Below are 65,154 nucleotides of genomic sequence, written 5' to 3' on the forward strand. Positions count from 1 at the left end.
CAATTTCTTTGACCGAGTAGGTTAGAGTGAAACAGATGGAGGAACTTGCAAAATATTTTGTTAGTTCTGCTAGAAAAATGTAAAAGCAAGATTAATAATTTATTGCTTTGAAAATGAGTTGGGAACTCATATATCTTCATTAATCACTTGGTTGTGAATAATTAGGTTGAGTGAGTTCAACCTCTGAAGCTGCAATATCGTTTCTAGTGCTGTTTGTAGCATCATTTCTAGGGGCATTAGCACCATCATTTCCAGTATTTTTAGCAGTAGCATTATTATTTTCATCAGGGGCAGTATTAGCAATATCATCCGTATTTGTAATGGGTTTATTAATTAAAAATACAGAACAGAGCACATTGGTTGCAAGGGTTCCATGATTAACCTCTGTGTGAACAATAACGTTCTGTGCTTGTGGTTTCTTCATTCTTGTAAATTTCACAAGTTAGCAGGAGTTTCCAAAACGACTACAAGGAGCTCCTTTTAGTTTCACAGTAACGCATTACAGAGAATGAAGAAGACGAAGTGTCAAAGTTTTCTTGGTGTTTTGAAACTTATGAACATCATAGTGAAAAGAACGAGAGTTTTAACCCCCAAGCAAACTAAAACAAAGTCGCTTTCATTGGGTTTGGGCGCGAAACCAACCCAATGACATCTTAGTTATTTGCAGCTTGTTAGGTAAATGTGTTAGATAAGCAGTAAATGTGTTAGATAAGCATTTCGGTGACGGAGATCATTGTAGGGACAATCGGAATCCATTAATGCTAATTTGAGGGTTCTAATTAGGGTTAATAAAATTGTAAGGGTCAAATTGAATATCGGACCAAATTTTAGGGAGAAATAAAAATTTAACTCTATTTTTTTCGATAATAAAATTTAAAAGTATTTTTATGAATGAAAAAAATAAATTTGGTACATTTTTGATAGGGGTGGCAACCGCAGCTTACCTGTGGGTACCCAATCCGACCCCACCGGGTCAGGTATGGTTGTTAACCCGATATAAAGTGCAAGTTGAGCATCAATTTTACCGACCAATATGCATCTTGTATATGTATATGTTATATATTTATATAAAAATATGTTTAAAGTGTATGTTGAATTAAAGATTTTTCACTAAATACAAAAAATTCTTAGTCACTAAACAAAGATTATTAATTGATAAGTTAATATTTTTTTTACATAAAAATTAATTCTATTTTAAATTATCAAGTTATATAATAATATTGTATCTTTTTTGTAATTCACCCATAGAATCAGATACCACAGCTAAAAATGGATAAAGAATAGAGTTGAGATATTCTCAACCTACAGATAAATATAAATATAAAGTAGAGTTGAGTTTAATAAAAATCTCACCATAGGTAAGATTAGGATTGGCTCAAAATCTTACCCTACTTACCATATCCACGTAACACCCCTAATTTTTGGTGATTTATTTTTTTATAATAAAAAAATCCTCCCCTTTTGGTTGTGGAAGTACAAGGAAAAGTAAAAAACAATAACCCTAAGCCACTGATTCGTCATTCATCCACAATTCGCAATTCCTCTCTGCTGCTCTGGTGCCGCCGCCGGTGCCCTCTGTTCCGCTTGCTCCGATCAGGTCTGCTCCTTTTTTCCCAGTCTTCTCTTTATTGAAAAAAAAAAAATCCTTTTTGTGCTACTTAACCTTTAAATTTTATGGTTGAACGTTGAACAATGTTGATGCTGTTTGATCAATATGTTGCTTCTTCTGCTTCTAATGGCTGTTATTGTCATTACTTCCCTAACCTCTCTTCTTGCTTTCTTCATTTCATTCTCACTTTTCTTCTTCTACGCGTCTTTTTCCCTCTTTCTCTATATGCAGTACACTTGAGACCGCCGCTGATTCCTGAACTTGGGCTGGAGAGGAAAGAAACACTTTAGTGGAGGGCTCGCTGGTGTTTATGAAGGTGTGTATTTCAATTTTTAGTTAGGGTTCAATTCCATCACCAAATTAGACCATTGATTTCAATTCCATAGTTTTTAGTAGAATTGAATTCTCTTGTGCTTTCCAAACGCCCTGTTAGTATAACCCGGCTTCCTTGCTTTGTAGTACTCTAGAAGTGGAAAGCCGAAACTATGGAAAAAGAAGAAGGGGGAGTGAAGCAAAGAATGGTTATGTCTGATGAAGAGGAGAAAAGTCGACGTTTGAAGCTTGAAGAAGCTCTTGAAATCCAGTCCCTTAGGCGCATCATTAGTGCATACCTCAAGTATAACCTATTATTATTATTGTTCTTGTTTTTCTTGTTCTTGTTCTTGCTCTTGCTCTTGTTGTTATTGTTATTGTTATTCTTGTTGTGACTGTTACCTTTAAATATGATTTCTTTTCTCTCCAATACATTGATGCTGTGGAAGTGTAAACCCCTATTTTGGCACTCCAAAGATTCTATTTTTGCTTGGGGGAGGTGAAGTTTATCTAGCTTTTATGATCCTTGGGGGCGACATGAGTGCTTTTCTTTTATTCATGGACTATTTTGTTGGAACTTGAATTGTTTACGTGTCAAAATGGTTGTTTACCCTTCTTAGAATGTCTCAAAAGGAAATAAAGGTCTCTTTCCGTGGCTGTTTTATTTTTGTTTTCGCTTGTTGTGGTGAAATGTAACTCTTCCTAAAACATGATTGTAGTGACATAATTTTATTAAGGTATAATATTTAATCTATTGAAATGAGTAGTATTAACTGCTTATATTTAAGACGGATCACTTTTGCTGTTTCCAGTTTGGGCAAGGTTTCTTTGTTGGAATGATTCTTTTTATTTTTTTTTGACTTTTATTCTATTACTTCTGTTGTACTTGGTGGTTTTTTTCCCTTTTATTTTTGAACATCACCATAAATTTTCAGTTTATAACTTGAAATGTGCAAATTTACCTATATTCATAAGTATGAAATGCCTTTGAAACTATGTTGCTTTCATTTGTTCATATTATTGTTATACTTGTTGTAATTTATTTATTTACTGTATGTTTATTAGCTTTAAAATTAATTGTGTCTCTTAACACTATCATCTAACTCGTTGAAAGAACACTCAAGGTATCTACATTTCTTTCATTGACTTTGCGTGCAGCTATCCTGATGCTGCAGAGGAGGATGTTAGTCGATATGAGAGATCTTTCAGAAAGCTTCCACCTGCCCATAAGGTATTAGTTTCTTGGTTCCCATTCCCTAGCACACATGCTATGAAAACTGGCACAATTCTAATGCCTTGTAATAGTTCCTTTGCTGTTCATTTGTTGCTGTATGATTTTCCTGAAAGTGTCTGTTCATTCTTGTAACCCCTTGCTTTCTACCACCTCTTCTTGTGTCTGTAGGCTTTGTTATCTCATTATCCTCAAAAGTTTCAAAGATTGCGACGGTACATTTTGTTTACTCTCTGCTTTTTTACTCTCTCTCCTCTCTCTCTCTCTCTAGGAGTAATAGCAGCTGGATTGAATGATTAGAGCCTTTGAACTTTTTTCTACATACTTCTTTGTTATGTGATTTTCTTTCTTTTCACTCTCAGAAATAAATTCTGTACAATTTGATCATTTTAGCTTTTGAAAACAAAATAAAAGTTGTTTTAAGCATTTAGCTTATCTTGGCCAGCTGATGCCAAAGCATGTTTGGTTTAAATTAATAAAATAAAGTATATACAGATGCACACATACCTTAACAATATGAAGTACAAACTCACGAAATATAACTTGGATTTTGCCTAGTTGCGGAAACAAAGCAATGTTGTTACTCTTCTAGATGAACAAAATGATGAAATTGTGTCAACCAACAGCATATGCTTGTTTTATTGGATGTGTGCATTGTGAACTTAGAAGTCGTTATATTTCTTTCAATATATACTGGTTAAACTTATGGTTCTTATACTTCAGCAATATCTGGTTTTACGTGGTAGGATTTTGTAGCATAGATGCCATCTCAAAATTGCTTATCATAGAGAGATTCCAAACTTCCACAGTTAATGGTGCATATGTAGGAGTTAAATTATTAAAATCCTTCCATAACTGTCAAACCTTGAATCAGTTGACCAAATTTTGAATCATGAAGTGTGGTATGTGGGTGCTTTTGTATGGTAAGATTCAAAAGCATCATAAAATTCCTAAATAAAAAAGAATTACATAGCTTTCTATAAATAAAAAGGCGCTTTAACAAAAAGAAAATGCTAAAAGGTGCAAAAAATAATTAAGTTTTAGTATATCATTGATGAAATAGTAAAGTACTAAATTGATGCATCCACTAATACCCAAATACTATCATAAGCCACTATCATGTTGTAAACTCATAAAAGGTCATATTTAATTTTAAATGGTCATATCCAATTCAAAAATGAGAAAAATGCTGGCAAGCAGAGTCAGGGTTTAAGGAATAGAAGAGATTATGCAGCAGCAGGGCAGGGAACAAAAGAGGCAAGTAGGAGAACATGAAGAATTGTCTGTTTTTATTGGAGAATTAGAAATTTTACAGGCATACTTTATAGTGGAGGGAGAAACCTAGAGAGAACTTTATTGTAAGAATTGAGAATTTGATTTTGATAGAAAAAATCTATTTCAGTAGAATAAAAGAGAATATACAAAGGAGGATAAACAATCCTTGCACAGAAAGCTTAGCTCTGAAACAAGCAACAATGCATGTCAATCCCTTTGAATGTCAGCTGAAGATACCCAATTAAACAAACCATGTGTTGAGGATCAAAGGGACGCAAAAAAGGAAATCATTGAAAAGGAATCTTTGGAATTCCTGGAATTCCTTTACATCAATATGCACTAGAGACTTGCAAAAACTGCGGACTTCCATAGAATCTTTGCACTTTTATGTTAGCCAATGCCTTTGAACTTAATGAGAAGAACTTGCTGTAATTTCATAGGGCAAAGCCATGATTCCTTTAAGATACCAAAAAAGCCAATTCACATAGAGGCAAAGATCTTGCCACAGGATGATGCATAATAATTTCTATTATCCTCCTCCTCATCTTGATGAAATGCCCCGTGAAGGCAACCCCTGTTAGAATTGAGAACTTCTATTCTGTTGTCTACAGTGGAACTTTGGGTTTTGAGTGATAGAATGGAGACTATGACTAGGGACTTGCGTTTTAGAGAACCAGTATGGTTTCTGGAAGTTTAATAAAGGAACCAATTTGATTTTAGCTGAATAAAGATCTTATGGAAGAGTAGGGAATAAACAACAAAACTAGAGATGTCAAAGAAGAACTGGGATCCCAAATTTCCCCTTAAACAAAAGTAAAATAGGTATATGGAAGTTTGGCAACAGGTATGCTAGCACCGCCGTGGATGTTATAATTGAATATCATACGATACTGCTAGTTAGTCGACAGTTATTTCGTACAAAATAATGAAGAGATAGCGGGAGATGTTAACCATAGCATTTGTGCCTGGTGGATAAAATGGAGGTATGCTTTATGTGTTATTTAAAAGGTTCCTTTAAAGGTTAATGTAACCTTTTATTGTGCAATAATTAAGACTAGTGATACTTTAGGGAACTAAATACTAAATGAAGTGCCGACATTAAAAAGTTTTACAGAAAAGGAAATGTTGTCTTAAGGGAGTGGTCATACATGAAATGATAAGATTAAATGTATGAATTCAGAGGATGTAAGGGCGGCACTTACTAAAGGAAAAAATGGTAGACTTATGCCTATGATGGTTTGAACATGTTAATTGAAGGCAACAGAAACCTCAAGGATATTGACTAGGTGAAGGACAATCCAACAATCAGGATTTTAAAATGACAAATAAAAACTCTTAATAGTCTCAAGACCCATTTCAATGGTTCTGTAGTTAACTAGTGCCTTTGAAGAAGTTAATTTGGCAAAAGATAATAAGTTAATAACATCATTTGATCTCCACAGCTGGTCTCATTTAATGACAAAAGTTAATTGGCACCTTTGAAGATGTGAACTTTGCCAAACAATAAAATCATTTGATCCGCTGATCTGGATGGGTGATAAGAGTTTGAGAAAGACAGGGAGGACGGGGGAGAAGAATGAGACGAGAGAAGAAAGAGTTGATATTACTGCGTTCAAGCATAGTTCTGTGCTTATATAGATGGCAGAGTAGCTTATTCAGTAAGATAGTTCAAAGGAGTAGAAGAGACCTGTCATCCTTAAGTTAGTTGTAAGATCTATCCTAGCTGGCACCTTCTTTAACTGTCTACCAAATCAACTTAATTGTTTTTGCCACTTCTAGACTCTTACTTGGTCACTCTTCAACTCACATTGTTATGCCTCTTGAAATTGGGCTTGTTGCAGGATTGGAATACTGTTACAGCTAACTTAGGTCTCATCTCTAAGAACCTTGCTTTAGACACTGCTTTAGTGGGTATATCCGTTGGTTGCTCTTGAGGTTATGTGTGCCATCAACAACTTTTTTTTTCCTCTTTCTCTTAGAAAAAGATTCAACTCCATGTTTTGAGTGCAAGACTGGAGTGTGAGCAAGCATAATCTCACTCAAGTTATCATAGTATACTACTGGTCTTGCACCAGCAGTGGGAACCTTTAGTTTAATGCGTAAGGACTGAACCCAAATTCGTTCAGCTGTGAGATCCACAATGCTCCTATATTTTGCTTTCACACTAGACATGTGATCATCAACATCCGCTGCGCAGTTTACATCAGAGTGTCCCTTGAGGTTGAGGAACTTTGGTGTCGCTGCCTGTCTAAGTGTGATTCCAAGTTCCAAGGTTCCAGCCAAACAACGAAGAATCCTCTTAACAACCTTCTAGTGGCCTCCTTAGGTGTAAGCATGAATTGACATGCTTTGTTGACATTGAATGAAATTTCTGGACGTGTAATAGTGGCATACTACAGTGCTCCTACCATGGACTTGTACGGGATGGATCAGAAATTGAATCATAATCATTGTTTTTGTGGGACAGTTTGAGGCCAAAAGCCATGGCTAGTGTTTGAGTCTGGTTTAGTTACATCTTGTGACTGTGAGGGTGATATTGTAGTGGATTGTGACTTAAGAAAGATGTTTGGGGTTGGGAGGAGACCAGAAGTCATAGACCTAGTGATGGGTCTATCTCCTGGAGTTGTAAGTGAGTGAAGGAGGGCTATATGGGTTTATGTACATGTAGTTGAGGCTGTAGAAGATAGTGGAGAGTGTGTTGCAGGGATTGTGTTTGTGTAGGGGTGGGTAACAGTGGAGGCTGCTGAATAGGTGAATCAGGTGGAGTAATAGTGATGTTTTTTGAGGATAAAGATGCACGAGTATGTTATGGAGAATGCTGTGCAGTGTGAGGAGAATTATGATGCAGATTTGAGTGTGGAATGCCAATCGAGACGATTGTAGTGACATGTGGAGGTTGATACAATGATGCATGAGGGAGAGTATTAGATGATGCATGATGTTGAGGGGTGGTCACTGCAGTGATTGCATTTTGGGAAGGTAATGGAGTGGCTATATATGGAGTGTGTGGCAGGGTGTTTGAGGGAGAAGCCACTAGATGCTCCTTATAAGGAAACCTGGTCTCATGAAACTTGTTATCCTTATAAAGTTATAATTGAAGAGCTTGCCTTGATTGTCTTAACACCTAAACCCTTTGTGTGATTGACTATAACCCAAAATGGTGCATTCAAATGAGTGAAATACGAACTTATTTTTATTGTTATTGTAGGGTCCTAAGAATGGAAGACATGCAAAGCCAAACACTCTAAATTGTACCACCTCTCAAATGGTTAGAATATGTACAGTGATTAAGGTGGAATTCTGTTTATAGTGTCTGTGACAGTGACCACTGCCTCTTCCCAAAAGGAGGAGAGAGGCATTGATGCATTTTTCTAAGAGTGTTAAAGCTGTTTCTACTAAGTGTCCCTGTTTTATTTCAACAGCACCATTTTCATTGTGGGTGTGAGGACATTAGCCTATGATTTATTCCTTCTTATTGAAAGTATTTGGAAAATGCTCTATATTCAAACCCCCCTCCCCAAATTAGACTGTACAACTTTTATTTAGTTTCTAAGAATAGTTGTGCCAAAGCTTTAAATTGCAAAGAGGCTGCGAATGCTTCTAGTTTTAAGAAAATAGGTCCGACTGAATCTTGAGTACGCATCAATAAAAGCAATATAATACTTGTATCCATTATTGGAAGTGATAAGGGATGGTCCCGAAAGATTAGTAAACACCAATTCTAAAGAAACTTGTAAGTAGAGAGGGAAGAGGGGAGGCAATGTGCCTTGCCAAGACAACACGTAGAGCAGTGTTCAGTTGCATTTTTAACTAAACAGTCGTAAGGCCAGACCTAAAAAAACAATTATTGTCTAACACAAATTTGCTAACACTTAATAAGTTCTTTGTAATTTCTGGAACGAGCAAAAGATTGTTTAGTTTGAGTGGCTGTTTAGGGTTTAGGGTGATAGACAAACCTTGTTCATTACGCACATGGAGTTGGTCAGATCCATTATAGGGTGATGCTTGCATGAGGTTTGAGAATTCAGGAGTGACATGTGAGGTCCCTCCATAATCTGGATACCAGGTTGAGTCTATCACTGATTTAGGTGTTGCGGCAGAGGCAGAGAAGTGTGAAATTGATGGTGCAGGAGTCCTGGTAGGGGCAACTAAGGCATTGGGAGGGAGCTGTGATGAGTGAAATGTAGGTGCAGGTGTATATGCATGAGATGCAGAGTTGTGAGTCATAGCAGAATAAGGAGAATGAGAAATACTTGAGTGGTTAGCAACGTAGTGAGGAGATTTAGAAGATAGTTGGCATACGGTGGTGGAGGTAGAGGTGTACGCCGAAACAGCTGATCAAACCTATGTTAGCATTTGAAACTCGTATGACTTGGCTTGTTTCATGGCTGACAGATTGTGGAAGATAGTTGGCATATGGTGGTGGAGGTAGAGGTGTACGCTGAAACACCTGATCAAACCTATGTTAGCAGTTGAAACTCGTATGACTTGGCTTGTTGCATGGCTGACAGATTGTGGAACTGCGACCTGAACGACCACTTTGTCCCGGCCCACCATGGCCCACAGATCTCTACCAACACAGTGGCCACCAAATCCACCTCTGAAACCTGTGTTGACCTTAGACACAAAATGTGCCCAAAGCACTCGTGCAAAGAACTTCACGTTCAATTTAGGTCGAGCTTTGTGAGTCATGAGATGCACCTCCATTTGAAGCACAGAGTATGGCTTAGGCCTGGTGTTTATGGAGGTGACCAATGCATTGTATTCACTTCCTTGCCTAGCGAGGATGATAGCAATGTGTTCTTGCTTCGAGACTGGACTCCCGATAGAGGCTAAGGTGTTCACAATGGCTTAAGTGTGGAGGAGATGTTCATTCAGAGGTTGCGAAGTCTTTGCTATTGTGCTCAACTCTACCTTTAAGTTGTTGCACACGAGCTTGTGTGCAGCAAGTTTCATCCGCACTTGCCACGACCCACAAGCACTCACATCACAGTCAACAAGTGTGAACACCAATTCGGTCTTTGTCGACATTAACCATGTGAGGGGCGTCTGGTCTTTCTCCTCCCAGAGCTCATACTCGTTGGAGACACAGTTGTTGAGAGCATCCTCCAGCGACATAAATTTCAGAGGATGGACTGATGGAGAGCGCACCGATCAATGAGACTGAAGAGCCGCCACTAGGACTTGATGATGCCATGAGTAGAAACTTCTGATCATCGAGTCAGAGAGAGATACTTGGGAGAGGATGCGGAAGAGGAGGAGGAGGAGGCTATCTTTGGATCCTCCTCCAACGCCAGGGGAGACAAATTTCTCAGCGGAGGCATTGGAGGAGGATCCATGCTATGCAATCTGAGGCTTTAGTTGTTTTGTTATTAAATGGTCGTTTGCTGTTGGTCATAAGTGATTTTACTTGCCATATAATAATTTTACTTGCAAAGAAAATTAGTGGTCATGGATGTGATTATATTGACCACTAGTTGTCCATATGTTATTTAATACTGTAGAGGCCAAGTTTTAAACTCTAAAGTTACTGAAGTATTGTATTTTCTATGCCGTCTAATGGTGCAGGTGTATTGCAGTAAATTCTCATTTCATATTCGGCATGCTTCAGGTCATAACTCACTCCTGTAGATTGTATTTTTCTGTTATTGTAATGTTTGATATTGGTACAATGAACTCTTTCAGGCCTTTGAACCGCCTCTTGATATGAGCGGGGACATAGACTTAAGCAGAGATGCACATCCTGAGCATGGTCAAAGGGATCATTTTGTCTCTGAAGGGATTAATGCTTGTCCCTGTGAGTCTGCTCCATTGAGAATAACATGTTCTGTATCTGGTCAACATGCTTGTGCAGAAGGTATCAATGATACACGTAGATCATCGGCACCGGTGCATGCCAATAAGGTTCTGCAGCATTTGACTCCATGACCCCTTTTAATTCAGTAGATAAGAATTGTGATTTTTCCTTGGTCCTATCATTGTTTTTTTCATTTAGAAATTTGACTCTGTAGATAACAACAGGAAGTGGACATTGAGAGTCACCATAATTCAGATACTGGGACCAATCTTCCAAGCTTGATACATAATGGAGAGATCCGTGAATATGGTGGAGCAGCCTTCACCGATTCCAATAACAATGTCAGTCCTCTTTCCTGTTTTACATTTGCAGTTCCCCAATCCCTTTTTTTTTTAAGAATTTCTGGGTTGGTTTTATGCTGTGCCAAGCTCATTGATGACAACAAAAAGCTTTTTGATATTTTTCGTAGTAATTGTCAAGTGCATCAACATCTTTTTTTTTTTTTTTAATTTTAAAAAAATTACTATTGATATTTTGTATTGACCAGTGAATGTATATGTTGTGCTATACTTGAATTTTCTCATCCTTTTATTTCTGCTTTATGTCAGATCTCTTCTTCATGTCAACAATGGTTAGAGCCATCTTTGCAACTGAATGTTCCTTTAGTTGATGTTGATAAGGTACATTTATTTTTCAGCTCTTTTTTGTTCTTGTTATCTGTTTAATGCTAGGAATTAGGATAGTGCTAAGTTTTGGATTTTAGTTGGTTGAAATAATTTTCTTTTCTTTTTTGTGATTTTACTGGCCTGACAATGGAGATGGACAATGCATTGTTGAATTTGTCAATATTAGAAGTCCAATGTTGTTTGAGAATACAACCATGATAGTCTGTATAAATGCTTGGCGATCCGCATCCCTTGATATAGCTTTTGTAGTTGATTTAGGGACATCTAATTCTAATATAGTATTAGACCTTTTGCTGTTTGTTAGTTCGGCCACCGATCTGCAAATGTCAATCCTGTAAACTTCACTTTTCAAATGTCTAGTTGAAGGCATAAGAGGGGTGATTATAAGTTCCACAATGCTTAGGTGAGTTAGGGCCGCTCAATTCTGATTGTCATTTAAAAATTTGTTGTTAGCTTGCTGTTGTATCACTCCACACGTGGCCTCGGCCAATCTTTTTTGTTTCTCTTTCCATGTTTTCTATCTTAGACCATCTTTGTCTCCCCCTTCTTGGCTGCTGCAATGGAGGCTTCCAACACCTTGTTCTAATATGGCTTAGGATATGGATCTATTTTGCCTTCATTTTCTCTATCCTTTCTACAGAATTTGATCCACAGATTTGTCATCAACTGAGTGCTGGTATCCCAAAGTTCATTATAGAAGTGAATCAATATCCATAGGCAGAAGTTGAGTAATTTTGAAACCACTGCTTCTCAAACAGTGAGAATGACAAAATGAGTTTTGATGTTATGCAGCTTAACATTTTCCTGTTGCTTCCATCGACAATTTGTTCTGGACTCGAGGGAATCTGTAATTGTATGAAACACTGAACCAACAATTATCAAATAAAATGATGCTATTCTCTAAGATCATTGAAAAATAAAAAAGATAAGTGCATGGTCAATGTACTCTTAACTTGAATTCTTCACACTAGTTAAGTTTGAGAACTGAAATACCTGGTATCAGACTAATATACTGAATGATAATTGTTACCAAATTTGGATGAAAGTGATATTATGTGTGCACTTTGTAATGTCACTTTTCAAAAGTTCTTTTACATTTTCTTCATTATGACTATAAAATGATGCTTGTCAGCCTGTCTCCTCATCATTTAATATGGAACATACATTCTCGAAAGAAATAAATGGGGTTTGTCTCTAAATCACTACACGACCTGGAAAACTTCAGTGCTTTAATTTTCATGATCAGTCTATATCCTGCTGCATACCATATTGTATGATTTTTACATTTCTCCTTCTGGATGCTTTTTATTTTGCAACTTCTTAGCATGGCAATATTGATGATTCTAATTTTGGGTTTACTGCTTTTTCCTCAGGTGCGATGTATAATTAGGAACATAGTTAGGGACTGGGCTGCTGAGGTACTTCTTGTTTAGTTCTCACTTCTTGCTTTTCAAATATTCTATTTCTGCTATCATATAAAAAGTTTGATTTGCTAGTTTAAACAGTGCAATCTGAAACTTGGTGTTATTTCCACCACTGCTGGGTGGTGTCATATCAATAACTGAAGGATGCATGCATGATACTGTGAACTTAATTAGAAACAATGAAATGAGCACATTCTCTAAGCTTCACTTGTCATTTCCCTCGTGCTATTTTGGTTGTTGATTCCGCACATCCATTACCTTTTTGCTAAGAGCTACTCACTTATGTTTTCTGATATGTATCTTATTAGGGTAAGAAAGAACGTGATCAGTGTTACAAGCCAATTCTTGAAGAACTTAATCGCCTGTTCCCTAATCGCTGTAAAGAGAGGTAGAGATTAACACTCCTAACACTAGCAGAAAGTCCTTATTTGGGTGTAGTATTGCTCAATTTTTGTACTAAAAGCATTCAATTTCTCAAACAGTCCACCTGCTTGCTTAGTTCCTGGTGCTGGACTCGGTCGGCTGGCTCTGGAGATTTCATGTTTAGGTTTGTGTATTTTCAGGGTTACATAGAAATATGTATTAGATATCATCATTATAATAGATATTTCGTATTATGTTGCAGGATTTGTCAGCCAGGGAAATGAATTTTCATACTACATGATGATATGCTCAAGTTTCATTCTTAATCAGTAAGGACAATGATTTTCTCTTTGTTGTCAGTCTTACTAATGATAAAACTAATCACCTATTAGTTTTTGAGTCAGTAACGACTGGTGTTCTGATTTTGAGTTTCCTCTTTTTCTTAAGTTCTCAAACTGTTGATGAGTGGACAATATACCCTTGGATTCACAGTAATTGCAATTCAGTGTCAGATAACGACCAACTTCGTCCTGTTTCCTTACCTGATATTCATCCAGCCAGGTATGTACTTATATAAGCGAAAAAAGCCAAAAATAACTACAAATATTCGAAACTTACAAATCCATGAATTATATTATATGTACGATTTCCAACACCACATGCTGGAGCACATTACATAATCCAAGCTTGCAAAAGATATGCAATGTTGTTAGGAATCAGATTTAAGGCTCTGTTTGGGTTCACTCCCACCCATACTCGTAGTATTGCAAAAAAATAGCAATACTAACTACACTGATTTCACATATACAAGGTTCCCTTTATCATTTGAGTTAACAGATTCAGTAATAACTTCATTGGAAAAACCTTTATCTTACGCAGTGCACAGTATCGATCAATATGAATATTTTTGTGTTTTCATGAAAATAGGTTACTCAAATACCTACTTGATTATCACAATATAGCTTCATTTGCTGAGTATCTGCAAACCACTCATGAATTTCGTTAGTCGAAGTAAACCTCCTAGTAGTTGTAACCATTTTTCAGTATCATGTGCTGAATTTCTCGAAACTTTTAATAAACTTTTCAGTGTCTAGGGAAAGGTGGCATCTAAAAAGTGTAATGTTATGTAAGTAGCCTAATTTGATAAAAGCATTAGTGCTGATACCATGGCCTTGATGTCAAAGGCTTTTTCCCCTCTTGTTCATTTATGTATGTATGTATGTGTGTGTGTATCCTAACACTTGGTTGCAACTATGGATGCAGTGCGGGAATTACTGAAGGCTTTTCCATGTGTGGAGGTGACTTTGTTGAAGTTTATAGTGATTCAAGCCAAGTAGGTAGGAGAGATTATCTTTAGCTATATATATTTTCTATTTAAAATCATATATCTGTGGCTCTAGCAGGGTAAAAATTCATTTTTCTGCCAATCCTAAATGTAAACTTTATTGTTCAACATTTTGTCAAATTAGGTGTTATGGCAGGATTTGGATAAATGATTCCTGACTTCTTACCAACTTAACTTGAGTAGAGAACGAGCTGCTATAGATGCTTGAGAGTCTGAACTGATGGCTTCTAATCTTACTACAAATGAAAATATGGTCTTGGCACAAGTTTTTCAGTGTACATATCCATATCAATCTGAGTAATGTCCTCAACAAGAGCCTTGCTTACTATCTGGAGCAATATCCCTCTTAGAAAAATAGAACATCTCAAATTCTCAAATCAAACTACTACCCTTCCTTACCGTGGTCGCTCTATTTAAGAACTCTGAATTTGCATCTTCATCCTCATGCAATTTAACATAGGGTATGTTTGGTTGGGAGCTAAAAGTGGGGTCAATTTTACCTAACTGAACTACATGTGTAATTTTATATTTTTGGATAATGTTAAACTTTATGTTACTAATTTTTAACTCTAATATATTGCCCCATGTAAATAGAATAACGTAGAGAACTATTTATAGTTGCCCGTAATAACTTGGAAATTTTTATCAAATAACAACAATAATAATTTCTTCCGAGTTACTATGTCAATTTTTAGACACACAAACAACAAAATGGAAAGGAAATTATTCAATGATGTGTGTAACATGTATTTTTATCTTGATAAAATGAACATTATAATTCTTTCGTATCTAATTATCTGTACTGAATGACATTCAACATCATAACACTCTTTGCTTTTGTAATTTCTAATGAGACTTACATGGCCAAACAGGTGCATGGGATGCAGTTGTCACTTGTTTCTTTATTGACACTGCTCACAATATAGTGGAGTACATCGAAATAATTTCACAAATTTTGAAAGACGGAGGAGTAAGTTCCTTTATCCAAAATTCTTTGCATCTCTCTTCTTTCTTATCCTTCAATTGATAAACTTGTTGCATTTCACATGTTGTATTGTCCATCATGCTATTGCTGGCTGACATCGACACAATGACAGGTTTGGATAAATTTTGGCCCTCTACTTTATCACTTCGCTGATATGTATGGGCAAGAAGATGTAAGGTTCTTTTTCTTTCGGCACACAGCATTGTATCTTATTATTCGGTGTTTTGTCTTACACTGAAATTTGTCTGTAGGAGATGTCCATTGAATTGAGTTTAGAAGATGTTAAAAGGGTTGCACTGCATTATGGATTTGAATTTGAGGTAATATCATCTGATTTGGATAATGATCGCTTATGTTTATTGTTGTAACTAATCATATTTGCTTTTTCCAAATACAGAAAGAAACAACCATAGAGACAACCTACACCACAAATCCTAGATCAATGATGCAAGTAAGCTTCAAATCCTCTCTACTCCAATCCCTATATGTTTTCTTTCTTTCTTTCCATAATCTTGTGCTTTGGGGATGATCTTGTTAAATACCTTTATGCATTTCTCATCAGTTCATGGCTGTTTATAATTGGGTTGTTTCAAGTTGGAAATTCTGAGACGCTTAATAGAGGTTTAGATGTTCATATTTATTTTTTATAATATAGATAGCAAGTTCGCAACGTTTCAGATAATAATATACTTTGATCATCCATAAATTTGGTACTTACAAAATAGACAAAACTAATGGGGCTTGTTTGACAAATTAATGAATAACTAAGGTGAGACCCGCGCGATGCGCCGAGAGGTAAATTAATTATATTATATAGTGTATTATAATAAGTGTTATATTATTTAGAGATTGATTAGATAATATGTAAACTAATGTTAAATTTAAATTTTTATATTAAAAATATTTTGTAGAATATTTATTTGATAATTTGTATAATTTTATATAATTATTCAACTAAAATGCAATATAAATTAAAATATAGTTTATATTTTAAAAATTTAAATTCATATATTTTTAAAAAAGGCATAGGTCTTTTATATTAGAGTTGTACAAAACTATATCTTCATTTGTTGCTTTCATTTTACATTTGCTTTAGTTGTCATATTTTGTCTTCTCATATGGTGTTTTTTGGGTTGCAAATAATTAAAGAAAAAAATTTTAAAAAATGAATGAGAATCAGAAACATCAAAAAATATAAATGAGTTTTATAATAATATATTTGAATATATTTAGTAAGGGATGTGCCGAATTTGAACTTGGGTTTAGAAAAATGAATGAGAATGAAAAATACAAAAGATGTAAATATAAAATTGTGAATTAATTAGGTAATCATTATATATTTGAATGTATTTAGTAAGAAAATGTGACAAATTTAAACTTACTTGAAGGAATTTTTGCTAATTGGTATGAGATTAAAAAATAAAGAATAGTAGAGTCTTATGTAGCATGCTTAAGTAGACCAAATAATGTAATAATAAGAGTATTAACATGTATAAGTTATAGAATTCCAATATTTGTAACTGAAAATTTTTATAATAATTATTATTATGACGCTTTTAATGTATATTTATTGTATTCAATTAGTACTTTATGTTTTAATTGAATAATAATAGATAAGAATTTTTTCTATTATATTTTTTTAAATCTTTTACTAATATATGATTGGTTGATTTCCAAGTTTTGCCAACTATCAAGTAAGCGAAATTGCTGACATGGCATCGTTACATGGCATCGTTACAAGGGGAAATATGGCTTAAACACAATATAAAAGAATTTAGATATCAATTTTTATATAATAAAAATAGATGTATATGGATGATATTCAATGACATCAAACAAAAATTTGCCTTTATCATTTATGCATTTTTTTAATAAACCATTGGATATAGCAAATATCTTTTGTTAGAATTTGCTGAATTTTATAATCCTGTTTTGCAGAACCGTTACTTCGCTGCATTTTGGACGATGAGAAAAAAATCTGGAGTGGCGCATCAGCAAGTGCCTTGATAATTGGAGCATAATTTATGCATATAAAGTATAATTAAGTTAAACACTTTGTTAGGCTTGTTCTCTTTTTTGATGGAGTGGAGAGTATTCTTGTATTGATGGAACCTTCGCCACTAATTTGCCATCATTGAAAACTTAGACGCATTTACTAGATGTAAAAGTTGCACATACCCATAATGAGTGTTTTTGACAATAAGATGCGTGTAGAATAACAGATCCATTGATACCATACAATATAATAAAAACATTTACTTTGGTTTCAATTGTGCTTCCCTTCAGTTCCTCCAGCTTAAGAATTCATAGAACATGCGTTGCTGCTTTCATCGTGAACCGTATATGGTTTTTGACATGTCGGCCGATATCTATCATGAAACTACTTTTCATGTGACCGGTGGTCAATTTATTCAGTTTTATCAAGTTTGACCGATTTAATAGTCTGGATAGTATGTAATCTTGACCCGACTGGTAAGAGACTAATTCACCAGTTTTTTTTCCCAAACCGGACAGTCCAGTCTGGATTTAATAACAATGATTTTACCTGTATCTTTGCTTCTCCCTATTCCTCATTGTTCGTGTCTTCTTCTCCTTCCTCTACCGATTCATCACTTGACAATAAGAAACCGTTCTCTTCCACCTCCATCGAGTTTCTTCGCATGATGCTGATAAATCCCATTTGTATGGTTTATCTTGTAGTGATTTTTGGGGATTTTATCACATTTTATCTACATTTATTCAACGAAATAGCATGGTTTTGTATATTCTCCTTTAATTGTGTTTGAATGTGAAAACATGCTTTTTAGGTCTTAAAATAAATAAATTCAATTCACTTTGATTCTATTAGATGCCTTGATATGTTTGTTAAATGACTTAAGGTTTAGGAGGCAAAGATTGGACCAAGGGAATGAAGGAAAAGCATGTAGAAATGGAGAACTCATGGAGAAATAAAGGAAACGCAAAAGCTGTCAAGCCGACCTCTTCGCACTTAATCGACCATAACTTGAGCTACAGAGGTCCAAATGATGCGGTTCCAGTTGGGTTGGAAAGCTAACATCCGGGGTTTCGAAACGATATAAGATTTGCCATAGTTGCATCGCACATAGGGGCGCGCACGCGCACAGTACGCGGACGCGCCGATGGTGGCACATTACCCACTTAATGCAACACGTGGCCAGCGATTTTAGAAGCCTTGTGGGCCCAATCCAACTCATTTCTGATGCTATTTAAGCCAAGGATTGAAGGGGAAATGAGGACACTTTTCACACTTTTCATACTGGAGATACTTTAACCATTAGTTTAGTTTAGTAGTTAGAATTAGTTTCTAGAGAGAGAAGCTCTCACTTCTCTCTAGAATTAGGATTAGGATTAGGATTAGTTCTTAGATCTAGGTTTTAATATTTGCTTTCTTCTACTTCTACATCTCAATTCTTTGTTGCTACATTCATCTTCTTCTATTCTTTTGTTGTAATTTCCTTTATGTTGTTCTTATACTTTGTTATAGATCTACTATTGTGCCTTCCATTTTCTTTCAATTCAATAAAAGATGATTCATAATAATTGTTCTTCTTTGCTTTTCTATTGTTGATCTCTTGCCTTTGTAGTTAGATCTCTCTTTTTTATTCTTGCAAATTCATGTGTTTACTTGTATTGCACTCTATGTGTTTGATGAAATGTCTCTTATAGTCATTAGTTAGATTTTGTTCCTCTTGGCCTAGGTAGAGTAATTAGTGATACTTGAGTTATCTAATTCCTTTGTTGATTGGTAATTGGAGAGATTGCTAATTGGTTTGGAGTGCATTAAAGCTAGTCTTTCCTTGGGAGTTGGCTAGGACTTGTGGCTCAAGTCAATTCATCCACTTGACTTTCCTTTATTTAGTAAGGGTTAACTAAGTGGTATCAATGAACAATTCTCATCACAACTTAGAAGGATAACTAGGATATGACTTCTAATTTTCATACCTTGCCAAGAGCCTTTTATAGTTGTTAGTTTATTTTCATTGTCATTTACTTTTCATGCTTCTTATCCAAAACCCCAAACACATTTCTAACCAATAACAAGGCACTTTATTGTAATTCCTAGGGAGAACGACCCGAGGTTTGAATACTTCGGTTTATAAAATTAGGGGTTTGTTACTTGTGACAAACAATCTTTTGTATGAAAGGATTTTTGATTGGTTTGGAAAATATACTTGCAACGAGAATTCATTTGCGAAATTCTATACCGTCAAAAATCCAATCATCAGATGCACGAGACGTACCGTCTCTTCCGTGCTTGCCAGGAGCTACAGTTCATCGTGAACTTCTCTAGGAATAACGGCAAGGTCTCCAAAGAACTCCCCATGCCCTCCTTTCCTAACTTACTTGACACTCCTTTGGAGTTGATCTTGTTCCTGCCTAGAAGTTTGATGTGATTCATGTAGTCTTGAGTGGCCACTGCGGCTGAAACCACCCTTCATGTGGCAGATGACGGGTGGAGACTCCTTGATAACTTGGAGAAAACAAAAAGAAAAAACTTTGGGCGCTTGTTATTTAGTAAAACAACTGAACAAAGTAGTGGTATTTTTCTCGATTCTAACAGTTGTTTAATCAACTCATTCTATATTGTGTGAAGCATGATAAGTGTATCCAAATTGATACATGGGCCTATATTTCAGAAATTATATAGAGAAGCAACCTATTGTTCACATTTCACTAGTAAAAAGCTCATCATCAGTGTGTTTATGCTTAGTATGACTTCCTTTTTTACAAAGGAAATCTATGCAGCCAGGAATATTTCAAGAAAGACTATGCTCTTCATACTTAACATTGTTTTTCAATCTGAGATTTTACAAACTGTATATATTTTCTTGCCAATCTTACACTCAATTCCTTTGAATTTACAGCTAAAAATAGATTTGTTTGGGGATTTCGCAACGCAGTTCTTTGATACCTCGTTTACAGTATTCTTTAGGGAATGGCTTATGTCACCCAATGCCCATGCTAATGATATGTGAGGCCGTGGATCCTGTAGACAGTAGGTCTAGTTGTAATATGAGGGAAAAGGATAAAAATAAAATAAAATTAAACATGAATTCTTGATATAGATCCTGTAGAAAGTAGGTCTAGTTTGTCAGAGAAAAATCAAGAAATTGCATTGAGAGAGAGAGAGAGAAGATTATACCTTGTAAAATTCAGGAAGGCTATGAAGCTTATAAATTGCATTGATCAATTCAATTTGCTTTGTTATCTGAAAATCATTGAAAAGGAAACACGTTTCATATACATCACAACTAAATAGGATGAAGTAACTAGATCAAAAGAGGGCAAATTAGGACAACAAGCACAATGAATGAAAGAATGTAAAACTATCATGCTAGAGAATAGTAAGAAAAATGTCTTCTGATTATGTTGCAAGTTACAACAATATGTTACTACTAGTATTTGATCTGATAACTAGTACATATAGGGTATTAGTCTATTGTATGGTACAACATTATCCATCGGAAACCTATTCAGATCTGAGTACTGTTCACCGGTTTCGGAGGCGGAGCACCCTCTGTTAGATGCTATGTTTTCCAGTAGAGATCAGGTTTCCAGTGCCGGCTGATTCAGTTAAGACTCCAGCAAATTTCGGTTTGATATCCTCCTCCTCTGAATGATCTAACTTCTAACATCTAACATCACCTTCGAGCAGGTGAGGCGGACAACAGTTTCAATTTTGTTATCAGTGAGATTTCCAGTAAATTCAGATTCAGTTTGGTTCTTCTGTCTTTGATGTTTGTGATAGAAACAGGTTTGGCTTGGTTTATAGGAGGAAAGGTAAGGAGTTGATGGGCTGATTTTTCACCGCTTTCACTGCTTAATTCATAATTGTTGCTAGATGGCTGTTTGTTGGTTCTTTTAAGCTAGTTTAGAAGGTTTAGGAGCAGTAGTGCTAGGCCTAGCCGCTGCCTATAAATACTAGGGGTTAGTTAGTTTTCAGTTAGTTAGAAAATTCTGTTCAGTTTGTTAGTTCAGGAGAGGAAAATTCTCTCCAGAGTTGGTTAGATCCAACAGTGTACTTCAATAAGGGATTGTGATTTACAATCCCTAGTTCATCAATAAAATCCCCTAATTCTGCTAGTACCTTGATCCTATCATTTTGGTTTTGGCTTCCTGTTGTTAGCATCTTGACAATGTTTAATTTTAGCTTGATTTTAACCCGAAGGATCATATTGGAAGGTTTGTGGCACAATCTATGTGGAAAAAGGAAATTTTATCAAGAGAGAAAAGAATGTACAGAAGAGGATGATACATTCCCACATAGATATAGAATATACGGCTCACAAAACTGACAAGACAATATGATGAAAGCATGCCAAGGAAGATTATTAAACAAAGTACTATGTTCTCAGTACTGAAGGGAACCTCAGAATGAAGTATACCTCGGAAGGAACAAAATCAATAGTCAAGAAAGAAGTATACTTCAGAGTGACTTACCAACCAAATATATCAATGCACAGCAAGAACTGTGTTGTAGGATCCAAAACCCCTCATTTTGTTCATGAAAGCTTACGCAAGTCAATAGAGCAAACCCATGATTCTCTAAAGATACAGAAACATCTAATACAAAGAGATCTCACCAAGGATAATGCCAAAAAAAAAATACGCTCATCATCTGAAATCTAGACAACAACACTATAGATATATTAGAAGACAAAGCAAGGAGAGGCCTGTGATTTTGGAGCATATCATATGGTAAATCTTATTAAAAGCTGCAGTTCTATGCTTTCACCTTGCATTTTCATTTCCTGTTTTAATTTTCATCAAGTTAGCTAATATCATTATAATATATTTTTAACTCTATTTTCTAGATACTTTATCTACATGTAAACAGATATTCTATTGTTCAATATAATCTAGCATTCTATCAACTATTCATTTGCATGATACTCTCATATGCTCCAGTAACTTCTTGAGCTGTGCCATTTTCCTTGCAAGTTGCAAGACTAAGACAAAAAAAGATATCCTCGCTGTGTGAAAAACATATTTAAAAGGTTTATTGTACAAGGTTTATTTAAGAAGTTGGAGTTATGAAGAGAAGTCATTTTCCTTGCAAGTTGCAAGACTAAGACAAAAAAAGATATCCTCGCTGTGTGAAAAACATATTTAAAAGGTTTATTGTACAAGGTTTATTTAAGAAGTTGGAGTTATGGAGAGAAGTTTTAGAAGTGTATGGTCTGCGCATAAGCCGTAGCAAGACGGAATATATGGAATGTAAGTTCAATCTGAGAAGGGAAAACCCCAATATAGAGGTGAAGATTGGAGAAAACATCCTAAGAAAAGTTAAAAGTTTTAAGTATCTTGGATGCATCATACAGGATAATGGAGAGATTGAACAGGATGTAAATCATAGGATCCAAGCAGGTTGGTCAAAATGGCGGAGTGCATCTGGTTTTATATGCGACAAAAAAGTGTCTTTAAAACTTAAAGGTAAATTCTATCGCACCGCTATAAGACCGGCTATGCTGTATGGTACGAAGTGTTGGGCGGCTAAAGGGGAGCACGAGCATAAGCTGAGTGTGGCAGAGATGAAGATGTTGAGATGGATGAATGGTCATACGCGATTGGATAAAATAAGGAATGAAGATATAAGGGAGAAAGTTGGAGTAGCACCCATTGTGGAAAAGATGGTTGAATCGCGTCTTAGGTGGTTTGGACATGTGAGAAGAAGACCGATAGAACATCCAGTCAGGAGGGTGGATGAGATGGAAGATGGACAAAAGGCGAAAGACAGAGGAAGACCTAAGAAGACCATCCATGAGGTGGTCAAACGAGATCTAAATGTAAACGGTCTCTTTGTAGACATGATACATGACAGAGCACAATGACGTCGTTTGATTCATGTAGCCGACCCCACTTAGTGGGACAAGGCTTTGTTGTTGTTGTTGTTGTTATTGTACAAGGTATTGGCCGTTTTACATTTCATCCTTGATGTATTTTAGTTTCGTCATGTCACCATTACCCATTATTAGTCTGAGTTTTATGGCCCTCGAGCTTTACCAATATTCTACCCAACAGATTCATATAGAAAACAAATGAAATATAAATACCAAGCCATTAATGTCACCAGCAATGCAATATTTAAATCCAACTGATGACTTGGTGCAAAAATAGAACTCAAGAAATATAGGGCCATTGAAAAAGGAAAGGAAGGGCTGCAAAGCAAACCTCTACTAAACCTCCTTGAACAACTTCTAAGGAGAGAAAAGTGCGTGTATGATCATCATTTATGAATACCTCCCAATGGTTGAAGTCAATCCAATAACTACTTCAAAACAAGATAAGTTAAAATAAGGTCAGTTGGATAGATACATGTTTCATTTTCATAATAGAATAACAATAAAAATAACTGACTGGTGTCGCGTTTGAAGTTTCTGTCGAAGCATTGAGACCACTGAGTCAATTTGATGAACCCCTATTGGAACAGTTCGTCCCAAACTTATGTGAAACTCCCTTCCCAAGGCAACCTGTTCAAGCTTCTCATCACTTTTGCAGAGGACTTTAAGTGGGAGATCAACGTCAACAACATGAAGATTAGGTTCCTGAGAGGTGACTTTCTTCAAGAAAGTGGCTATTTCTTTTTTTGATGAAGATGAAATATGAACTGCAAAGAACAATAGCAATCTGAGTCCAACATAACTGAATATTATATAGAATAACTCAAAAAACTTTTGAGAACATTGTGAAGGCTATTGAAGTCATAAGAAGAATCATCCAAGTTTAAAATGGGCTTGGCTCAGGGATTACCCAGAAAAAATATGCAGAGACTAAATCACTTTTCGTCCACTTATATTCACATTCTAATCAAACAAATGCCCAATAAATAACAAGGAGATGATTACAAAATTTAGAGGAATATTATTATGTTAACTAGCATTCAAGCATTGAACCGAACAATTACGACTATTGACCACACATTTTATCACACTTGTTGTCTTATATCTTCTTCAAATTCAATTATTTTGATAGCTATCTTTGCCTAAAGGATTAAACTCTTGAATGGAAGAAAATAATGGGAGAAAATAACTAGTTCGTATAGGGATCATATAATATCTAGTATCATGAGAAGAAGCATTTCACCAAAAGCAATAAATGGTTTTGGATCTTAACACTACCCATGATAAAATTAAGGAAACCAAAACTTGAATAAGACATGCTACCATTCTTAACATAGGCAACAGTATAGCAAGATCTAATCCATAAACTAGCAATACTTTCCATGAACAAGTACTACAGAACAATTTCAACATCATATCCATAAGGATTCCATAATGTCTAAGTCTAGTTCTTTCTGTTCAAATCCTAACAGAATGTTTTCCCGATGATTTTTCTATTTTTCTCTGGCTAATCAATAAGTTTCTACTTGGAAATTCCTAGGTGGAACTCTAAAATAATATCAAGTCCACCGGATGATTATTCCTTTTGAAATTTGATCCTGCACATGCAAAACAATTTTGGAGTTCCTTTTCGTTTATGCTTTCTTCTAAAATCACTACAGTACATCATAATATTTCTCCTACCCCTTCTTCAATTAATTACAAAATTTAGAGGAAAAGAAATCCATCAGACCCTCGCTATAACAATATTTATAAGGCTCCTTCCAATACAACTCATCACCAGAGGCCAAAAAGGGGAAAAAAGATGAAAAATGAAATATAGCGGATAACTGTGCTTGTTAATGGAAATCAGATAAGGAGACCATAATCCACTTACTTGGTATGTATACATGTAGGACATAGTTACCATCAACATGAGGGAAACTCCTAACTCTAGTTGTCTGTCCTATTTCCAGATCTTGAGAACCTTCATCAACAAAACAGTGAATTTGTCATCCAAATCACCATGCATGCACATGTAAAAAATAAAGTAAAAGTTTGTTCAACTGCAAAATTTAATAAAATTTGAAACATATTCTAAGGTTGGTGCAATTAATGAATGTTACAAATTTCTTCATGGATCATCAACCCTCAAACTATCCAAGTAAGACCATATTCCATTCTCTGTTGTACTTTTGTTATACAACAACAATGCCTACGACCAACCAAAAATGAAAAACAAAAACAAAATCAATACCTTATAAATAAATAGTGACTTGTCACATATCACATATCACGTGTTTAACACATTCATACTTAAATCTCTTTTGTTATGGGATGAATAGAAATCTGATGCCCTTTTGTTATAAGCTGAAAGAAAATAAACTTAGAACCAACCATACCAAGCAAACTTAGAGGGTCAAGGAGTGAGATAGGAGGTGGTGGCAACAGTGTGAATTCTTCGGAGCGAGCTTTAGTTGTACATGAAGGGGCAGCTTCAGAATCCGAATCAGAAGATCCATCCCCATAACAAGCCTTCAGTGCCTCCATTGGCTTAATACTCAGTATAGCAAGGGCGCGAGTGTGAAACCTGAAATTAATATCACAAGAAACCAAAGTAACAAAAGGGCTTACATTGACATATTTTCCTGGCAGATTCAATTCAATCCGATAAAAAAATAAAAAAAAAAAACATATTGGAACTAAAGAAAAGGATCAGACTCGTATTCTAAGACAACATGCACAAGGCAACAGTGACGAAGACACAGAGAAAGACGACTGGGGACGGTGACTGGCAGAAAAGAAGATGCCACTCAAAGACAAAGATGACACAATGACTAGAAGAACAAAGCAAGCAGAACACCAGCAGAATTGATGCCAGCCAGCCACAATGAGACCCAAGCTACGAAATGTCCGCTATATCGGTGTCATAGACCTATTGAGTAGAGGAAATTTAGCAAGACGCGATGAGCCGTGATCCACTATTGATACCTTGATCTCCTCTCAAAGTTGTCAAATATCCGACGAGTGGGTTATTGATAAAATTAAAAAATCATCTACCAGAACCAAAATTCCATGTAACTAATCTCAAGTACCAAACCCAAAAACAAAGAACAAAGCTAACATTAAATTTTATTATCAATCATGATCAATAAGATTGAACCTAACAACCTTAGATGAAAATTGAAAACCTAACGTAATTTGATCAAACAATATGATCAGCAATTTTATCAACAATTCAATCAGAAACTTGCTCAATAATCAGCAATAACAAATTGATAGCAGAATTTCCCTTATAGCAGCAGCAACATTACCAACAATTCAATCAGAAACTTGCTAAACAATCAGCGATAATACATTGATAGCAGAATTTCCTATATAGCAGCAGCAACATTATCACGTAATCAACAATAGAAGATTAAAACATAAGTACCAAGAAAAAATGGCAGAGGTAGAGAGGTAGAGCAGACGGGCTGAGAGGAGGAGGCGGTGGAGCAAAGCTTCACAGAGGAGTAGGAGGAGACGGAGAAGAAACACCAACAGAGAGAGGACGTGGCGGCGAAAAAGAGGCGAAGGCGGTAAAAAAGTAGCACAAGCTCCCAGCCGACGAAGTAGAGCACACAGAAGTCGGAAAGGAGAGGCGCCGTGCAACGGCGGTGAGCTTTGAGTGTGTCCGTCGAAGAAGTGAATAGCAGAACTGCAGGGGGTTATTTAAATAAAAAAATTAATTATTTACTCCTTTAAAGTTTAAATGGGATTCCAATATTTGCAGAATCTCCAAGATGGTCCTTAAAATTTTCACAATTATCTAAAATGATCTTCGAGATCTAAATTTTGTTATGGTGGTTTTTCATATAGAACTTCAGTCATTTTTTATATTGAGTCAATTATCAGAGTGTTGATAGCCATTTTTTATTATAATGAATAATTTTAATAGTTACGTAACGTGAATTTATTTTAATTTGGCCCAATTTGATATCTTTTTTAATTTATAATCTTAATTTCATTGTGCAGAAAATTTTTTCTATTTTCTTTTCTATCGTATCAATTTGTCTAAAAAATTTATAAAACTAACAGAATAGGAATATTTATACGTATATATACATAAGATAAATGTTTTTTAAAATATCCACTTACTTAAATTTGTCTATGCAATAAAAATAGAATAACATTTTTTTTGTAACATATAAGAGAAAGAAAAAAAAATGAACTGAAAGTCAATCTAACATAAGGTAAAATAATAGTGTTTAGTTCAAGTTTATGTTTGTGATTTGTAAGGGGTAAGAAAATAAATTTATAGAATAGGTCAGCTATGGATAATCGTACATCGATTTAATGATATTGGTGATCTTCTGTGTGTAAGTGTTAGGGTTTGGTGCAAACCTAGCAAAAAAAAAAAACATAACGTTTACAAACATAGAAACGCATACTAAATTTAAGATTAACAAACACATAGATATGCATAAAAAACATATAGAAATGCATAATAAACTTAAAATTTTGTATATACTCACGACTGCATATCATAGGGCCAAATTCTCAGCAGGATGACGGGCGATGGTGGAGGAACATCCTGTTGGACACTCTGAAGGTATCACCCACCGTAGACTCTGTCATCGCTGGATCTGTAGGAAACTTAGCAGAAGGAGGCACGTAATTCGAGTTTGGGATCATGATGAATTGTTAGTTTGTTGGACCCGCTTGTGACGTCACAAGAATCAACAGGATAGTCAGGGTAGCAGGCGATGACTGAGCGACGTGATCGACTCGACCTACCTCTTCTACCTATCGTCATATTTGCACAGTAAATATATTACTAACAGTAATTGACATATATTATTATTAACATAAATCTCGCTTTTTAATTTGTATATTGGGACTGAAGTAGTGTTTTTCATCGTTATTGGGATTCTGTGTGTAATTCTCGGGTATGGACGATGACAAAAGAGAAATCGGAGGCTCAGATTTACAACACCACAAATCGGAGGATCAGTTTTTCTCAAATCGAACCCTCAGATTTGAATGCAACTGGAACACACTTCTAAGACAATCGAACGGCCAAAAACAAATCCATGAAAGATCGGACGGTGAATGCAATGATGCCCGAAATCTGAGGCTCAAATTTCACTCTTCATCAATCCAACGGACAGGGTTATATCAACAATGATCAATGGTAAAGGAGGACTCTACAATTCTGAGCCTCAGTATTGTGAATTTGTGGTCAGTAACCACGTGTGCCCCATGCACATGGGATGGGTGGGGCTTGATACCAATTGCACGAGAGTATCTTCTTTCTTCATTCATCCCTTTCAATTCCAATTGGTTTAGTTTCAGCAACCTTTCTTCATCCTTTACCTTTCATGGCTCCAGACTCATACATTTACAATAAATAAAAACCACAATGCCTAAGAAAAAAAAATTAAGAAAGTAGATCATCCTGAACTTCATATTATTAACTATCTTAGCCAACTTCATTATGTAAGTATTTTTGTTAAATTTTTTTCAATATAAATAGAAAATAATTATATTGTAGATTTGATGTAATTTATAGATGACAGATTTTATCTTTATGGATGGGTCAGCCTCTACCAATGGCTTAATGGCTTCTGCAATTGTGATTAAATCCAGCTTGGAATGATCTTGAGAAATACTTGATCTAGTGCAAGTGTGACTACCATTATATCTTCTAATTTTTCAACAATACTTTCTTTGAATCATACTAACCCTAATCAGCCAATCACAACTTGTTCCGTACTGTGTACATTTGGCATAGAATGTTTGGGGTTCTGATTCATTCACCGGTAATCTACGCCTCTTCGAATAGCATAATCTTTAACTGCCGCAATCACAGATTCACGAAAACTAAATTTCATCCCCACGACAAATTCACCATCTACTACAACCAAAGGCTCTACAACAACAATATCATAACATAAGTTTTCTACAACAATAATATCATGACATAAATTCATAAAAGTATATGTACAAGTATATATAAATACATACAATTTCATTAAACAAATTATAAATATATAAATTTATAATAAAATATTAATATAAAAATACATTAATATATCCATTTACGTAAAATATATAACTTTCATGTTAACAAAAGAATATAAATTATATTATTCGGTAACCGTATAATATAACATAAGAATGTATTATATGGTTATATAATAATATCAACATAGTATATAATAGACATAGATAAATAAATATACAAATATGTATAATATAAATTATATAATCATATAATTCTTAAATATAATTTAACTTTTATATATATATATATATATAATTTAATTTTATACACACTAATCATACTAATTGTCTTCAATAATAATATATAATAGTGCAATTTATATTTTAATTCTACAAATGCAGTTATACATCACTAATTGCATACAGAACCTAATAATAATCATACTATTTGACATCAAATTTAATTATTTATATCATAAAGTTATTATATAATTATCTAAATTATATACCTGCATTAAAGTTTTCAGGATATTTTGGTGCATACATAGCCTCCAAATCCAATGCACGCATAAAAGATGGCTCTTCAAATGGTTGCTGATTTGTTAGTGCATTTGTCACTTCCGCCACATCTGTCTCCATAATGTCAGCAACTTCATCATCATCTTCGTTTGGCTGAACAACCTCATAGTTGCTTTCGAACTCTTCCTCGCTGTCATTGTTGTAATCTCTCCATTCGATATTCCGATCAGCTTTAGATTGCTGGAACTCAATGTACAGCTCGATAAATGACACTTGTGATCAATTTTCGAAGTAGACTGAAAACATCTCTTGCATGCTCCCTTCATCCGTGACATACTTCGTCTAGAAATGAACAAATCCACTAAACACTGATACAGGATACTGATATAAAATACTCGATATCATCTTCGGTATATGCGGATCTATTCTTTCGCAAATAACACCTTTTAGTTCTTCAAATAGTATTGTAAAAGGAACAATAACATCACATGGATTCTCGCATTCAAATCTTATTCCCTCAGGTGTTTGTAATAATATCTGACCATGATAATATAATTTTAACATAACTCTATCCTCCATTTTTTTTCAAAACAATGTCTCTCCTCTTAACATTAGTTCAAAGTTGCAAAAATAAAAAAGAAACAAACTGAACACAGGCTTAGAACGAAGAAGGAGAAGATAAATTGAAGAAGACGAAGTGTGTGGGGGAGTATATATATATTACAAATCTGACCCTCAATTTTCAATTTTAATGAATAAAAGTTTTTTTTTTTAAATTTGAAAAACTGACCCACAGATTTCAATTTTGCATTTCATAATTTTTTTTAATTCAAAATTTACCTTTCGATTTGCTTTCTTCTATTAAAGGAAAAAAAAAATCTAAATTCACACAAATCGGAGGCACCGATATGTTCACTCCTTAATTTGAATTTTGCATTACTAAAATCTGAGCCTAAGTTTTCTAACCCCTATAAAACTGAGGCTCCGATTTATATTTTTCAATTAAAAAAAAAATCAACTCCATATCTTTCAAAAACACACCAGGTTTCCATATCCAAGCATAACTCATATTTCAAATTCATAACTAAATAAATGAGCCCATAAATTCAACCAATCTCAATTCATAGCATTAGTCGACACATAATTAAACAATATTTATCAATTTTTTTCAACCATACCCTAGCATAATCTATAAAAAAAAATGAGAGTCCTTTACTAAAACAATAAATCAAAGACCCACACAAGTAAATACTTTTAAGTTTTAAATGATTGTCTATTATCACTAAACAAATAGAAAATAAGTAACACATGTATCAAGCCACAAAAAAGCATAATAGTAGATTAATGGTATCAGAACTCTGCTAAAAATAATATAATAACAAAGATGCACTAATTCCAAAAACTCTGAGACATCTTAGGTATACACTCTTCTTTCAAATCAACACACCTTCACAACAATCCAAATCACAGTCTCCTCAAAAGGAGTATTCTTTCATATATCTAAAACTAATTACATTGATTGAATTATAAAGTATACACTACAATATGTGGTTAATTTTTTTGTATATTAAAAAAATTTTAGTATAATACTTAATTATTGGATTTTATGATATTTTTTTAAATTGTGGGAACGGTACAATACACCTTTTTTAGATTGACAATACGTTTCTCTTGTATTGTATATTTTAATTTAAAATATACAATACAAGGAGAGCGTATTGTACTGTTTCCACAATTTTAAAAAATACCATAAAATTCAATAATTGAATATTACACCAAAATTAAATAAACGACAATATGTATCACTCAATATAATATAATACATTCATATTAATATTGCATACACAATATTCTTTTTAAAAGAGTTAAAAGACTATTTCAAATAAGTAGTTATATGTATTTTTTATTATGCATTATTTTTAGTATGTCTTAAAATTTTCTTTAAATAAATATTTTAAAATAAACAATAGTATAATATTATTTTGCTTAACCTACATACTCAATAATAGAAATACATTATGAAAATTTATATTCTATTAATTGATAATATTTCATACTCTATTATAATTGGACATTTATATTTCAATTTTATGCTCCATTTTGATATTCCATTATATATGATAATATTATGGACATCTACCATAATAATCATTTTGGTGAAAAGTGAAAATTCATGTGCAGTCTATTTTACGTGAAATTGATATTTGATAATTAAAAATTATTAGATAAAAATTTAGTCAAATTAATTAAATCATCTAACGGCCCTCAACTATTAACTTCACGTGAAGTCGACTGAATCTGAGTTTTCACCCCTCATTTTATTACAAAGAAATATATATTGTTGTGGTTGTATTAGACTTTACTACTCCGTTGAAGACTTCCAGATAGGCGACTGCATACTTTCGTCACACACATGATGACCTCCCCTGTGGCCGGGACATGCTTTTACACAATCACGAAGAAAGAATTTCATGCATCTGTAGCCCTCCATTTCGGACGAGAAAACATCCAAGGGTTGAGGAAGAAAGAAACTCTGCTCTTCAGACTTTAACAAGCGAAGCGTGTTGCCTTTGCCATTCTAACATTTTACCCAAACCCAAACTATTTCCCTTCATTTCTTCTCTTCTAAGTTCCTCTCATCTCCCTTCAATTCAATTACTTTCCTCTTACCCTCCTTATTCCACCCTTATTTCTTGCGTTCAGTGGAACAGAGAGGTAATTATTTTTTTGTTTATTATTAACAAATAATCTAACAGCTCATTGAGAAGCACATGATTCCCAAAGAAGCACGTGATTCAAACGATTTGCGCTCATAAATTAAGTTGTGCAGTTGTGTTGTGCTCCTCTCAAGCTCTCATTTTTAGTGCAACCTTTTTGTTTTATGTATTTTGCGGGAATGAAGTTTTTGAGAGACAAATTAAGTGAAGTTGATGATTGAGAGTTGTGGAATGATTTGATTGATTTGACTAAATTTTCTTCAACGGCTCTCAGTATCAACTTCACGTGAATTCGATTTCAGCTGAGTTTTCACCTTAATTGTTAGTTAGAATCTGTGCTTCATTATCAAATTGTGTCTCTGCTTATTTATTTTCTTTCAACAATTTTGTAGCGTACTTTTTGAGGTGATTCTACTTCTACTACTACGACGACGAAAATTATGAGTGAAATCCTGAGATCTGCAAGTGGCAGCTCGAGCTCAAGTTTGAACAGCAGCTTTCAGGATACAGAGGATGATCAAACCATTGCTCGTATCTTGGCAGAAGACGAGAATTTCAGGGATGGAAACAAGCTTGGGAAGCGACTTTCTCATTTAGATTCAATTCCGGTATGAAAATCTTTGCCCTATTTTGCTGCATCTTATGTAAATTACGCCTCCTAATTGCAAAACAAATTAGACCATAAAGATTTTTTTAATTATAAATTAAAAAAAATAACTATTTCCCAAAAATAAAATACGACTTACTCCTGTGTACTTTTATGTATTTTGGAGACGATGATAATGCTTACCATCAGTTAACTTTTGAAACTCAATTTAATTTAATGTATTTGAAGTGGAGTTGTCGGAGCAAGGCGAATTCTATAAAATTTATAGAGTTAGGCGAACTTGCTAATTTTATAGAGTTTGCGGTGGGGGTGGGGTGTGGCGAACTTGTCCAAATACAAAAAAAAAAAAACGTGCATTTCAGTAAATAAAACTCAGAAATGGGTTTTGGAAAAATAAATATTTTTCATAATTTATATTAGAAAAAAAAATCCTTTATTTTCCTGCTAGCTTTATACTTTTACCTGCAATGGAATAAGAATACTAATTCAGTATCTTGGCAGCACACACCTCGTGTTAATGGAGAGATTCCTGATGTAAATGACGCAACACTAGACCATGAGAGGTTGTCTGAAAGGTTGCATACACTAGTTTTTCTTTACAGTTACACTTTGTTATTTTTTTATGTGGTTCTCTTGTATCACATATTAGTTCAATTTAATTTTTCAGTTAGGAAAGAAAACACAGGATAAAAATATAATCTTGATTGAGAATTCTTCACATTGGAGAATTGCAATTATGTCCATGATGATAGTTTAGACATGTATGAGGAACAGACAGAGTTTAGTTGATATAAACCAAAATATGTTTTATGCACAAGGTATTTTGTTTTATTTAATAATTACACTTGTACATCTTCTGTAGGTTAGTTACATATGGTTTGGCCGAACTGCAGATGGAGGGTGATGGGAATTGCCAGGTTTATTCCTGTTTCATTTTGTTTTATCAGATTTAGAGTTTTGATAAAATCTCCTATTCATTTCATATCTTGTCTAATGAATGCAAATATGTTATCTGGCAGTTTCGAGCTTTAGCAGATCAGTTGTTCCGTAATCCTGAGTACCACAAGCATGTAAGGAGGCAGGTTATCAAGCAGGTGTGACTATTAAATCTCTCCCTGTGCATTTATATCTGTGTGACGGTGTGTACTTTAAATATTTCAGTGAATTAAAATCACTACATGGTAGTATTACATGCATAATCTTGCAAGGTTTTCTTTTTCCCTTTTGTATTTTGGCTTTGTTGCTCATTCTTCATTTTCTTTTCTTTTTCCTTTTTTCCCCCACCTGTTGAGGATTTGAAGGAAAATAGAGTTCTATCAATCCTCACATATATATACATGTAGACACACACACACACACATATACATGTACATATATAATTTTTGCTATTTCTAAGACTCGAATCTAAGACCTCCTAGTTAAAATAGGAAATACTTACCATCTTCACTGATCTTACATTTGTTATTATTACACAAAACAAACCTTTAGTAAATAAAAATGTAGTGCCTATTAATCCACTAGTTGTAATATAGAGTAACAAATAGTATTAAATAGCATTCAATTCTGACTCCTTAATTTTGGCTGTTGTTTTTAATCCAATGGCTATGATTGCTTATTGTTTTTCCTTTCTTTTTTTTTTTCTGTATTTAACAGCTAAAGCATCACAAAAAGTTGTATGAAGGTTATGTACCAATGAAGTACAAAAGCTACCTGAAGATGATGAAAAAGTTAGATATCACTGCTGATCACTTTTTGCTTTTCTTCCCACAAAATTGAGAGCATATAGCTCTGAGATTACACTAATTCAACATTTGCATGTTGTCTGCCAATAGATCAGGAGAATGGGGAGATCATATTACTCTACAAGCAGCTGCAGACCGGGTAAATTATCTAACTTCTTTACTTAACTGTCAAATCTTGACGAGTTTCATCCCTTTTATGTTTGAATGACATTTTGACATAATATGCCTCTCAAATATTTAAGCTGTTACGTAGAGCCCACATAAATGGCCTTATATCGTATGCAAGGAGCCGTTGAACTTGCATTGTGAGCAATCCATAGCCCACTTTACATTGATCTGAAATATAACTTGTTTATTTAGATGAGTAAAGGGAAACAATAATCAAGTAGTAGCCTACCTCATCAAAAAATATCTATGATGCAGTGTTATGAAGCATCTCTCCTAAATATTATAATGTTGGACAAAAATATACCTAGGTATATACCTAGGTGCCTTTATATCTTCTTGTTTATGTTGATAAACTGTTATATATTTCAATAAAATAATGGTCATACACAGCACTGAATCAAAAAGTTGATATATGTGGATTAATCTTTGATACACTATGTGTCTATGTGTTTGCCTTTTGTTACTGTAAAAGCTGGTACCAGTGGAAATGACAATAACAATAGAAAAGTAACAGAAAATGAAGAAATGGAGTGAATGAATGATAAAATCTTTGAAAGATTTAAAGGATGTGTCTTCAAAAGATTCAAAGATTTAAAATAAGTTAACTGTAATTGGGTTATATAATGGAGCATTATTGAGCATGGTAAAGTCTATAGTCTATTGTCTGCAACATGCTTGGATTTTCACAGTTTATAAATTTGGTTTTTTGTTTCAAAGGATGTGTTGTGATTCAAACTTTTTTCCCTCTGATAAAATCTCATAAGAATAATAATAAAGTAAGGGAGCTAATTTTAACTTCTTTTGATATTCTTATGATTGTAATATCTAGATTTGTGATATAACTTTTCCATAATTCTGTTCTTTCAATTGTTAAAATTAATTTCTGACTACTCATGGATGTGTTTTATTTGGTTTCAGTTCAATGCCAAAATCTGTTTAGTCACCTCGTTCAGAGACACTTGCTATATCGAGATCCTTCCTACGGACAAAAACTATACTATAGGCAAGTATTTTAAATCAATTCTACATTTCTATTATGTCTGCTGACTACTATGATACCTGACTTGAATCGCGTTTGGCTTGAATATTGTTTGCGTCATGGTGGTTGTTGCCATGTTGCCCGAGAGCGACAAGTTTCACTTCTGGTGAAAATGATTAAACATGAATTGCCATGTCCAAGAAATGGTTAAGAGAAAAATTTAAAAGGGAAAAGAATGGTAGTAAGTAATTGTATCTAGCTTTGAATTAAAATTGTTCAACATTCTCCTGTAAGTTTAAGTTTATACTCTTCGGCAAATTATTGATAGATAAGGCGTTCCTACTTTTTTCTACTCTTGCAATAATTAAGTTAGTAGTGACCCAAAGCTCAAGTGGTTTTTTGGTGCAAGGTCAAAGAGTAAGTTATTAAATCAAACTATATATGCAAAACTATTTAAGGAAGATTTAGATTTCAATAAGTAGTAAATTATGGTGTGTTACCAAATACGACTCGGATGAACAAGACTTATTTGTTGTTGATAAACTTTTAATTGTTTCATATAAAGTCACAACACAAAATTGAAAGGGCCTTTTGATTCTTTTAATTATAGAGCTATGGCTAAGCTTCTGGAGTGAAGTGCACTACAATTCACTGTACGCAAGTGGAGGTAATGTTGATAACTATCAAAGTAATTCTTCTTATAACCTAATCTTTTATGTTTTTATTTATTTCTCAAATTATTTACAGATGTTCCTGCTAGAGCACCTAGGAAGAAATATTGGCTCTTCTAGATTGATGCCAGGTGCTGACATCATGCATCAACTAACTTTATAATAAGTAATAAAAGGTTTCCAACTTTTGTATTTTATATGACATTTTAATATATGAATTGCATACAGAAAATCATCAATTTAAATCCCCTTTCAGGGATAAACAACAGTCAATGCATGATGCTAAGCTTGGCTTCCCTCTGTAAATTTATTGAAACTTCATTGTACAGTTTTATTTTCTACTTTGTATAGGTTTATATTCATATCTCTTTTCACTGTTTTATACCAGTAGCATTATTCGGCTAAACTCAGTGAAGTTATCAAACTTTCTTACATTGTTTTTTCTTACGCAGCTGTGATATTCTGCCAAGTTGAATGGTAAAACCTATTTATGAAACTTTTTTCTTTTTGACAAAAATTTTTCTTCTGCCAGTTTTTAAGATAATTTCTTATTTCCAAAATAAAGATAGGAAACATGACAAAACGATGAAACCTGGATGACATGAAAGAAACGTGGAAGACGCATCTTTCTCATTTCATTGTTTATAACATTTACCATTTGAATTCGGTTTTATAATTATAATTAATAATATAACAGGCAAACATGTAATACCTAATCTGATTAATGTATCTATCTTTTTTCGCCTTTCCTCATTGCCGTTAACTGGAATATCAGAGAAAGGGAAATAACGCTGTTTTTGGGTGAAAAAACTTGTTCAGTCTTTCAGAGTTAGTTTTAAGTTTTAACAAAATTATACCAGCTACTTGGTGTAAATAGGAGTGAAAAAGAAAAAGCTGTTTAAAAAATTCTATAAATGCCCTGTCGAGCGACTTTGCGGCTCCTCTGTTCTGCTTTCAGTTTTTTTCTTCTGTTAAGTTGCAAGAGGAAAATAATTAGAAACCATATTTTCTAACCTTAAAACTAACCATTCATCCAGAAAATACTTCCTCAGATAAGTTCTCCTGATCGCCGAAAATTGACAATGCATCCTCTCCCCTATCCACTAGAAATTAGTCTACTAACTAAAAGTTCTGCAGGTAGCTGATTAAAACTGGGCCTACATGCTTTCCTGCTCGGTCATAACTCATCATGAACTTCTGTTTGCTCATCATTCTTTTCATCACTTGGACCTTCTTGATTGTCAGCAAATTCTTCACTTGTGCCTTCTGAACTGTCACCGGATTGATCACCGGCAGTTGAGGTGGAGTTAGAATTACCCGAATCCTCCTGCACTTTGCTCTCAGTTTCATTCTTCACAGGTTTCTGAATTTTAGGCTTAGGCTTGGGAATTTTATTAACACTGGCAACCTGAAAATGAGTATAGAAAACTTAAATAAGGCAATGATCCCATCTTGGACCTGTAAACTGTCTTGATCAAGAAAAGTAGAGAGACAGTACCTTGTTTTGAAGATCAAACACCTTCAAAAGTACTTCTTCAGAAGTAAAAGCTGGTGTACTGAATCCAGAAATCCTGCAGAAAAAAGTACACAACAACACATCAAATTCCATAACCAATTACAACAAACCCACCATGCAGTAATCATAATGCAATTTCCTCAATGGCCAAACACTAGCGACTAGTCAGGAAGATCAAAATAAATGCTAACCGACACCAATAGAATACTGAAATAACCAAAGGTAACACAAATTAAAACTGCATGAACTCACTTCTGTTGTTCAGTCTCTTTTTCGTCCAACCACTTCTTTAACTTTTCAGCATCATCTAGAATCTAGAAAATAATTGACCCAAAAACCAAGAATGAGTTTCCAAATAATAATAATAATAATAATAATAATAATAATAATAATAATAATAATAATAATAATAAGAGAAAAAGACAAATAAATTCTTGACTTTTTAATTCGAAAACACTGAAGTCTCTGACTAATTGAGAATATAAAAGCGTCCCTCACATTTTAAAACGTGAGACATTTAAACCCTTCCGTCCAAAATATATACGGACAAATAGGTCCTCTGGAAGGACTTAGATGTCTCACGTTTTAGAAAGTGAGGAACGCTTTTGTATTTTCAATTAGTCGAGGACTTATTTGTCTTCGAAATAAAAGGTTAGGGACTTATTTGTCGTTTTCTCTAATAATAATATATAGAATATTGAAATCAGGTTAAACCAGGTACCGCATCTACTCGTTCTTTTGGAAGCCAAGACTTGTTTACCTTCCACTCTTGAACAATCTGCAGATGTCAGAAAAAGATTAAGATATAAATGCTTCCAGTTCGATACCCAAATACCTAATTGATACTGCACACGAACTATGTATACCAGACACTACTTCGGATATATACCAGACAGACCAGCGTATATCCAAGTGCTTGCACATGTTTCGTTTGTTCAACATCAAACTGGTTTTCTAAAGAAAATTACGGCATTTTATAATCTACTAAAGCTCAATAAAGGCAACTGCAGTCATTTTAAGATATTCATGGAGTTTGATAGTTTCATAACAAAAAGTTATACACATCTAGAATCCCAAATGCAACAGACAGTTGAACATTGCTCAAACAAAATCTAATAATAATGGCATCACAAGGGCTGACATAATAAAAAAATAGATAAAGAACAGATAAGCATCTTTATCAATATTTCCATTTATACAATATAACTACTGGGTCATTTTCCACTTGGTTGATTAGATGGATCAAATGATGCCATCATGACCGTTTATAGATGGACTATTTCAAGCTAAATGTTTCTTGATGGTTTCACCTATAACCTTTCTTGGTCCACCTTCTACATCTAATAGTTGAACTACCCTCCAAAGTCCACCCATCCAACTTCCACATAGACAAACCACCTACTGCATGATTCAAAAGTTCCACAATAGTACCACTAAGTCCTAACTTAATCATGCATTAACTTTTCAACAAAATCTCATCTAGTGTAGTAGTGTCAGCTCATTCAACATAGCATTCACATCTCCACAACATATTATTCTTATTCTCACACTCAGAAGTCTCATTTGTGGTAACTTTTGTTCTTAAGTGTGATACTTTTCTATTGAAAATTACACCAGATGCACTTCTCCATTTGTTATTTTGAACCTTTCAAAATTTTCTATATTGCAAAATTCCTTCAAATTGGGAAGAGAGTAACATCCCAAATTAATCCCCAAAAGAAATTTAGTTAAAACACTGTAATCCTCAAAAAATTTTAATCACCAAATTAGTCCCTAATTTTTTATTTTATTAGACACATCAATCGTCATGCCAACTTTTGGTAAAAAGTTAAGCAAAAACAATCCCCAAGAATTTTTTAAATTCTCATCCCTACATATGGACGAACAATCTAACGTGGGGGCTGATTTGTCTAACAAAATAAAAAATTTAGCGAATGCTTTGGTGATTAAAATTTGTTGAAAACTGAAGTGTCCGACGAAAATTTTTGATTGATTTGAGATATTGCTCAATTTCAAAAGTCAATTTAAAATAATAGAAATAAAACAAGCACAATCCTCTAAATCTATCCTATCAAATAAAACAAGCACATGGTTACCATAATCTCTGTAAAAGTTCATTAACTACTTGAGCTTTAAAAGGATCACGTGGCACATAGAGAGAGAAAGCGAAGACAAGAAATATGCGGGAAGGAGAGGGGTGGGTGGATGATGTTAGAATATCTATTATTAAATGGATTAGGAATTATAGGATCTATTGTGAAACGGTAGTTAATCGTGTACATATTCGGTCACAGTTAACATGGTACCAAAGCCTAGCGAGAAAAAAATCTGATAGAATGGCACCTAGCAACAGGTTTGGGCTATTCTACAAGAGAAGAGGTAAGTAGCTCTACTCTAGTAGCTGATAGTGAGCAGTTTTAGCTTGGTCTAGCTGGCTGTTGGTTAGTTAGCTGTACTCCTAACTACCTATAAATAGCTGTGTTGTAGTTAGTTATGTTTTTCATACTTTTGCTGTTTGTTAATTCTTTAGAGTTGGAGAGAAACTCTCTCCCTCTAAGTTGGTAGTTCGAACTGTGTAAGAACCTTCTAGGGAGTGCAATTTGCAGTCCCAGTGCATCAATAAAATCCTAACCTTCTGCTAGCTCCTAGTTCTATCAAAATCTTTCCAGGTACCATATGTCTTTCTGCTTGTCGAAAGACTCCACAAATCCCTTTAATAGTCTTAAGCAATCCCCTTGAATCTGATTTGGTAGATAATCCTCTGTTGTTCAACAATTTGGCATGAAAAGGAGAAACCACTCTGTGTTATACCACCACACTCCTCAAGGATGCACATATTTGATTGTATATGTTGATGATACTGTCATTACTAGCAGTGGTGATGATGGCATAACTCGCATTAAACAACATCCATGTCAGCACTTTCATATCAAACACCTTGATAGAATTGTTACTTCTTAGGCATTGAACATGCACAGCTTATGAACGTCTTAGATGAAGCTGGCTTGCTTGGAGCCAAACCTATTGATTCTCCTATTGATCCCATTATCAAACTTCTACTACATAAAAGGGAAATCCTTATCTAAGCTAGGAAGGTATAGAAAATTAGTTGAGAAACTAAGTTATCTATTTATCTTACTCCCACGTGTTCAAAAATCTTCTTTGCAATAAGTGTGGCTGGTCAATTTTTGAACTCATCGTATGAAGGTCATTTGAATGCTCTGATCAACATTCTAAAGTACGTCAAAGGTGTTCCCGCTAAAGGTCTTCTCTATGAGGACAAGGGTCACAAATTTTCTGTTTTTAAACAATGGAAAATGAATGGAAGACAAATCTACAAGACACATTACATCTTAAGCTTTTAATTTGGTACCTGCTTCAGCTCCTCGAGATATTTCTGGGCATGTTCAATAGCAGCTGGTCGAGCTGTAAGCTCTTTTAACCTGAAACAGATGTTAACCAATTCATAAAACACCATGCTAAAAAGGCACAATAAAGTTACTGGTGCTACTCTACAACTCAAAATACAAACCTAAAGAAAACTGGATCACCAACAGCTTTCAACATATCTAGACGTTCTTGAAACTCAGTAGCATTGGCATCTTCACCATCTGTGTACAACCAATCTTGCACCTAACAAAATGAAAGAAGATTGGGTCAGAATTCTCACAAGATAACATTTTTTCCATGTCACCAAAGGAAAAGGTTAACCTCATCAAGCTTCTCAACAAAGGACTGGCGTTCCTCACTTGTAGAAACTTTTTCAAACTCTTCAACAGTTTCAATCTGGTAATAAAAAGAACGCAGCAATAAGAAAAGTTGAAAAATAGCATACAGCACTATCAAGTGGATAATAAATAGTTCAATTGGTTTATTTTGATATTTGAGGACAGACAAAGACTGTAGGACTGAAGCTTGTTAGTTACTTTGGCTATAGACAGTTTTTGACAGAATAAAAGAAATGTAGAAATGCTTATTAAAACTTTCATTCTTTAGTTGAATTTTGATGGAGAATATATTTTTGCCTCTCTCAAATTGATAATGTCACTCCCTTTTCTTTTTTCTTTTTTTTTTCCTTTTTTGGGCCAAGATGTGGGATGGAGCCATGGAGGAGTTCAAATACCCCAAAGAAAATGGAAAACTGAAAGGATAAAGCTTTACAAGTTATATAAATGATGAAGGCCTTCTATACTAAAGGAAACAATAAGCATATTTCTCTCTACCAACCTTTTCCTTAGTGGTATATATATAACCTTCTAAATTATTTTTTAACTCAGCCGTTCTTTTTCTTTCGGCATCCTTTTTGTCTAGTGCTTCCAATTTTCCTTTGGCTTCGGCAAGAAAATCTTTAGACAGAGACAATCCAGGCTCTTTCTCAACGATCTGCCACAAGTTAAAGTAAATACTGTATATTAGCTCACATTTCAAATTTTCCCCTCGAGACAATTTCAAGAGCATAAACTAGGTGCAAGTAATTATCTTCACCTTTAATGGTACCCTAAAGGTCTTCTTTTTAAGCTTTTGTATTACCCCCACTATCAGTTTCCATTTTTTCACTGCTTTCTGTGGAATTGTTGTTAGCACCAGCTTCAGTTGATAGGTTCGATGAAATAGTCGAGTTCTCTACGGTCAGGGTCTTTTTGGGAACTTCCACCCATTCTGTTATTTCGATAACAGCATCAGCCCGATCAAGAGAGAGAATTCCACTTCTGCTTAGAGAGAAATGTATAATTGCCTTGATAGGGGACGACAGGTTTCGAGATGAGTATCTGGAAAATATTAGAGAAACACAGAGAGGGGGCACTAGAGTTTCTAAGTATTTTGTATGCAAACAATTCCTTAAGGGTCTCAAATCATAACTAGTTCCAAAGTTTTTTATCCTTACTTCTCACTTGCATCTGTCAAACCAGAAATCTGGTATTTTGCAATTTCAGGAGAAGTGACACCCGGTGGTAAATGATTTTCACTTTCATAAGCTAGCAACACTTCAAAATCCTTGTTGTGACTAACGGATCTGAACATCTGGCAAGTATGCAATACAATAAACCATTAGTATAATCAATTTGTTTGCTCTTCTTACAATATGAAGTATCAGGAAATTCTTCTTATAGTATGCTGTGACTTGAAGCAAGAACATGAACTGGTTTACCTTGCTCGGTAGTTTCTTCATTCGTGGTACTAGTAACTGCCTCGAGCTTTCATCCTTCAGAAGATCAGGACCATCCAACTCAACCACAAATCCATACAAAGAACCATCAATCATTCCTAGCTTGCGGTTCAATTTAATTCCATCACTTAAATTTGCAGCGTGCAACGCTGCACCAAGAACAATAGCTTCATCAGCATCAAGATGCCTATCAAGTTGTTTTCTCCCAAGGAACTCTTGAAGCTTAGCCTGTAATAACATATATATGTATATATATAAGAAGTAAATCTCTGGGCATAATGCTGTAGTGTTGAGTGAAATACTCTGCTTAAACAAAAAACATAGACAATATGGGTGTTTCAGACAACACTAAAAACACAATGCGATGCGTACCATTTCCAAAATAAATAGGTACCACACATAAGTTGACAACTTGGTAGGGAGATTATTGAATCCCAATTTCGTCATATTTAAACTTCATTCAAGATAGTTAATTTGCATATTTCAGTTATAATGTCTATACCGGAACATGACCATATGAGCTTCTCTTCACTTTCCTTCACTATTTATATCAATAAAGGATAGCAATACCAACTCCAAGCAAATCTTCAAGTAAAATGGGTTCAATTTTGAGAAGGATTACAAAGATTGACAACAAGAATAAACATTTTGTCAAAATATCAATGCTGTATATAACATATATTATATAAAAAAAGGCAACCCGGTGCACAAGCGTCCCGCGTTTAACGCAGGGTCCGGGAAAGGGCCGCAACCAAGGTTGTAATGTACGCAGCCTAACCTGATAATTATATCAGTGGCTGTTTCCACGGCTTGAACCCGTGACCTTGAGGTCACGTGGAGACAACTCATCCGCTGCTCCGAGGCTCCCCTTCATAACATATATTATATGCAAAGGAATAAAAGGATGGATCTCAAACTTTGCAGCTAAACTCTCAACCTTCCCTAACAGCATACTGCCCAAAGAATGACAACAAAAATTGAAAATATTATTCAAACCTGTAGCTTTGGCACTCTGGTAGCACCTCCAATCAACTCCACCGCATATATCTGGTCCATTGACAAGCCAGAATGCTCAATCACCTCTTTCACTGGCAGAAGAGATTGTTCCCAAATATCATCACAAAGCTCTTCAAACTTCTCACGGGTTATTGAGCTCCTGGAAGAATAGAAGGCATGATCGAAAAAGACCTTAAGAATTACAACATTAGCAACAACTAAGTCCTGTCTCACTAGGTGGGTCAGCTACATGATTTAAACAATACCAAAGTAGTTATTTAAATCTCTTTAGAAGCCTTAAGTATTAAATAAAGTCTAATGTATTGTAATTTGATAATAAACACCAAATAGATTCTTTTTTTTTTTTGTTGACAAAAAGAGAATTTATTTTGAAGACATTTCTTGACAAATAGGTATGTATATTCTTTCTCATCATTTTGGTTGAAGCAAGCACTTCCTTAGAGAAGTTTGATCATATAAAAGAATTTCATCCATCAAAATGCATTTCTTTCTCAAGTTCCTTCTTGGTTCTTGGAAATTTTTAGCTTGTAAATCCAGTGGAGATAGCAATATCCAGTCAGAGGCCAGGTCTCTAGATTCATCTGAAATGTTTTCTTGTAATAATACTTTCAATTTCTAACTCATCCCTTGGATATAACCTCCATCCACCTTGGTAAACCTATTGGCTATCTGTAAGTCCAAAGCTTCCCGCAAAGTTAAATCTCTTATATGAACAGCAGTGCTTGCATAAATGATGCGTTGCGAGTTTTAATGCTACATAGGTTAATCTCCCATTTTGTTGCACTTCGTTTGTGTTGAATTTTGTTTGCAGAGAAGAATAATAAAAATAGAAGTATAAAATGAATAAACAGATTATATTTCATTGATCTGAGACTACAATCAGCCCATTAAATTATATGTATTCAGTTTTTCCCTTAGATTCCTATTAGTATCAGTTAGGCCAGCTAACATTAACAGCTCACACATAAAAGACAAAGAGACAACTTGAAAAGGGCAGCCTGTTGCACAAGCATCCCGTGTTAATGTAGGGCCCGGGGAATGGCCGCACCCAAAGGGTGTAATATCTGCAGCCTAACCTGATAATTACATTAGTGGCTGTTTCCATGGGTAGAAAAGGGATTAGATGATATTTCTATAATCTTAACGAGGGAAATATGAAGGTGGGTGTGGTGTCCTAAAATGTATAATAGAACAATGAGCTGGAAGATAAAGGAAAGAGACTATAATGCCATAAATGAGTGAGAGATGAAAAGACAAAGATAACAATTGGAATTGGATCAAAATTGAGCTATGGCATTGCTCAGACATTGGTTTGTGTTCTTATTAGAATATTTCTGATATGTTACTCCAGAGTTATTAGATCCAGTAGTAATGATACTGCTCTCTACTTCATTTTCTTGTACCTTTAAGGGTGTGTCTACAAGTTGCAAGGGAAAGGGAAAGAAAGGTTTTAGACGACAAGGAAGGGGAAGTGAAGGAAGGGTTTGAGATTTTCAAACCCCCTCTCATTCACGAGTTTAAAATAATTAGGAATGTGAGGATTGGAAGACAGACTGTATATTTTTACAATTTTATCTTTTATTAGAATATTAAGTACAAAAAAAGTAAAAGGGAATAAATAGTAATACAATAGTTTATTGGAATAAAAGTGTAACAATCTAAATCTCATGAAACCTCCAATTTGGAGGAACTTGACAATGGGGATTTTGGAGGATTAACAAAAAGCTCCAAAACCCTAGCCCTCTGAATAATAAAACTCATGAATGAGGTTTCCCTCCAAAGCCTTTTCCTCCCCTCACCCATCAATTGATAAGTCAATGAAAGTTTCACACAGATTCCCTCTTAAATTTCTCTAAGATCTCCCTGTCAATTTCACTCGCTTTCTCTCTTTTCAATCCTTCTCTTTCAAAATTATTCTCTGCTAGGATTCTTAACACTTTAGGATAAAGAAAAATAACAATAAAGAAAAGTGAAGGTCATGCTTTTAAACTTGATATATCACCAAAGCATACAGATCACAAAACCCAAAGACAAACCAAACATGGAAAATGTGTAATATTCACAGAACATATCAAGCTGCATCATTATACAAGGCAAGATCACGGCATGCTTGTTTAAAGCAGCATAACTTTATTGAATACCATGTATGTTTGCAAGGGTTACATTTTTTAGTGGCTTAATATAATTGTTTATTAAGTACGACACAAAATTTTGATTAGCATTTCAAAATGTTAGTATACAATAAGAATATACAAATTCATTTAAATCAAAACTAGAGAAGAAGCGCTGAGAAGATTTATAATTTGGTACCTGAAGTCTATATCATTATGAAGTGATTCAACTGAAATAGGAGCTGCTGTGTTTGCACTAAGAATTTCTTTTGTTCGCTTAACCTGCTTCTTCAATTTTGCCATAGCCTTGGGAAATTTCCTCACATCTATTCCACCACCAACTTGTTTATTGAACTCATCTGCAAAATGCTCCACCAACCGTAGTTCCATATTCTGGCCACCCAGCTCTGCGTTCCAGCGTACGTCCTTAACCTACACAGATTACAAAGTGAGTGAGCAAGTTAAGAGGATTAAATTTTTCAGGAAGAAATCATGGAAGCATTTACGTAATGAATGACTGATCACTTCATTTAATTCTGGATCACACGCATCAGATACGAAATATTGAAAATACAGTTGTGTTTCCATCAGATTTCATATTTAAACACATAATGGTTAATTGCTTTAGGCTAATACAAGTCACTGAAGTCCTGGAGTCCCTTGTTAATTATCTGCAAGTCAATTTGTACCGAAGTATCATGCACGCATTCCTAAAACTGGCTAATACATTCACACATACCTGAAACTGGTTCACAGACACAGTCTTCCCATACTCTTTGCTCTTGTACGCTGAGAAATACACAAGTGCAGCATAGGTACTGCCAGAACCCATGTCATAAAAAACAACATGCCTGGACTCATTGGAAAAGTCTTTGTCAATTCCATACTGCAACGCAGCGCCAGAATGCTCATTTATCAGCGAGAGAACATTAATCCCCGCCAACTGAGCCGCCTGAAGCACCCCTTTCCTCTCAGCCTGCCCGAAATAAGGCGGCACCGATATCACGGCGTCTTTGATCGGAACCTTGGAGTGGAACTCCGCCAAATGCACCGCATAGCCCAGCACCATAGCCACCAATTCCTCCGCGGAATACTGAGTGGCGCCACCATCGCCTTCCACCACGAAGCTCACTGTGCCTCTGGAATCCTCCTTCACCTCGAAAGGGAGGTACATTGAATCCAGAAACTTCTTGGCGAAGCCGTAGGGTTTCCCTATGAGGTCCCTGATTTGAGAGTACACGTCCTGCGGATAGCGAGCGGTGAGGCCTGCGGCTTCTTCGGCAAGGAGACGGTTGCCGGAGTTGAAGGAAACCAGCGCCGGTGATTTGCGCTTCGACATCTCGTTGATGGCGATAGAGATCGGTGTCTGACCAGGTTTCAAGTTCACGACAGCAACTTTGAGCGATTCGGACCCCAGATCTACGCTGAACACCGCGGATTGAGCAGGAAAGAGGAAGAAAAGCAGAAAGAACGAGAGAATCAACGCCAGCTTCGAGAAGAACGACGCCATTTCTTTTTTATCCTTCTCGGATCGTCTTTCGCAGCTGGAAAAGTTGAGGATTTAGCAACGAGTTCGGTTTCAAGGCTTAAGAAAGGTGGTTGAGGAAGGGGAACGCGTTTCGGAGAAGGGGGGAAGAAGGAGAAAAGCTACGGTTGAATACGCAGATCGCATTCCCTTCAGCGTGACATTGCGGGAAGCGTTTCGTTGCCGAGGAAGTTAGGCGATGAATTGCAGGGAATGTGGCGAGGGATGGTATAATACTCAGACCAGCAAAGGCGAGGCGTGACGGGTTTGACAATAATCAAAGGGTTTTTCTGCGTTTCCTTTATTTTTTTTAGTTATATTTTCTTTCTCTACTAAAATATAGAAATTAGAGCAGAGCTTTGCTTTGTGTGATGTTTTATGACGTGGGAAGTGACCAAGTGAGAGAGGGTTTAGCCAGTGCGGAGATCACACGTGGCAATATGTACACGTGGCACAAAACAAGAAGCCACCTAGTGTTGTTCATCGAAATTTTGTGGGATGTGTGGGATAGTTTGTTTTGGTGCTACTTTTCAAACGTATTTATTTATGTGGTGTGTGTAACTATTATGTATTTAAAAAAGCACCTTAAAAAGTCACCAAAAAAAAAAAGCACCTTGAAAAAACGCATGTATTAAAATTATCAAAAATACTTAGATGTCTAAGTCGGTTTATTAATCCAATATAACCAAGTTGTTAAAAATAAAAATATATTTATGCATCACTCTCTTTTTTTTATTACGTTCATTTTCTTTTTTCATTTACGAATAACTACTCATTTTTGACACTTTCTTTTTTATTGTGCTAGATATTTAGTACATTTTGTTTAAAATTTTATGTTAATTACACGTTGTTTTAGAAATTTTCAATTTACAACACAGTACTTGTAAAATTGGATTTGAGATTTTGTTAAATAAATAAATCTTCGATAACAATAAAACATCGTAGTTTATATGAGTTAAATCAGTGTAAATTAAAAGTTTTTTTTATTGAACGTAATTGAAAAAATACGAATGACTTTTTTAATGATTCTAATAAATTATTGTAAGCTATCAGAATGTTAGTTTCAATGATTTGTGTTATTATTCTATGCTCAATATTTATGTGCTATTTGTATATAGTTTTATTCTTTTGTTCTTGATTCAGATTATTTATGATAATCTTAGTTCTCGTTATTTGAATTGTTTGACAAATTAGTATTGTTTTATGATTTTAATTTTTATTCTATATAAATGAATTTGTGTGCTATGCTAACAAAAACATATGTTATGTTTAAATATTTGTGTATTGCAACTAACCAAAACTTGTTTAATGATTTCTAACAAATTAGTGTAAGTTACTAGAGTATTAATTTTAATTACTTATGTTGTTATTCTATATTCGATATTTATGTTCTATATATATACATTTTTGTTCTTTTGTCATGATTATAGTTATTTGTGATGATCTTAGTTTTTGTTACTTGAATTCTTTGATAAATTAGTGTTATTTTATGATTCTAGTTTTTGTTTTATATGTGTGAATTTGTGCATTATGTTTAGATATTTGTGTGTTGTAATTAATCAAAACTTATTTTTTATGTGATTTTTGTTGTGACTATTTTAAGATCAATTTTTGTATGATGTTGATGATTAGTATGTGCTAAAGGTGGGAATGATTTTTAACACTCTTCAAAAAATTTGAAAATTCTATAAGGATCTCGAATAGGGAAAAAAAATGAAATAAAAAACTAGCTCATTACATGAAGTAGAGAAGGGAATAGAAAATCTGGTATGCCACCTTCTGTGAAGGCAAATCATATATCTGTTATAAGATGTCCTGCAAGAATCTACGTGCATATATAGTGAATAATACTAGTATTTGAGTTATTTTAAATGTTGTTATGACTCCGTGTTATCCTGATCAAGCTAAAAATGTTTAAACAACACATGAAGTTTAGTCTACATGTTTGCCAGATAATAAAAAATAATGATAAAATTGATATTAGACCAAGAAAAACATATCAAGTACTTGTTACACAATTGGTAGTTATTGTAAATTAATTTTAATCAAAAAGGATGTTAGAAATTATATTAGCAGAGAAATTCGTAATGTTTTCGAAATAGATGATACAAAAAAATTGGAAAAATATTTTTTGAGAATAAAAGAGCAAAATCAAAAATTCTTTTGATAAAAATGAAGTGTACCAAACATCCATTCGAAATTTGAATGAAATGACACTAAATTTATATTATAGGTCCCATTTCTTTCGAGCAGATTTTTTCATTACCTTAATTTATAGTTCTTTTTATAAAATAATCATAAGTAGGTTGCACTTTTTTAAGTTGTTCAGACTCATTTACATTTATATTAGTCTGATTAAGATAAAATGCTTAGACTAAATAAAACATATCAAACACTTGTTACAATAATTGGTGGTTATTGTGAATTAAATTTTATCGAAAAGAATGTTAAAAATTATATTAGCAAAAATATTCGTAATGTTTTTGATGTAGATGAAGCAAAAGAATTAAAAAAATATTTTTTGAGAATAAAAGAGCAAAATTAAAACTTTTTATATGAACTTGAATTTAATGTTGATAAATTAATTAAAAATGTATTTTAAACTATTGTAAGAAGTAGAGTTGACCACATTATTTGTGTACCATGCTTAGACCGATACCACCCTATCCTAGTGGAGCTAATACCTTTTTGATTTGGCATGTCTTTAATGGAAGGAGTAGTGGAAATGAATCCTACATAAAATATGATTTTTTTTATTTTTTATTGTTTTTTTATATTTATTTTTAATTTTATTTATAAAATCAATGTTAGAGAATTAAGAGGGTGTCAAGCTAAAAATCAACCAAATGTTTTGGGTGAATCTAAAATTTTTATATAAATAGTATTTATGCTAGGCATTAGGATATTTTTTCTACTAAGTATCAGAATATTTCTTTTTCATACTAAATGAATTTTTTATATACTAAAAAGGTGTAGTCTCTGGTGTCTATGTTCATCTGATGGCTAGGATGACTACGGGCGTGTCATATATGATATTTTGAGTGTTGATTGTGATTATGATCTGTTTATGTTGCGATAAATTCATTAATCAAATTGGATAAAGTTTATGCTTTTACTAAACATTGGCAAAGAAAAAAAAAATAAACAATATACTAATGAAACATTAATTTGAACAAAATTAAAATTTGAGAAAATTTTAGTTTTCTCCTGTGAAATGTTAAAATGACATTTATTTCTCTTTTATTTTATAAATATATATCTTCTTCTTTTCTAACTTTTAAAAAACATCTTCTTTAATATGTTTTAAATTTTGAGAAAATTCTACTCACCTCTTCTGCAAGATGTTAAAATGACATTCATCTCTCCTCTATTTTATAAATGTACATTCTCCTCCCTTCTAATTTTTAAAAAACCTCTTCTTTAGTCTATTTTAAACTTTTTGTGTTAACTAATGTTAACTTTATCCATATTTTAAAAAAAATTAATTTTTAAAAATATACTCATTAACCAAAATTTTATTCTTTATCATTAAATTTTGCTTACCAAAATATCCTTTAATAAATTATTTTTTATTAATTAAATTATATTTTTTAAAAAATTAATAATTATATTATTTTTTCTAAAATAACCTTCAATAATTTTTTAATTATTAAATTATAATTTTTTGGTAAAAATACAATTTATTTAATAAAAGAATAATTTATTAAAGGGTATTTTGGTAAGAAAATTTAATGATAAAAAATAAAATTTTTGTTAATGATTTTTTTAAAAAAATAATTTTTTTTTTAAAAATTGATAAAATTAACATTAATTAACACAAAAAGTTTAAAATGGACTAAAGAGGAGGTTTTTTAAAGTTAGAAGGGAAGAAAATGTATATTTATAAAAGAGAAGAAAAAAATGTCATTTTATCATCTTACAAGAGAAGTGAGTAAAATTTTTTCTTAAATTTTTTGTATTAACTAATATTAACTTTATCTATTTTTAAAGAAAAAATAACTTTCTTTTCTCATTATTCATTGTTCATTGTGTTGCTGGTTTTGAGAACGGAACCTTTATATTAGATGATCTAATTATATCCTATCATCTATAACAACCACAACACTAAGCAACACTACGTGTCATTTCTTCATTGGTTGGTCAATTTCTAGCCACCAATAGGTAGAAGAAACATAGTCACCAGAGACGTGACCTACTAAAAATCGGGATTGTTAAAAGCAGAGTTCTGTGATCTTCACCCCTAATTCTCCAACGTGTCATTCAGAATTTTAATTTGAAGTGAGAAGTAATTAATATCAAATATTATAAATTAAAAACAAATAAAATTAATTAAATATAATTATAAATTAGTTAAGTTATTTACTTTTTAGTTGATTACTTCTTATTTTATATATTTTTTTTTACAAAATTAATAATAAAAGACCATATTTTACTCCCTCATTTGTTAAAAAAAATTGAAAATTTTTATTTTCATGACGTAAAAACATGTGTGAAGAGTTGTAGTGGATTTTCATGGACCTTAGTTATGTTATTATCATTAGATGTGGTGGAGCTGGGTGCAACAAAATGGTGAGCCCCGAGGGCCAAGGTTATATATGGGCATGCTCATGTGCTTATAACTTTTTTCTCTATTTTTGTATTGAGTAATGTTACGTGTATATTAAAATTAGTTATTAAAGTCAGTTATTAGTACAAAATATATATTAAAATATAAATACATATTAAAAATAAATTAAATTATACATATATTTATAAATAAATATATTAATAACGAATTTTAATGTATAAATAATGTTTTTGAAGTGATGCTAAATTTACATTATAGCCTCTCATTTCCTTCAGGTAGATCTTTTCATTACCTCAATTTATAGCTCCTTTTATAACATAAATCATAAGCAGGATTAGTCATCCTTACTGCACTTTCTTATGTTTCAATAGAATTTTATAGTACAAGAATAATGTTATATAATCAGGCACAACAGCCTTCTGTACAAATAGCACAACACCAAATATATATGCTGAATATCCAATCATCGCCCACTATATTTCTTGTTCTTATCTTCTTCACCTTGTATTATTATTCTCTAGAATTACTACACTTTTATGCCGGTATAGCCTTGAAAATATCATCGAAGCTATTCTGATCAGCAAAAATGTCTAGGAGAGACAATGCCTGCAAATCAAAAGAAAAAATATAAGATCACTCAATTTTCTTTTAATAGTTAAATGTTGTCTAGAATTTAACAAAAGTGTCGACTTCTTAGACTTTCTCTAATAAATTCAGTTAACTTTATGTGAAGTTGATAGATAATAAAACTGCACTTTATATTTTAAAAGTAATTTTTTTTAGTTTTTAACTTATAAAAAGTAGTAATATTAATGTCTGGTACAATTTTAAAAAGCAAATTGTAGCTTTTTAAAAAGTTATTTAGGAGCTTATAAAGAAGTTTTAAAAAAATGATTTTTTTTATAATCTACTATTTTTTATCATATTTCTGTAAAATAAGCACTTTTAAAATTAAAAATTCAATCACAAAATAACTTATTTATAAACTACTTTTAATATAGTCATTTATTGTTTAAGCTTTTTTAAAAGTAGCTTAATTAAGCTGTTTTTCTAAACTGGACAGTTAACAAATTTGACTAAATGGTCATCTAACGACTATCAACTATCAACATCACATGAAATTAACTACACTTGAATTTTCACGTTTTAGTATTTCCAATTAAATATTTCCAATCAGGATACACATAATTAGCAAGTAAAAACATGAAAATACCTCGGAGACACTAAGCTCAAGACGAAACTTGGGACCATCATAATGGTGAAGAATTGGCCTGAAGGAATCCTCCTCAAGTGGCTCACAGATTTTTCTAGTGACTACTTGAACCTATATCCGTCATCAAAAGCAATTCATGAGTTTTCACAAACTATTTTCACTTAATGAAACATCTGTTCACACTTTCTACATACAAAAATTTTGAGTAAATCAAACAATGGATTAATATTTATGTAATAAATTAGTTATTAAACAAAGGTAATTTAGTATTTTTTAACAGCAACCTCTTGATTTTACTTTCCTATTATAATGCGAAAGCGAGAAATAATTTGCACAGCAAGAAAAAAGGACTATCGTAATAATAAATATACTTTATATTTTTAAAGATGAATTGTTAGTTTGGATTGACTTTTTTTAATAAAAAATATTTTTTTAAAAAAGTAAGTATTTTTATTTAATTTGAAACTTATTTAAATACATCTTTTAAAAAAAATAAATTATTTGAATTTTTTAGAAGCTAACAAAATTTTGTTTTCAAAAGAAGCAAAAACAAAAAATGTTTTTAATATACTTAAAAATTATTTTTAAAAAATCTATTTAAATATGAAAAAAATTGTCTATTTAAAATAATTTTTTTAAAAGATAAAAATTAGGCAGTTCTTTCAAAAACCAATTCAAACTGACCCGAAATTTGATTGGCTAACATACCTGAGCAGGGAAACGAGATTCACCAAGGCACTTTTTGTCCTCCCAAGCTGTTGGATCAATATTATTTCCACCAAAACTTGCAGCCTAAATTTGAAAAAGAAAAAGAAGGGAAAAATTTTGATTAGTAAAAGATATGGATTAACTGATTAATATATACATGACTTGATTAGAATCGGTCAAAATAAAGTGTTCCCTTCTATTCTAATCACCAAATTATTAACTCATAATCACCTATCATCTCTCTTGTAAGTTGTAACTAGTGTGTAATAAAGATGACTCAGCAGTTTAGCTAATTTGAAATCTAATTAGTTTGATTATTATTCATTCAGCACAAGTGAGTTAGGATTATAACTTAATCAGTTAGGAAGTTAGCTTAGGTGTATGCAACTTGCAAGCTTCTAATTCATCCCTTAACTTTATTTCTCATTTTCTGACTCTTAGGTAGTGTTTGTTTTCAGATATTGAGACAGAGACTGAGAGACTGAGATTCAGTATCGTATTTGTTAGTTCAGAGATTGGTACTAAAATTTCTGTCTCTGTCTCTAAAATTTCAGTATTTCAGTACCTCCAAAAAGTAGGGACACAAGAGATTGAAATTTTTAGAGATGGAGACTGAAACTTTAATAACATTTTATACTTAAAATACTTTCATTTCAATTAATTAATTCCAATTTTACTCTTTGTGCAAATTAAATTAGAGTTTCATTCTTGTTTCAATTCCTTTCTCCCATCTTGCACCAAACAGAATACTGAGATTTGTTTCAATTCTTGTCTCTTAGTCTCAGTCTCTCAGTCTCAGTCTTTCTGTCTCTGTCTCTCCACCAAACGCTACCTTACTTCTCTGTAAGTTCTCTTCTCTCTTTCGCTCTCATCTCACAAACTCTGCACCATAACAGAGTTTTCACACCTTATACCTTGTTTCTGTTCTAGATCCTGCCCTTAGTTTGCATGAGCTAAATATTGGGGTGTTTAAATCCATCTCCATCCAAATTAAATCGCACATTCAATCTAATCTAAATCGAAAATTGATTAATATCGCACTCATTTGAATTTAATTGGATTCTATTTTTGGCAAACTATATGAATTGGATCGGATTTAGGATTTATTTCTTAAAATCGATCCAATCTAAATCGCACAATGTGTTATAATATTATTATTTTATTATTATATTTAAAATTTTACTTATAATATGTTTAATTTAAGTAGTCTATAATTTTATTTCTGTTATTATATTATTGTTGATTTTTCAAAATATTGTTTAGATTTATTATGACAATTTTTATTATTTAAAACTTAATGTTAAGATTTATTATAAATATTTATTTATTTTTTAATTTACAAAACTACAAATTCAATTCAAACCTCAGATCATATTTGATCGAATTTTCTAAAAAATCATTTAATTTAAATTACACCACAAGTAAAATTAGTATGTACCTCAACAATTTTATGATACACCTAATAAATATAGAAACACGAAGACAATAAAATAAAATGAAAAATCTAAAATATAAAAAAGTATATGTACCTCAAAAATTCCATGAAGTTGATGGGTAGAATAGTTGTAGAGAAAAAGGGGCAACCCCGGAGTAATTGCTCGAACAGAATCACGGTATCGTGGAGGGAGACCTAAAAAAAACCCAAATATTTTCCATCAAAACTCATTTAGATAACAATTAAAATCTCGGGGGACACAAATCTAGTTGCAAAGTTCACATTACTTTATGCAAATTACGATTTTAATAAAATAATTAAAAAAATGTAAATAATAAAATATTAAAAAAATATATCCCATTTCATATAATAAACTAAAAATATAGACAATTTATTTATATATTTATATACATTTGGTTTATTTTGTTAAAGATTATATATTTTGTAGATCATTTTATGATTTGTATTTTTTATATCATTTTCTCAAAATTAAAATCTTTATTAGTGCAAAATGGCTAATAATAATAGGAGCAACTCAAATAAAGACGATGAAAATGTCTTTTTATAAAAATGTTTTAATAATTAAAATTTAATACATATAATCGATTAAATCGTGTTATTTTTGTTAAAATTAGGCTAAATAAATTGATTTAACTGAAAAATGGTAGATCAAATCTTAACAGATCTAAATTAATATTATTTTTATAGAAAATAACTATAATATCCTATTATAGAAAATGACTAAAATACTTTTATTATATATATTAATTTTGAAAATTCTAAATTTTAGTCCTTTATTTGAAGAGTATTTTAATGATTTTCTATAACAAGGATATTGTAGTTATTTTTTATAAAAAAAATAATATTAATTTAGACCAATTCAAGATTTGATTCACCATTTTTTCGGTTAAATCAATTTGTCTAACCTAATTTTAAAAAAAAATAACATGATTTAATCGATTATATATGTTAAATTTTAATAACTGAAAAACATCTTTAAAAAAAAGACGTTTTAAGTGTCTTTATCTGAGTTGCTCCCAATAATAATAAAGTGAAAACTCATGTGCAGTTGACTTCATATGAAGTTGATAGATGAGAATCGTTAGATAAAAATTTAGTCAAATAAATCAAATCATCTAATACTCTTAATTACCAACTTTACATAAAACCAACTAGTCCTGAGTTTTCACCTGATCATAACAGTAATAGTAATTTGAGGGTTAGGGGGAGTAAGACGCACCAAATAGCTGTCTTTTGAGGTTCTCTGCCATGGTATCATTGTTGCAAACAAAGATATATCCACCCACAGTTTCATATCTCGGCAAAGACTCCGATGGTGGCAGTGTTTTGAGTTTCTTGGCGACATCATTGCTATTGTCTCCATGCTTCTTGCCGTTGGTGTTGGTGTTGTTCCTGCCCTTTTTGCCTGCTTGAAAGTCAACAAAACCTGTCTTGTGACCCTTCAAGTTGAGGCCACTATTGTTGTTGAGGCTAACAAAAGATGGAGTATTGTCGGAATAACTTCCCTTGTTGAAGCCTCCATTAAGACCCCCAAAAGCAGGGTTCTGAATATGTGGCATAGAGAAAAGGGATCCATTGGAATCGGAATTGAGATCATAGGATTTTGATGGGTTGAATTCAGTGCCCTTCACATCTAAGTTCCTCCTCTGATCGGTGGTCCTTTTTGTGGCATAATTGTTGCTCCAAATTGAATTATTAAGAGACAGATTGGCCAAACTAGATGTTTGAAGCCTAAGCTGGTCACTAAATTGCCAAAAAGATTGCTGATTGTTGTTCTCCATGGCCACCAAATAATTAAAGATAGAAGAAACCCTTGAGATTAGAATTGGGATAGGAATGACGGAAATGATAAAGAAATGAACAAGTGTTAACTAATAAAGAGGGGGGTTTGGTTGGGGGTATGAAATTCCCACGAAAGTGAAGTTGACTGGGACAGGGGCAGGGCATGTGTAATTGTCAAAGAAGATGGAGTATAATCTAAATTTGAAATATGAAGAACTGACTTTTTCATTGAGTGGGTCTATTTCCCTTTTTATTTTGATTATTTTATTTCATAAGTTAATAATTCAACTGGTGACGGAACCAAACCGCGTACAAAGGTGAAAGACAAATAGAAAGAGAGTGTGGGGTGGGGGGAAGTGGACAGGGACTACAGGGGGCAGGGATTAGTTGGGTATGGCGTTGAGGATTTCCTCGTGTTTTGATTTAGTATACATGGAAACTTCCTAGTATACATATTTCTAGAAGATGTAGCTAAAGTTTGAATTGATGCGGCCCTCCCGGTAAAAATAGATTAGGTGTTTTTTTTTTTTAAGTTAAAGGTGGGATTCGAATCCGTTATAAAAAATATGTCATTTTTTGTTATAAATGATTGACAATTAGGTGAGTTTATAGGTAGGATTTGATTAGAGAAAAGGGGAATAAGCATTGGCTAACTCTGTGCCAGCAGTCGCAGTAAGACAGAAGATGCAAATGTTATCCAAAATGATTGGGCGTCTGTAGGTGACTTTTTAAGTTCGTCATCAAATTCCAGGGCTTAACTCTGGACAGGCGGTGGAAACTACCAAGCTGGAGTACGATAGGAGCAGAAAAAATTTTTGGTGGAGAGGTGAAATGCGTAGAGATCGAAAAGAACACCAACGGAAAAAATACTCTGCTGGACTGACACTGAGAGACGAAAACTAGGGGAGCGAATGGGATTAGATACCCCAATAGTCCTAGAAACATGAACATTAAAATATAAATATGGTAATATATGTCTATCATTTATTTATTAAGACATAATTTTTTTATAAATACAATAATATACATAAAATATATATTTTTAGTGTCTTTTGTTAAAGTTAAAATACTAAAATATAATGCATAAAATATAAAATTTGACTTTTTTATCTATAACTATTTTTAAAATTATTTATTTTGTTCTTATCTTTACTCTTCTCTCACTTTCTTCTTTTATTTCTTTACAAAAAATGTAAAAAATACAAAAATAAATATAATAATAGAAAATATATAGTGTTAGAAATACTATTCTAGTTGAATGGATATTTTTTTATCTTTGTATGAGATGCATGCTGATGGTTTCAGTGGTTAAGAGAAGGGGGGATTGAATTTTAGCCCCTTTTTCTGCTTGCTAACACTTACTGGACTTAGAGGAAACTTTTCTTTTTTTAGCTCGTCCCTAGCCACGAGATATTTTCATTTTGTCTCGTCACTTGACACGAGACATTTTTTATTTTTCATCTGAACAGTAAAAACAGAATTGAAGTAGGAAGAGAGATAGAAGATTACACCCAGATATATCATGGTTCAGCTGCTAAGTGTAGTGCAGCCTACATCCAGTCTCCATCACAACCATGATGGAATTTCACTATAATCATCCAGATTACAAATTGTAAAGTGCTAACCCAACTTACAAGGGGATTCCCACAGAATCATGAAACACAACATAGATGAACAAAGAAACTCTCAGACATCTATGGCTTTTTCTTTTAATTTTGCACTCTCTACCTTTTTCCGCTCTATGGCTTTTTCATACAAACATCACTTGTTTGCCTTTTTCCATGAGACTCAAGACATGACAAAATGAAACAGAAAAATTACAAAATAGAATACACTGAAGGAGAAGAGAAATCTGTTAGCTCAGGTAGCTCTGAGAACTCTGTGCCTTGCACTCTCAAATTTTCTCCTTGCTCCAAACAATGGCTGTTCTCTCTTTTTAAAGAAGAGGGAAGCCTCCACACTTGAAGCCAACGCCCAAACCAACTTCTTTCTCTTTCAAAAAACAGAACCGGTTCGGCCACATAGAGAGAGTAGAGATAACCCTGCAAAACCCAACATGAAATTACCTCTGGTTCTTTCTTGATCATCACTCTTCATCAATCTGAGCTCTCCATCCTTGGCTTGCTCTCCAAGATGGATTTCTGGCCCTTGATGCTTCATGATGATGATGACTTCATCTGCTTCAATCTCTGCCTCAACCAACACTTCGCCACTCTAGCTACTTCCTGTGGTGGTTGAGCAGAATCAAAGACAAGCCATGCTTCAAGAATCTCCCTTGCTGGCCGAATCTTCTTCCTTCTTTTTTGAGTATGAAGGATCCGAGATTACCTCACCAAATCTTACCACATTTGGTGATTATCTCAGCCACAACATACTTTTGGTTTTTTTTTTCTTGCCATCATTAACTTGATGTCCTTGAAGCATGCAGCTTCTTCTTTTTCTTTTTGGTAGCTTAGTGTAGCTTCCATGGTTGCTGTGACATGACCGAAGGAAGAAGAAAAAATAGATGAGAGAGAAAAGAGAGGATGAAGAAAAGTAATAAAGTGTGTTTGAATAAATTAATTAAAATGGGTTGCTTTTACTTCCCTTTGATTGAGTAGCGTGTAGCATTGATGATCACCATCATGTCAATCACACTTTCTCTCTCATAGTTTTCATGCATTTATTAACTCCACTTCAAAGAGATTTGAATTCCATCACATAGTATGAGTGGAGTCCGTTGGGATTGTGCAGCATAATTAAAGAAATGAGTTTTATTTGTTAAAAGGATAAAGCAATATTGTGTGCCCATCTCCTTTTGATTTCGGTCCAAGCAAGTTGGTCATTTACCAACAATAAATTTGGGCTTGCACATTTACATTTGGTCCAACATTATAATGATCAATTCAGCCATACATCATTGAATATTTTTGTATCAATGCTGAATGTACTTGGGCTTACAATTTTTCTTTTATTTTCAGCCCACATTAAAAATCCTGCAAAACAAAATTATTAATTAATTTAACATCAAATTAATAATTTTGTAATTAATTATTTTAATAATATTTGTTCATCATCAAAATTAAATTAGAGTTTTTCAAACTCATCAATCTCCCACTTGATGACAAACATTATTAAAATTGAAATGGAAAGAAATTTAAAGATTGAGTGAAGAATACTCCCTTTGAGTTTGAATTTCTCCCCCTTTCTAAATGTTACATGGCTCTCCCTTAATGTATGCTATTTTACCAAGGGAAGCACTAACCTGTAACATTTTAATCAAGCTTTAAGAACAATGTTATTTAGCATGTTATATGATGCTAAATGCTTGATTTATGAGCAGTTTTAAATTGATAATCAAAACTCATTTGATATCATAAACTGATTTTCTGCTTAATAATTTACACACATCAACTAAGCACCAAAATAATGTTGTTCAAAAATTATTTTTCAGTCAAAATATCAGAGCCATATCATTCAAGTGAGGAAAATATTTTTGAATCACACATGATCAAACATGGCAGCTGTTAGATATCACAGTTTAAAGGAACTGCCAAAAATAAGTTTTCAAACCAACATATTTACCAAGATGAATAAGAATATTTGTCAAACAGCATCATAAACTACTAAATGCCAAATGCATTTTTAGCAGCAATAACCATAGTGAAACAAATGCACTATCAACATGCATTCTCCTAACAAGGGTGATCATAAATTTTCAATTGAAAATTTCATCTCCTGTTTCATCAGATCGTCCCCTGTTTTTCATTAGTTTCAATCCCCTGTTTTTCATTAGTTTCAATTTCAATTTTGGAGACTAAAGTTCCTCCCCCTTTTGTCATCAAGGGGAACCTGCACCAAATATGAACAACACAACAAAATATCCATAACAAAGTAACAAGAGTGTATCAAAGTATCACAGAGCAAGGAGTATCAAGTCATGCTCATACAAAAAATAGATTGAGCCTAATGGAGCCAATATCAAATAAAAGTAAACAAATAGTCATTAATCATCAGAAAGATTGAATTCTGAACCGGAATCAGCTTCGTAATCCCCTGTTCTTATTTCATCATCAAAGCTCTTAATCATGAAGCCAACTCTATCATGACATTTCTTCCAAGCCCTTTCTTGTTCATATTCCAATTTTCTGGCAGTCTTGTGGGATTTGAACATCAACTTGGACATGTTGGGCATCTCATTGAGAACCTCCCGGATTGATGCAGTAACATTTGAGGGTTCAGGATGGCTCTCCAGATCACTGAGAGATGGTTCAGAAGGGACATATTTCTTGCCTTTCTTGCCCGAAGTTCCTCCTCCTTTAATCATTGAAACCATGTTCTCAACAGATTCATTAGTCAAATCAACCTTAAAATACTCAAATATACATGTGAGGAACATGCCATAAGGAAGATTAGCCTTTTTGGTACTTTTCACTGCTTTCCACACATGACGTATCATAATATAAGCAAATGAAATTTGGGAAGAAGTAAGAAGAGCAAATAAGATGATAGAGTCAGAAACTGTTACTCTGTGGTGAGAACCGCCTTGAGGAGTGAGAATGTGAGTGATGATACGGTGCAACAGAGAGTTCTCAGGGCCGAGTGCTCGATGAGTTGGGATTAGTCCATCCAAACCAGAGAGATTTGCACAGCTGTGTTGCAAGACTGTTTGTTGTGCAATGCCAACTTGATCATCCCATTTATCAACCATGTAAACTTTTGGCCCTTCATCTTCATATCCAAGGGCAGCGCCTATGGTTTGAGGATTGAGGGTCATGTAAACCCGTTTGACGTAAGAGTGAATTGAGCCATCAATCAGACGCATGTTTGCATAGAATTCCCGGACCAGCCCCGGGTAAACGAATTTCTGAATGTGAATCAGTGGAGTCCACTTCAGAGCATCAAACATGGAAGTAAAGTTGATTCCTTTGGTGGCCAGTTTTTCAAGATTGACCAAGTAAGAGAGACAGAGAGGACGTTTCAGCAAAACCTCTTTATGAAATTCATAGAAAGCACATGAGTAGAACCGAGAGGGATCAAAATGGGAGTGAGTTTTGTGAAATTTGTTTTTGAAATCGAGCGACTCCAAATTTGCAGGTTCTCTTGTATCATGCATAACAAAGCTTTTCGACTTTTTCTGAGAGCTTTTTGTGTGTGGAGTAGGTCTTTTCGGCGGTGATGGTGGTGGTGAGGTATGTGATTCCTCTTCTTCTTCTTGAACACTAGGTTCCTTGTTCTTTCCTCTCCCTGAAGATTTATGAGCGATAACCTTGCGGCGCATGGTTTCGGTCCTTTTGGAAGGAGGTGTTTGAGTAGAAGAGGAGGTAGAATGAAGATGGATATGTGTATGAGTTTGAGGTGATGAAAAAGGTGGACTTTTAGGAATGGGGGTTCGGCCACTTCTCTTTTGTGCCATTTTCTTTTTCATGGTAGGATGAATGGAGAAGTTGAATATGAAAGGGTGGGAGTGCCGAAAGAGAGTGAGGAGAGAATGAGATTAGTGGTGCAATAAATGTGGATTAGAGAGAGATGATGGGGAAGTTAATAGCCATAATGGTGTGGTTATTAACCAACGAAAAAGGTGGTTTCCTAGAATCAAGGGATTAGATGGAGAGAGGGGTTTGATTTGACAATAACCACTTCCAAGAAGATTTGAAATGACAATCAAAAAAGATTTTGATCATCATAAAATGAAGGATCAATAAAAGTCAAGGTGGGGTCAAATAAGATTTTGTGGGGCCCATCAGAAGCAAAGTCTGCGCAGCCTCCCCCTTAATCATAGCTCCTCCTGCATGCCTTATTTTTATCTCGTCCATTCCTACGAGATAAAACTGGACAGAATCAGAAATTCACAAATTTTCAACATGATTTAAATCAAGCATTCCCAAGCTTTTTCTTAACAAACAGAATCTATCTTCACAGAGAGGTTTTGTAAAAATATCAGCAATTTGTTCTTCTGATTTTACAAATTGAATATCAATAGTACCCTTTTGCACATGTTCTCTAATAAAATGATATTTGATTTCAATATGCTTTGTTCTTGAGTGCAGAACAGCATTTTTTGAAATGTTTATTGCACTCATGTTATCACAAAATAAGGGTATACTATTGATCTTTAATTTGTAATCCTCCAATTGAGTTTTTAACCAAATTAATTGTGAACAACAAGCAGATGCGGATATATATTCAGCTTTAGCTGTGGATAGAGCCACTGTGGCTTGTTTCTTGCTTGACCACATGTTGAGTGAGCTTCCAAGGAAGCAACACATGCCGGAAGTGCTCCTTCTATCCACTCTATCTCCCGTATAATCTGCATCACAAAACCCTACTACACAAAAATCATCAAATTTTGGATACCATAAGCCATAATCACATGTTCCCTTAATATATCTAATGATGCATTTAACGGCCGATAGATGGGATTCTTTTGGGTGAGATTGAAATCTTGAACATACACCCACACTTTGAACTATATCCGGTCTAGAGGAGGTAAGATACATTAATGAACCAATTATTCCCCTATACTGTGTTTCATCCACATCTTTGCCATTATCATCCTTTTCAAGTTTATTGTTTGGATGCATTGGTGTTCCCATTGGTTTGGAATTTTCTATGCCAAATTTCTTTATCAATTCTTTTGCATACTTGCCTTGGTGAATAAAAGTACCACTAGAAGTTTATTTAATTTGGAGGCCAAGAAAGAAAGTTAGCTCTCCCATTAAACTCATTTCAAACTCACTAGTCATGAGTTTTCCAAACTCTTCACACAAGGACTCATTGGCCGATCCAAACACAATATCATCCACATAAACTTGAACAAGAAGGATGTCATCATTAGAAACTTTAATGAACAAAGTAGTGTCGGTGATTCCCCTTTGAAAATGATTTTCTAATAGGAAGACACTAAGCCTTTCATACCAAGCTCTAGGAGCTTGTCTAAGGCCATAACGAGCCTTTGAAAGTTTAAAAACATGATTAGGAAAATCTTTATGTTCAAAACCGGGGGTTGAGCCACATACACTTCTCTATCAATAAAGCCATTAAGGAAAGAACATTTAACATCCATTTGAAACATTTTGAAACCCTTATGGGCAGCATAGGCAAGAAGCAACCTAATTGCTTCCATTCTAGCTACCGGAGCAAAAGACTCATCAAAATCTATACCCTCTTCTTGATCATAACCTTGGGCCACTAATCTAGCCTTGTTATGAACAACTTGTCCATCCTCACCAAGTTTATTTTTGTATACCCACTTAGTACCCGTTACCTTCTTACCATCCGGATGAGGTACTAATGTCCAAACCTCATTCTTGTCAAATTGAGCAAGCTCCTCTTGCATGGCCTTGACCCATGATGAATCTTCAAGAGCTTATTTGACATTATTGGGCTCCATTTGTGACAAGAGAGCAAAGTTGCTAGGTTCGATTTGCCTTTTGGTGGAGGATCTTGTTGTTACACCTTGAGAGGGATCACCAATGATGAAGTCATGAGGATAACCCCTCATAGACTTCCATTCTCTAGGCTTTCGGACAAGTGTAGAGCTTTGATGAACTTCTGGTGGTCTCACTGTTTGAGTTGCTCGTGCCTGCTCAGGAGATAAAATGGAAATGTCTCCTCCAATCTGACGAGACAAAACTGGGCTGACAGATTCTTCATTTAGCACAGATTTGGGAATTTCTTTACTTGTTCCATCTTCTTCACAATCTGAATCATTATCCTTTACAGTGCTGGAAATTAAGTTAGAATCACAGAAAGTAACATGTATGGATTCCTCTATGGTTCTATATTCTTTGAGATAAACTCTATAGGCCTTACTTGTGGTGAAATATCCAACAAACATTCCTTCATAGGATTTTG

General features: G+C 33.8%; 5 protein-coding genes across 6 annotated transcripts; 2 read left to right on the forward strand and 3 right to left on the reverse strand.

Annotated features, from left to right (window-relative positions):
• The first annotated feature begins 1,476 nt into the window (after window positions 1–1,476).
• On the forward strand, window positions 1,477–17,297 carry LOC107482441 (uncharacterized). The gene is made up of 20 exons (XM_016102932.3): window positions 1,477–1,597; window positions 1,841–1,925; window positions 2,069–2,225; window positions 3,080–3,152; window positions 3,324–3,367; window positions 9,996–10,038; window positions 10,113–10,331; window positions 10,449–10,565; window positions 10,833–10,904; window positions 12,284–12,328; window positions 12,643–12,722; window positions 12,817–12,881; window positions 12,960–13,026; window positions 13,145–13,258; window positions 13,961–14,034; window positions 14,915–15,012; window positions 15,140–15,199; window positions 15,279–15,347; window positions 15,425–15,478; window positions 16,966–17,297. Exons 3-20 carry the CDS (start codon window positions 2,095–2,097, stop codon window positions 17,032–17,034), a joined length of 1,494 nt encoding a protein of 497 aa, XP_015958418.1. The 5' UTR covers window positions 1,477–1,597; window positions 1,841–1,925; window positions 2,069–2,094; the 3' UTR covers window positions 17,035–17,297.
• Window positions 17,298–19,803: 2,506 nt separating this feature from the next.
• Window positions 19,804–29,777, reverse strand: LOC107482345 (uncharacterized). Its single transcript, XM_016102794.3, has 11 exons — window positions 29,727–29,777; window positions 29,363–29,612; window positions 28,668–28,809; window positions 27,195–27,251; window positions 26,302–26,565; window positions 25,271–25,458; window positions 24,766–24,855; window positions 23,407–23,656; window positions 23,221–23,317; window positions 20,192–20,257; window positions 19,804–20,035 (listed from the first exon to the last, which is right to left on the reverse strand). The coding sequence occupies exons 1-11, from the start codon at window positions 29,775–29,777 to the stop codon at window positions 19,844–19,846; spliced, it is 1,647 nt and encodes a 548-aa protein (XP_015958280.3). The 3' UTR covers window positions 19,804–19,843.
• Window positions 29,778–31,759: 1,982 nt separating this feature from the next.
• Window positions 31,760–36,638, forward strand: LOC107482444 (OVARIAN TUMOR DOMAIN-containing deubiquitinating enzyme 11). Of its 2 annotated transcripts, none has more exons than XM_021139686.2 (10): window positions 31,760–32,087; window positions 32,482–32,697; window positions 33,198–33,259; window positions 33,559–33,613; window positions 33,716–33,790; window positions 34,350–34,423; window positions 34,529–34,577; window positions 35,525–35,609; window positions 36,196–36,252; window positions 36,333–36,638. In XM_021139686.2, exons 2-10 carry the CDS (start codon window positions 32,530–32,532, stop codon window positions 36,374–36,376), a joined length of 669 nt encoding a protein of 222 aa, XP_020995345.1. In that variant the 5' UTR covers window positions 31,760–32,087; window positions 32,482–32,529; the 3' UTR covers window positions 36,377–36,638. The 2 variants fall into 2 exon arrangements, with proteins under 2 accessions (XP_020995345.1, XP_015958421.1); XM_016102935.3 differs by having other exon boundaries at window positions 31,764–32,087; window positions 33,198–33,271.
• Window positions 36,639–37,196: 558 nt separating this feature from the next.
• LOC107482445 (heat shock 70 kDa protein 17) lies at window positions 37,197–47,911 on the reverse strand. Its single transcript, XM_016102936.3, is given in 15 exon segments — window positions 37,197–37,664; window positions 37,755–37,827; window positions 38,025–38,086; window positions 38,494–38,550; window positions 41,146–41,215; window positions 41,305–41,405; window positions 41,484–41,558; window positions 42,000–42,155; window positions 42,258–42,309; window positions 42,311–42,541; window positions 42,658–42,794; window positions 42,922–43,167; window positions 43,936–44,095; window positions 46,267–46,499; window positions 46,807–47,911. Coding segments are annotated over 15 exon segments (2,655 nt in total). The 5' UTR covers window positions 47,578–47,911; the 3' UTR covers window positions 37,197–37,433.
• Window positions 47,912–52,467: 4,556 nt separating this feature from the next.
• LOC107482442 (DCD domain-containing protein NRP-B) lies at window positions 52,468–57,474 on the reverse strand. Its single transcript, XM_016102933.3, has 5 exons — window positions 56,756–57,474; window positions 55,610–55,710; window positions 54,081–54,164; window positions 53,373–53,483; window positions 52,468–52,765 (listed from the first exon to the last, which is right to left on the reverse strand). The coding sequence occupies exons 1-5, from the start codon at window positions 57,315–57,317 to the stop codon at window positions 52,694–52,696; spliced, it is 930 nt and encodes a 309-aa protein (XP_015958419.1). The 5' UTR covers window positions 57,318–57,474; the 3' UTR covers window positions 52,468–52,693.
• Between the last annotated feature and the right edge of the window lie 7,680 nt (window positions 57,475–65,154).

This window comes from Arachis duranensis, chromosome 4 (genome assembly GCF_000817695.3).
Source record: "Arachis duranensis cultivar V14167 chromosome 4, aradu.V14167.gnm2.J7QH, whole genome shotgun sequence".
Taxonomy (NCBI): Eukaryota; Viridiplantae; Streptophyta; class Magnoliopsida; order Fabales; family Fabaceae; genus Arachis; species Arachis duranensis.

Coding starts and splice junctions, on each gene's coding strand:
- LOC107482442 (XM_016102933.3), bottom strand. CDS start 57,317: ATGGAGAACAACAATCAGCAATCTTTTTGGCAATTTAGTGACCAGCTT. Junction 55,711..56,755: donor CCTCAAAAGACAGCTATTTG/GTGCGTCTTACT, acceptor GGTTTTTTTTAG/GTCTCCCTCCACGATACCGT. Junction 53,484..54,080: donor AATCTCGTTTCCCTGCTCAG/GTATGTTAGCCA, acceptor TGACGGATATAG/GTTCAAGTAGTCACTAGAAA.
- LOC107482345 (XM_016102794.3), bottom strand. CDS start 29,777: ATGATATCGAGTATTTTATATCAGTATCCTGTATCAGTGTTTAGTGGA. Junction 24,856..25,270: donor TGACCCTCTAAGTTTGCTTG/GTATGGTTGGTT, acceptor TTGTTGATGAAG/GTTCTCAAGATCTGGAAATA. Junction 23,318..23,406: donor AAACTTCAAACGCGACACCA/GTCAGTTATTTT, acceptor GTTTTGAAGTAG/TTATTGGATTGACTTCAACC.
- LOC107482441 (XM_016102932.3), top strand. CDS start 2,095: ATGGAAAAAGAAGAAGGGGGAGTGAAGCAAAGAATGGTTATGTCTGAT. Junction 12,723..12,816: donor CCTAATCGCTGTAAAGAGAG/GTAGAGATTAAC, acceptor TTTCTCAAACAG/TCCACCTGCTTGCTTAGTTC. Junction 15,348..15,424: donor ATTATGGATTTGAATTTGAG/GTAATATCATCT, acceptor TTCCAAATACAG/AAAGAAACAACCATAGAGAC.
- LOC107482444 (XM_016102935.3), top strand. CDS start 32,530: ATGAGTGAAATCCTGAGATCTGCAAGTGGCAGCTCGAGCTCAAGTTTG. Junction 33,614..33,715: donor AGGGTGATGGGAATTGCCAG/GTTTATTCCTGT, acceptor GTTATCTGGCAG/TTTCGAGCTTTAGCAGATCA. Junction 35,610..36,195: donor GGACAAAAACTATACTATAG/GCAAGTATTTTA, acceptor TTTTAATTATAG/AGCTATGGCTAAGCTTCTGG.